Below are 60,948 nucleotides of genomic sequence, written 5' to 3' on the forward strand. Positions count from 1 at the left end.
ATTATATTAACCTAAGCACCTTACCCTATCTGCGCTCTCATTCAGAATCCATCTGTACAGTCGAGGTCAGAGTCGATCCTTGTGATTCCCGACTTCACCAGCCCTCGCCGACACAAAACATCCCATCCTGGAATCGCGCTCTAAACTTAACACTTTGAGTGCCACTCACGAGATATCTCGGGTTTTTAATAGTGACGTTGAATGCCACTCACGAGATTTCTCTGATTTTTTTTTTTAGCGATCTGGAAAATTATTGCATCACCCGAGCCTACCCGAGTATAGCCGAGGGGCGCCGGCGATCACTGTGGTAAAAAGCGCCCCCTGACGTCTCCCAGATGACATAAGTGATTTTGGAATGGACTCAATGAAAATGAATGGGGGAAAAAATCCGGTACTCCACATTTTCCATTCCACTGATCCAGCCGGGGTTACCACAGTTCATTCTGGAACCTCAGATCCCTGCTGATCATGGAGTTCTACAGTATCGCATTGGATCCATACACGTATCGATTTTTTCGAATGGTGATCAGGAATTGGAATATACCAGTTGGATACCATCTGATGTCAGGTAAGGACTCTATGTTATCAGTGTTAGGATAATCAGAGTAAGTTTGATGAAGATATAGGCTGTTTTGTGAAATGTCTTCTTTCGGTTTCACTGTAAAAGTCCGAGAGGAAATCAACGAGTTGATTATCAGTGCGCGGCCGTAATGTGCTTGCGTGCACGTATAATATTGATCATCTAGCGTTTATTTGAAAACGATTCATAAAAAGGCAGACGAATATCAACGTTGTGGAATATTCCACTAAAAGACGATTTTCATAGAATGCTCCAGAACGGGCTGTTTTTTATATCAAAACGGGGGCTTTTCTAACTGCTCTGAAACGGAAACGACGCGATAAAAAAACAATCTGCCTTGACAGCACTGACTGGAAAATAGTCTTTGATAATGCGATGGGCAGATTAGACACATAGCCATAATTTAAAACATAGATTAGGCGATATTAACGTTAACATTGGCGCCGATGGTGGCATTCAGCCGGTAAAAAGGAAAACCAGGCGTGGCGCTCAAAGTGTTAATAGAACTCATCTCTGCTCTACCGCCCCACCCCCCTGCACGCAAAAACAACATCCACACCGGGCCCCAACTGGTGGCTACTGGCTACACGACCAAATACACAACCCCGTTCTCCCCTTCCAGACAGCAAAACTTCTGCACTGCAACACCTTAACCCCGGTCCTTTCTACCGCTTGCTCTCAATATGGGAACAATGCCGAACGGGTCTTACAACGGCACCAATTCTGTCGTATATTTCTAATCAATATCTAAGGTTATTTACAGTACAATGAGGTTGCTATCTGGAAAGGAATAAGGGTCATAATGATAGAATGGTCTTCTCTACTGATAGAGAAATAAACTGTGCAGTCCAAAAAAATGAACTATAGTTCAACTCCAAACGTTTATTTTGCCTCGGGGCTCAGAGTGAATTCAGAAGGTTGTTGTTTACATACAAGGATTATTTCATAGTACATCAAATATGTTTGTACATAGGCTTAATAAGGTTTGCACATCAAACCTAGTATGCACATAAACAGTAGTCATGGTTATCAAATGAAATAGAGAATCTTACTGAGCATTTCACATGAGTAAACCTGGTCAAACAGATAGGAATCTGTACATGTTATTCTAACCAACCATAATGGGCCCATGATTTTACTCACATGAAACGGCAGCATTCTCTGGATGGGCGTGTAGTGAGAGACGCAGACCCTAGGGGGGTCTGGCCTCTCTCTCTAACACTGTTTTCTATTATATACCCTGATATCGACCAATAATAGCAGTCTAGTAGTACGTTTTGGTCCAATCAGGTTTGTCTTCTGGGGGCGGTCCGCCCCCCTCCCAGTCTTCCTCCTCGGGGTCTTCTTCCAGTATCAACAGCGGGGGGTCTTCAGGTGGCTTTTTGATGACTGGACAGTTTAACACTAAAATCTTTTCTAATCTGTACCTTAAATGTAAGAAGTTACATATTATGTATTCAGCATTAACCCAATGTGGAGTTTGTCTATATTTTAATACCAGATTTCCTATATAAAGTATCACAAGCCTGCTTTTTCCCAGACTGAATTTATAGTTCTAAGGTTTAGTTTCTAACAAGCTTTACAACCAGAGTGAAATAGCATTATTACTTAAATAACCAGTTTGACATTATAAATGATATTCAAATACCTTTTTATCTACTAAGTCAGTTTAATTAATATGATCTTGTTTATGACCATCTCCATGAACCTTTAGCAAAAGCAAGTTAGGTCTGTGACCAGACCTCTGTTTTCTCTGCCTGTAATCTGCTCAGCTGTGGCCACATTTACATACAGTACTCAGTCACACGAGTGGGGGTTTGAAATGTCTGTCTCCTAAATACAGTTCAACAACAGAGGGGGTTTGGTTGACCGTCTCTGAAATCTGCTAACAGTTGAGTAATCCGTTTGTGTGGGGGTTGGCCTGAAGGCTCTCCCCAGAATGTCACACAACACTGATACCTGATACCGTTTGTTCCAAACGGCACCCCAGATTTCTTGCATTTTGGTTTTCTAATTATACACACTTTTGTTGTGAAATACACAGTCAAAGATACCACAACCTCTTTATATATGTTTTGAAAATGCAGGAGCAGCTATGATTATCCCTACCGCCGGAAACAGAACATCCAGGATGAACTTCACTTCATCTGTGAATTCCACCAGAGATGGTGTTTTGTGCAATATGTCCCCAAGATGCCTGTAGAGGGTGTTTGTGTTCATCAGTGATGAGGTAGACGGGGACCTCAGGGGACTTCTGGTGGAAGTATTTCACCTTCCCGTTGAGTACATCCTGACAACAATTTTGTGACAATAGAATCAGTGCTTTGTGTGGTGGTTATGTGAATCAAAACAGGCATGAAATGTCACGTACATTCATTAAAAAGATACAGTACAAAAATGTAGTGAGTTAAATTATGTAAGTTGATCATATTCCTAAAGACCCTAAAGGTGAAGCTTTACTTTGAGATCAAATATGAAAATTTGCTAAATACCACCAAATACTGTTCAGCGTTCTGTGATTGGACAATGAGGTCCACCTGTCTCTTCTCCTCTGCAGAGCGGTCAATGGCTGCCTGCACATGAGCTGGAAGTTCTGTAGTGCTTCCACCCCCGCGTGGGACTCTGTACACCGGGTTATGGTTTCCCTTAAGCAACCCTCTGGCTTCATTGGTCCAGAAGGCAAACATCTGGCCATACCTTCAAAACAACAACATTAATCTTAAGTATTGGATAGGAAAAGGCTATGGCCTTGATGCCTGGGCTTTTTCCTATATCTTTTTAATGATGTTATACTGATAGAATGCAGGTGTTAATTTATGCATCCAACAAATGATCCATTAAGTTTCAGATGTTTTACATCTTCTGCCAGTGACCCTATAAATTAAGTGTTACCAAAATGAATAAACGTATTGGTCAGGGCTGTCATACCCTTGTACTTGGAAACGCTCCATTAGAAAGAGACACCACCACTTGCGGATCAAAGGCATGTCCATCTGAAAGAAATTAGAGTGACGAGGATCATCTTTAGTCCATAATGTATTCCTTCGGCCATACGACTTAAGAGGTCTCCTGGGTTCAAGGTAGTGGTAGGCGCTATCGAGGTAACAGCAAAGGAGGAAGTCACATACTTAGGATGTGTTTTGGACAACACCTTATCAGGGGTGAGCATGGCACAAAAGGTGGTCACAAAGATCAATCAGAGAATAACATTTCTCGGTAGAGTGTCCACCTATATTAACAGGTCAGCAATGGAAGTCCTGGCAGGGGCACTGATCCAATGTCATTATGACTACGCATGCTCCTCCTGGTACACTGGCATCACAGTAGCACTGAAAGGTAGGGTACAGACAGCTCAGAACAAATTAGTTAGAATGATTTTAAAACTCCATCCCAGGACTCACCTTACACAGACACATTTTAACAGCCTCAAATGGCTCAGGGTTGAGGAGAGGGTCTCAATTAAAACTCAACATGACACACAGGATACTCGGGAATACTGTCCCTCAATATCTTAGTGGAAACATGGTAAGGGATGTACACGGACATGCCACCAGGGGGAGTCCTACAGACATCGTCCCAGTGAGATGCAATAGAAAAGCCTATGGCTTTATTGCAGACCTGGGCATTGTACAGCCCGCGGGCCGTGGATGATTCTGACCGGCCCGCGAAAGATTAAATGATAATTAAAAAAAATTAAAAATATATATTTCTTTAATATTTTCTTTTCTTTTAACTTTTTTTTTTCATGTCAACGTTCACACACACAATATACGCTTAGGAGACATGCTCAGAAGATGTTGGTTCTCTTTGGATCCACCTACATATGTGAACAGACATTCTCAGTCATGACGTTTACCAAGTCCAGGTACAGATCCTCTCTCACTGATGAACATCTGGCAGCTGTGCTTCGCATCTCCACCTCAGACATGCAACCTGACTTTGATGGACTTGTTAAAGCTCAACAGAGACTGGATTTCTCACACTGAATGAAAAAAAAAGAACTGAAGAACACTAAAATGTGGAAATATAACAAGTGAAATGGGACACTTGATATTTTTTTTTCTTTTTTTGCACAGTTCTGAAAACATTAAATGTTTAATATAGGCATGTAAAGTAAAAAAGGCTACAAAACTGGGACACTTTTCTTTACACAGTTCAGTGACATGTCTTGTTTATTTTTGCTATAAGATGATGTGATGTCTTTAGAAAGCTAAGAAAATCCTTGTTTCAATAGTATATGAAACTCAAAATGCCCTTTGTTATTAATGTTTCACATTTTGTTTATCATTTTGGAAATAAATTCTATTTGAATAAATGATATTTTTGAAAGCTAACCTCACATTTTAATTGCCAAATAATAACATACACTCTTACCAGGGGTCAAAACAATGCCATTTACTGCTTTTTATATAGAAATAAAAATTTATATTATGCATAATTGAGTTTGGAATTTTGGCCCGGCCCCCCAACATATTTTCAGTTGCTCATTCGGCCCCCTGGGAAAAATAATTGCCCACCCCTGCTTTATTGTGTTTATTTGAATCCTATTGGTAAATGGAGAAATGTATACCTGTTCATATTGTGATCAAATGTATATGTGTGATTTCCATTCTAAATCAATAAACTATTCTATCCATCTATCTATTCTCTTCCAGATGAATAGTATGGTGCAAAATAAACATTATTTTAACTCGGTTAATTGTTCTGTGGTTAAATGGTATTCTAACTTACCTCATGGAACTCAAACCCTGTGTTCAGGACAAGGGACAGGGTGTACTGGAACAGAGAAAGCGGAAAGCAATATTTATCATAATGTTGACAAAAGCCGGCATGTAATTATTAACAAAAAAATAGACCTTACCATAAGCATAAAAACCCCACAGTCATTTCCATGGAGCTGATGTGGTAGGTCCCCCATATCATTCCCAGTTTCTTCTGTCCAGGTCCCAGGGGCGATTTGCTGTGCTAGATTGCTATAGAGAAATATATAATAATTTTTTCTTTTATCTACTTTTTCTCCCATCCCAATTTCGTATCGTCCAATTCTACCCTCCCCTGTCTCGAACGCTGTTAGGCCATGCCTCCCACAAGCCGGCTGCAATGTGGACGAAGCCTTACATCACGTGTCCCCTCCGGTACTTGAGGAAGCAGCCGTCGCATCTTTTCACCTGCACAGCGCGATCTCTCAGCGTCGGGGGTCTGCGTGGGAGGGACACGCCGCCCCCGTCGCTTCCTGATTCTGCTGCGCAGGCGCACCAACCGACCTGTAGGAGTCGCTGTCCACAACGTCCGATCCCCACCCATCAGCTTCCCACCCCCTAATACTGCCAATTGTATTAGTATGAACGACCAGCCAAGCTGATCGCAATGCGGAAAGCTGGGCTCAAACCCAGCGTCTCCTGCATTGGTGGTGAGCGCCTTGCCCACTGCACCACCTAGCCGCCCCAGAAATATATAATTATTGAGAGAAGATAAATGTGACAACCAATGATAACATTGGTACTGTAATCAGAACATAGCAAAACCAGAGGCTATAGGAACGTAGCCAAACCATTAGGGTTGGGTATGGTTTAATTTGTTTCCATTGTGGTGCCAAAAAAAATAACTGCAGTATGGACCTTAGAGAAAAATATTATGGAAAAACCAAATGTACTGTAGCAATTCATTTGTAAACGAACCCAATATTTCAAAGAAGGTTTTATCAAACATTACCTCTAGCATGTTCCGAATGGTGATGCATAAAGGGAGAGCGAGTATGGTATGGTCATTAAAGTTATGTAAACCTTCTTTCCACTCTTGGTACCGGAAGTAGGTTCCACATTGTGGGCAGGATTTACAGTAGGTTGAGATGTCTGGAAATCCAAAGATTCAACAAGACAGTTTACAACACATTGAATAATATATATAAGAGAAACAAATCCTCCACAGTAGATTTTAATAAGATAATAAATTAGATTAACATTAATGTTCACAGATGTTACGTTGTCATTGACACTCTCTCGATGTCGAGCCAATGCAACACAACAAGGAGACGGCAGTCAAAGTAGTAGTTAATAAAATAATTACCATGGATGAAATGAAGAATAAACGAAAGTAACGACAGACAAGAACACATTCTACACAGACAGGATCAGCACCAGACTAAAGGGAAGACAGAATACTTATACATGAGGGGATGACGAGACAAGACACACCTGGGTTAATTGTAAGTGGGTACAGCTGAGGGAAGAACGATAGGGACTACAACACCATGACAGAACTACAACTAGACATGACAAATCACATTAGGAGCACCTGATCAGGGCACAAACATAGACCCACACATAATAACAGACCTACCTTGAACAACCTGTGTGGTGGTGAGGATTTTGGCCTTGCAGGTAATGAGGACTGGGTCACTCAGGGGGATGTTGTCTGGGCAGTGCTGGCATAACATTTCCTGTGGAATGAGGTGCCTTGGAAATTCTTTCTCCACTGATGGAAGGCGTATGTCTTCAGGGAGAACAGCAGACAATTTCTTGTTTTGTAGGATATACCGCACCATGCCTTCCATTATTTTAGCATCTGTTGGTGGATACGTTAGATCTCCCAGATCAGTCTCCTCATCATGACTGTCTCTGTCCTCTGTTGCCATGCTCTCGAATTCCACGTCAGTACTCCGGACTTTTCGGAAGAGTTCGCGGTCTGTCTGAAATAAGTGCCATTTGGCGATGTATTTGTGTGGGCATGATCGCTTTGTGTTATGTATTTTCGACATGTATTTTTTTTTGTGTCATATGACACCATGACTCTTCCCAAACGACTGTAATGTGAAAGTGTGGGTTCATAAACAGATATGTATTTTTTGGCCTGAGGGGCTCCAACTTCAGTCTTCACAGAGAGAGGTATTTGGTTGTCTTTCCTAAGCTTTTGTCGAGTGAGGCAGAGCTGTTTTTTGTCATCACCAAACCACTTGCTGGTTTGATTGATTGTGTGCTGGAGTTTAGAGGACTGTATACAACTTTCACATTAGGGGTTTGGTCGGATGCCTTAACTGCTAAGCTAATTGTACCAAATTACACAACTGAGTAAACAACTTAAAATGGAGTCACCTAGACTAGAAAGAGCGAGGAAACTGTTTGAATCATAATGCCATTTTATATAAACAAAAGGGGGAAAAACATACATACAAATATTATTTATTACTTTATACAATTCCTAATTAAATACTATAGCTAAATTTAGATGGGCGCCCAAATGGTTCTATTAAAGTGTTCTGGCCAACGTTGCCGCGGTTACCAATGCAGCAGAGGAACAATTCCCTCTGCAGTACGAGAGAGGTGGAGAGAGTTAGTAATCCTGGTGGTGAGAAAGAACCCGGATGCGTGAACACTTAAGGTAACCTACTTGCGTTCAGCGTTTCTCTGATTGGCCACGACGCCCACGTGACCGCGCGCTAGCCCGCCCCCTTATCGCCGCCTGCCGCTCCTGTGTGTTGCAGCGCGGCACGAGCAGCAGAGGTCCCTCACGGAAATGAAATGCGGAAATGTAATGTGTCACATACTGTAGGTCGCATAGGTAATATTAATAGGTTGCTGCGGCATTATGCATTCGTAATCCCCCCTACATAACCATGCAGGTTGATCAAGCAACGCTCGCGCAATACCTAGCTTAATAATAAGTAGGCAATTGGCACAAGTGTAAATTATACATTCGTCACTCAGTTTCAATATCGACGGATAGCTCAACTCGTTCGTCAGCTTGCTGTAGAGCCTATGGTCCGTCGGTGACAAGTTCGAATCACTTAATTTTTTTTTTATGTTTAATTAATTTATCATCTCTCTATATAAACGTAACTAGCTATTCATATCAATCGAAATAACGTTCATCTCCGATATTTAAACATGGTCCCCAAAATGAATGGAAGCGAATGAGGAGCCTGACACCTGGGAGGAATGGGGGTGTTGCAGCGTTGGGGATGTACAGTACACACTTAACTCTGTATTGTACAGTACAGTACACTTAACTCTGTATGTACAGTACACACTTAACTCTGTATTGTACAGTACACTTAACTATGTATGTACAGTACACTTAACTATATGTATTGTACAGTACACTATATGTACAGTACACACTTAACTCTGTATGTACAGTACACTCTTAACTCTGTATGTACAGTACACTCTTAACTCTGTATGTACAGTACACTCTTACTGATTAACTAGAAACTGTACATTGTAACGCAATGTTATATAATGTTATTTCGCGTTTTTATTCATAACGTTATTTCGCGTGACAACACTGTACATCAGTGGAGGCTGCTGACCAAATTTTTAGGTGAAGCACAAATTATTATATTATATTATATATTAAATTATATTTTTTAAACATCCCCAACGCTGCAACACCCCCATTCCTCCCAGGTGTCAGGCTCCTCATTCGCTTCCATTCATTTTGGGGACCATGTTTAAATATCGGAGATTAACGTTATTTCGATTGATATGAATAGCTAGTTACGTTTATATAGAGAGATGATAAATTAATTAAACGTAAAAAAAAAAAAAAAAAAAAATTGAAGTGATTCGAACTTGTCACCGACGGACCATAGGGTATACAGCAAGCTGACGAACGAGTTGAGCTATCCGTCGATATTAAAACTGAGTGACGAATGTATAATTTACACTTGTGCCAATTGCCTACTTATTATTAAACTAGGTATTGCGCGAGCATATAATGTACAGTATGCTATAGATTTCAGGTGTCTGCACTGAAAAGCGGCTAATCCACTCCTACGTGCTAACTCCATGTTCATCTGGCACTCTGAAGATTCACATGACACATGTTGATTTTCCCCCCATACCTTAACTTGGGCATGCAGAGGAGTGCTGACACCATGATACGTCTTAAGAACAGCATAGATCCCATTGATAGGATCTACACACTCACTTTTTAGGTGAGATGTCCAGCGTCTGTGTGTGCTCCCTCTATGTGCTTTTTAAGGGTTTTTTTGTTAATAAGAAGATGGCAGCTAGGACATTTTTGTTTTATTTGCAGACGATGACGCACCCTTTTCATCTGTCCACACAGGGGGCGTTGGCATTGTGGTCTTTGCACTGGTGGTCACTGCAGTGGTGGTCGCTGCAGTGGCGGTGGTCTCTGCAGTGGCGGTGGTCACTGCAGTGGCGGTGGTCTCTGCAGTGGCGGTGGGCTCTGCAGTGGCGGTGGTCTCTGCAGTGGCGGTGGTCTCTGCAGTGGCGGTGGTCTCTGCAGTGGCAGAGGTCTCTGCAGTGGCGGTGGTCACTGCAGTGGCGGTGCAGTGGCTGTGGTCACTGCAGTGGCGGTGGTCTCTGCAGTGGAGGTGGTCACTGCAGTGGCGGTGGTCTCTGCAATGGCGGTGGTCACTGCAGTGGCGGTGGTCTCTGCAGTGGCGGTGGTCTTTTTCTTGCAATAGACAAGGTGCTTGATAAAGTCCAGCCGACGGTTAATTGTTGACTGGCAGTGGATACAATGATAATGGGTCTTTTGGTTACATTGTAAGCCACATCTGTGAATGGTATACCCTATAAGAGCATAGAATTGTAATATTATTATTGGTGACACTTTATAATAATGAGCCTTTATAAAGTGTTACCTTATTATTCTATGATCTTTTGTCAATTGAATACTAAACAACATCTGAATCATATAACTGCCACAGACATCACAGAAGGGTTAGTTTTGATGAACCCATTAGGACCCACTGTGACACAGGTGTCACATGTACTTTACATTAGATGTTGTGCACTACATAGGAATTAGGAATACGTTTAATGATTAACGCCCAATGTGACATATAGGGATGGGTACCGAATTTGGTACTTTTATCGGTACTTACCGAAACACGTCGGTACTACCGAGTATCGATTCACGCGAGACACCGTTGTCTGTATTAAAAAGAAATAATAATAATAATAAAAAAAACATTTATTTTTATGATTTTTATTATTATTTAAAAAAAATATATAAGAAAAAAAAGTATACAAAAAAAAATGTATATATATATATGTTAAGTCCGATGACGTCAAGGTTTAGTTTATTGCTAAACGAAACGCACAATACATGATTACCTAGGATTTTACTATGGCAAGTCGAAAATGGTTGCAAGTGTGGTTACACTTTATGAAAATAGATGCTGACAACGCTCTCTGCAACATTTGTAACGCAACGTGCAAAACAGGGAAGGGTAATACAAGCAACTTGAGGAAACACTTGGTCAAACACAGCATCTATTTGAAAGCTGAAGATTGTAGCATCTTTGATGCAAAGAAAAGTAAGCCCTCAGCATCAGCAGCAAGCATGCAGCCAGCATTGATGAAGATGCATCCGTCTACGACACTGAGGCATCAACATCGTCAGGTAATTAATTAATTAATTCGCTAGCGTTAGTACTATATTTGGATACGTTGTTGTTGGAGATAACTGGGCTTTTTTCACTGTCTTGGTTTTTGTTTGGAAAGAGTAGAAGATTATGTAAAACGTTAGCTTTTTACTAGCAAAACGTACTAGCCAAGACTATTAGGAATTTGTGTTACTCTTGCTTTCATTGACCAGGTGCTCTCTGTCCCACTCTCAGCCCACCCTTGTCGGCCTTGTGTCACAGTGACATCTGCAGATGTTACACCCTTCACTCTTGCTCAGAAGACGGCGTTTCCCCGCCAGAGAGTTGATAAGGGCCACAGGGCAGTGACAGAGTTCATCGTTAAAGGAATGTTGCCCTTCTCATTGGTGGATACGCCGTGGTTTAGATAAAATATCACACACACCAGTAAATGAGTGATTATGTTTGTGATCTGATCATGAAGCTAAATTACTAATGATAGTTACTAATGCATATTTAATTTAGTTTATAATTATATCCCATATAATTTTATTCAACCTCTTTATTTACAGTTATAGGCAGCCCTGGCCTATTTTATTTCATAATTATATTATACTTAACTTAATTTTTAATATTTAATTAGATCTTACTCCACCTTATTGTATTATTTATCTGTCTGTTAATGTCTGTCCGCTAATGTTGCACCGAAAACGACCAAAGGTCATTCCTTGTTGTATGTGAAAACTACTTGGCAATAAAGACTATTCTGATTGTAGTTATTTATAGTATTTTGTCTTGCATAATTCTATTTAGGGAGATGACAAGGACCCTGAACCCAAAATACCCCCCCCCCCCTTCGAGAGACCTTCTCTCCAACAAGTTGATACCAGCCTGGTATACTATTGAGAAGGAGAATGTGAAGGAGGAACTGAGGGCAGTTGACCATGTTGCCGTGACAGCTGATGGTTGGAGCAGTGTGGCACAAGACCACTACCTCACTGCCACTGTGCATTATATCGTGGAGGCAGAGCTAAGGGAGAAAGTCCTGCACACCCGTGCAGTGTATGTCTCCCAGACGGGGCCTGCTGTAGCAGAGGAGATTGACACAATTCTCCATGATTTTGGGGTGAAATCTAAAGTGGTTGCGATCACAGTTGACAACGCTGCCAATATGGATGTAGCTGTGAAGAGGATGAACGTGTTGAAGATGGGATGTTTTGCCCACTAATGTAGCAGCACAGAAACTCTACACTGTGAAGACTGTTGCTGCATGGTCTGCCAGGAGACGGGCCGTCGTGGTGCGGCTTAGGAAAGCTAGCCTCGCCAAGCCTGTCTTAAAGGAAAAGCAGAGACTCCTTGGTAAGTTAAAGGTCAATCTAAGAAAAAATCATTGGATATTTATTTATCCAATTTCTTTTGTTTTTTGTATAATTATTTGTATTGTTTTTAAATTCCAACACAATTCCTCCATATATTCATACTATTTTCTACTGGAGTCAAACCAAATAATGTCTTTAGTTTGCAAATTGCAATGTATTGTTTTTGTCTGTTTTCCTAAAGGCCTTCCAGAACATGCCCTTGTTGTAGATGTCCGGACAAGATGGAACAGCCTCTTCCTAATGATAGAGCGCTTCATTGAACAATACCCTGCCATCCAGGCAGCTTCCATGGACATACGGCTGAAGAGGGCAATGGACAGAGACAGGTATAGAAAAAAGGTAACGTTGGGTACCGGTACCGATATTGGTTCAAATGTGAAAGGTACCCATCCCTAGTGACATATATGTAACATTTCAGATCTTTGCCATTAGGGGGCGCTATTTTGAAAATAAATTCAGAAATGTGTTCTTTGTAGTCTATTTAGTCAGTCTTATGCCCCTCATAATTTTCCTTGAAGGAGAAATGGGTGTGCGGGTGCTAATGGGTTAACTTCTCAAATGGAATTGGTCTCACTCTCTACTGTAACCTATTTGCATTTCCCAGAGAATTTTGCCCAACTTTACCTTCATAGGAAACTCCCTGATTGAAATGGGCCTCCAGGTGGTTCTTCAATTTGCACATCTTTGTTGGTTTGAATAAGGATGCATCACAGAAAGGGCAGTGAAAGTGCTGGCAGCACGTGGTACATATCTGCAGCTCCGGCAAAGATGTCCCATTTTGAATGGTGATATGCATCTAGAAAAATAAAGGGCCTTAATTGGTCAAATTGAACGTTCTTATATGATTCCACAGACATAACTTTGACCACAAGACCACCCACATATGTAGTGTCTTACAGTAACAGTACTGTATATTTGCATATCTTGTATGTCACAAATGCAGTGTTGGGCAAGTTACTTTAAAAAAGTAACTAGTTACAGTTACTTCTTCCAAAAAGTAACTAAATTACTTACACAGTTACAAATTATAAAAGTAACTAGTTACTTCAGAAAGTAACTATTGCGTTACTTTCAAGTTTCATTCATGACATACCAGATTTGCAAATACAGTACCGTTTGTGATACAAAAAGAGTCCAGAAAAGGGAGTATATACATTTGACGTAAAAACTGTACATTGGAGGAGGTTGGGTGGGGTTGGGGGGGGGGGGGGACACTGTACAACTGTACAAGCAAGACTGTACATTGGCATATTGACAACCATACTAGGTAATTTACTGTACATTGGAGGGGGTTGGGGGGGGACACACTGTACAAACAAGCAAAACTGTACATTGGAATATTGACAACCATATTAGGTAAATTACTGTACATTGGAGGGGGTTGGGTTAGGACATTTACAGGGGCCAGTTTAGAATTGCAGTCTCCCGTAGGTGTTCATTGAGAGTGGTTTTGAAAGTGGGTAGTGATTCACATTCCTTTACAGCTTTAGGTAGGGCGTTCCACATTGATGTGGCATAATTGCGAAACGTGTTTAGTCCCTTGTTTGAGCCGAATCTGGGTTTAACATGATTTGTGTGGCTCCCTCTGGTGTTGTGATCGTGGTATTCACTGACCTTTGGGAAGTATTTTGACATGTACATGGGTACCTTGGTCGTGTAGTGTATCTTGTAGACCAGGCCCATTGCAAGTTGCTGTACTCTGTCGTCTACTCTAAGCCATCCTAGGTTGTCAAAGTGGGCAGGGGTGAGGTGGGTTCTAGGAGTAAGGTCAAGCAGTAGTCTAACCAGTTTGTTTTGAGATGTTTGTAATTTTGTTTTTAGCGCCTTTGAGGTGCTTTGGTACCATGAGGTGCAAGCATAGTCGTAGTACCCTTGAATGAGTGCTCCTGCCAGAGTCTTCAGGGTATTCTTGTTTACCAGAGAGGAGATCCGGTACAAGAATCGAGTTCGTTGGTTGACTTTTTTTATTACATTGGATGCCATTTTGTCACAGAAGAGATTAGCCTCTAGGATGGAACCCAGGTAGGTAATTTCATCTTTCCTTGTGACAATATTGTCACCCACTGTAACTGAGAAGCCGTCGCGGTCTTGCTGAGTTTGTTATTTGAGCCGAAGAGAATGGACTCTGTTTTGCCCATGTGTAATGATAGTTTGTTATCAGCGAGCCATATGCAGATTTTGCCTAGTTCCGAGCTGAGGGTTTTTTCAACCTGTAACTTGTTCTTGTCAGAGACCAGCAGGGCTGAGTCGTCCGCAAACAGGAACAAGTTGCAGTCACAAGCTGATGACATGTCATTTACATAAATTAGGAACAGTAGTGGTCCTAGTATGCTTCCTTGTGGAACACCACAGCTCACTGTGAGGGGGGGGGGATAGGGTACCGTTTACCTCCACCATCTGTTCCCTCCCCTCGTAGGATTGCATCCAGCTCACTGATAGACTATCAAAACCGATTGCTTTTAACTTGTCAATCAGAATGGAGTGATTGACAGTGTCGAAGGCCTTTTGTAGGTCCAGCATGACCATGCCGCAGTATTTGCCCGCGTCCACCTCTTGTTTGATGTGGTCGTTCAAATAGAGAAGGCATGTGTCAGTGGAGTGGGATGTTCTGAAGCCAGATTGGAATTCGTAGATTAGATTTGTTTCCGCTAGGTACTTTTCGACCTGTTCGTAGACTCTTTAAGGGTAACCATCTCTTTAAGGGTTTCCTCATGAAGAGCCGGTGGATAAGCATATAATGTACAGTATGCTATAGATTTCAGGTGTCTACACTGAAAAGCGGCTAATCCACTCCTACGTGCTAACTCCATGTTCATCTGGCACTCTGAAGATTCACATGACACATGTTGATTTTCCCCCCATACCTTAACTTGGGCATGCAGAGGAGTGCTGACACCATGATACGTCTTAAGAACAGCATAGATCCCATTGATAGGATCTACACACTCACTTTTTAGGTGAGATGTCCAGCGTCTGTGTGTGCTTCCTCTATGTGCTTTTTAAGTTTTTTTTTGTTAATAAGAAGATGGCAGCTAGGACATTTTTGTTTTATTTGCAGACGATGACGCACCCTTTTCATCTGTCCACACGGGGGGGTTGGCATTGTGGTCTTTGCACTGGTGGTCACTGCAGTGGTGGTCGCTGCAGTGGCGGTGGTCTCTGCAGTGGCGGTGGTCACTGCAGTGGCGGTGGGCTCTGCAGTGGCGGTGGTCTCTGCAGTGGCGGTGGTCTCTGCAGTGGCGGTGGTCTCTGCGGTGGTCTCTGCAGTGGCGGTGGTCTCTGCGGTAGTCTCTGCAGTGGCGGTGGTCTCTGCAGTGACGGTGGTCTCTGCAGTGACGGTGGTCTCTGCAGTGGCGGTGGTCTCTGCAGTGGCGGTGGTCACTGCAGTGGCGGTCACTGCAGTGGCGGTGGTCTTTTTCTTGCAATAGTCAAGGTGCTTGATAAAGTCCAGCCGATGGTTAATTGTTGACTGGCAGTGGATACAATGATAATGGAGCTTTTGGTTACATTGTAAGCCACATCTGTGAATGGTATACCCTATAAGAGCATAGAATTGTAATATTATTATTGGTGACACTTTATAATAATGAGCCTTTATAAAGTGTTACCTTATTATTCTATGATCTTTTGTCAATTGAATACTAAACAACATCTGAATCATACAACTGCCACAGACATCACAGAAGGGTTAGTTTTGATTAACCCATTAGGACCCACTGTGACACAGGTGTCACATGTACTTTACATTAGATGTTGTGCACTACATAGGAATTAGGAATACATTTAATGATTAACGCCCAATGTGACATATAGGGATGAGTACCGAATTTGGTACTTTTATCTGTACTTACCGAAACACGTCGGTACTACCGAGTATCGATTCACGTGAGACACCGTTGTCGGTATTAAAAAGAAATAATAATAATAATAATAAAAAATATATATTTTTATGATTTGTATTATTATTCTTTAAAAAAAATATACGATTTTTTTTTAAAATATATATATGTTAAGTCCGATGACGTCAAGGTGCGCAGTTGCGCACAATACATGTTTACCTAGGGTTTTACTATGGCAAGTCGAAAACGGTCACAAGTGTGGTTACACTATGAAAATAGATGCCGACAACGCTCTCTGCAACATTTGTAACGCAACGTGCAAAACAGGGAAGGGTAATACAAGCAACTTGAGGAAACACTTGGTCAAACACAGCATCTATTTGAAAGCTGAAGATTGTAGCATCTTTGATGCAAAGAAAAGTAAGCCCTCAGCATCAGCAGCAAGCCTGCAGCCAGCATTGATGAAGATGCATCCGTCTACGACACTGAGGCATCAACATCGTCAGGTAATTAATTAATTAATTCGCTAGCGTTAGTACTATATTTGGATACGTTGTTGTTGGAGATAACTGGGCTTTTTTCACTGTCTTGGTTTTTGTTTGGAAAGAGTAGAAGATTATGTAAAACGCTAGCTTTTTACTAGCAAAACGTACTAGCCAAGACTATTAGGAATTTGTGTTACTCTTGCTTTCATTGACCAGGTGCTCTCTGTCCCACTCTCAACCCACCCTTGTCGGCCTTGTGTCACAGTGACATCTGCAGATGTTACACCCTTCACTCTTGCTCAGAAGACAGCGTTTCCCCGCCAGAGAGTTGATAAGGGCCACAGGGCAGTGACGGAGTTCATCGTTAAAGGAATGTTACCCTTCTCATTGGTGGATACCCCGTGGTTTAGGTAAAATATCACACACACCAGTAAATTAGTGATTATGTTTGTGATCTGATCATGAAGCTAAATGACTAATGATAGTTACTAATGCATATTCAATTTAGTTTATAATTATATCCCATATAATTTTATTCAACCTCTTTATTTACAGTTATAGGCAGCCCTGGCCTATTTTATTTCATAATTATATTGTGCTTAACTTAATTCATATTTAATTAGATCTTACTCCACCTTATTGTATTATTTATCTGTCTGTTAACCCATTCTCCGCCACCACTTTGATTCGTCCTAATCCCTTCTCTGCCAGCTCTATTTGTCTATGGATATGTTCACCTACTTTGCAGGGCTATAACTTTTTAAATTGTATTGCTAAATTGACATTACTATGGCCCATTCAACATCGATTAGCTATTGTTCAGGGTGTAGGAACGTTTTACTTTTTTATTCACACATTCATATAAAAATACTGTCTAGAGTATAAATATGTTTTTATCGTTTTCCGCAGTAATGTGAGATATAGCCATTTATGCATGTATTACATCATCAAATGCAGTTTGCTAGCGATTGACGTCAGATTAAGAATTTCAATTGTACAAGGTCCTAAACGTCATGACTCATCATCTGCTGGTGACCGGAGGGGGGGGGGGGGTTGTTTATAATGCAATGACCGACGTTAAATGAATCATGTAGTATGGGTGATATGTTGATCATAGCAGTTTGTATGGATAATAATAATAAAACACGCTGAAGCTCACCGCAGCTTCCTCTGACCGTTGGGTGATCAGCATGGAGCAGAAAGATCGCTATTATGAGATGTTGATCTAGACCAGACCTGGGCATTGTACGGATGGTTCTGACCGGCCCGCGAAAGATTACATGATAAAAAAAAAAAAAAAAAAAAAAAAAAAATTACTTTTTTCTTTTCATGTCAACGTTCACACGCACAATATACGCTTAGGAGACATGCTCAGAAGATGTTGGTTCTCTTTGGATCCACCTACATATGTGAACAGACATTCTCAGTCATGACGTTTACCAAGTCCAGGTACAGATCCTCTCTCACTGATGAACATCTGTCAGCTGTGCTTCGCATCTCCACCTCAGACATGCAACCTGACTTTGATGGACTTGTTAAAGCTCAACAGAGACTGGATTTCTCACACTGAATGAAAAAAAAAAAAAAACTGAAGAACACTAAAATGTGGAAATATAACAAGTGAAATGGGACACTTGATATATTTTTTTCTTTTTTTTGCACAGTTCTGAAAACATTAAATGTTTAATATAGGCATGTAAAGTAAAAAAGGCTACAAAACTGGGACACTTTTCTTTACACAGTTCAGTGACATGTCTTGTTTATTTTTGCTATAAGATGATGTGATGTCTTTAGAAAGCTAAGAAAATCCTTGTTTCAATAGTATATTAAACTCAAAATGCCCTTTGTTATTAATGTTTCACATTTTGTTTATCATTTTGGAAATCAATTATATTTGAATAAATTATATTTTTGAAAGCTAACCTCACCTTTTAATTGCCAAATAATAACATACACTCTTACCAGGGGTCAAAACAATGCCATTTACTGCTTTTTATATAGAAATAAAATGTATATTATGCATAATTGAGTTTGGAATTTTGGCCCGGCCCCCCAACATATTTTCAGTTGCTCATTCGGGCCCCCGGGAAAAATAATTGCCCACCCCTGATCTAGACGAACCATTTCCGGGTTGTATAATAATATATACGTCCAAATAACGTTGTTTATTGAGTTATGGCAACCGGTCGATTATCCAGTGTGTCAAGATGGAGTCCCGCGAGCGATTGCGAGTGGCGGACGGAATAGGGGGGACACCAAGTGTAGGTGCCTAAATGCCTAGTCTGGTAATTAAGAGTAATTTCAGTTAATAGCAGTTAATAGAAAAGCATTTTGGCCCTGTATTTCATAGAATAAATAGATAGATATTATTATTACAGAAGTAATATCTAAGACAATCCATGTCTATCAGTAAGAATGTTTTCTTTGTTGTTAGTTTGTTTCTTACAGGATATTTGGGCTGATAGGCTGAGGGACTTTTAGTTTGACAGGATAACAGTGATGTCATTGATTACTGTCAGCTGCGGCAAGGTGACAGCTTTGGTTTAGAAAGAAAACAACGCAGATTTTTCCGGTGGTCAGGCCAAGTGATGAGAGAGTGGAGCCAGACAGTTTTTAGATCTCTCCCTCTATTTCCCTGGATAAACTTTGTTAATCTCGCTGCTCTATATATAATTAGGAAACAAGAACGTGTAACCCGAGTTGGACATTAAATAGTTGATACTACTTCGTGGACGGTGCTTTCTTGTGCGTGGATATGGAACGGGAGGATTCAAAGTTTGAGAGCGTCTGAAGCTTACGGCATCAACAAGTTTCGGATACTACATTTGTCTAAAAACTTGCTCATCAAAAACGGAACTTGGATTTGGACAGGCCTGACTGGAAAAAGGAACTTTTCGCGGAATGAAAGAAAAAAGAAGATGTCAACAAGTAAGATGTATCTTGTATGATTTGCCTGAAAGAAGACGTCAAACAGTAAGCTGTACTATGCTGTATCTTGTATAATTTGCCCGAAAGTGGCGTATCCCATTGGAGCTATAACTAACGTTACAGAATATGATCAATGGAAAAAAGCATAACACTAACAGCTTGCGGTCTGGATTGAAAGTAAAAGTAATTAAACGCGCGTCTGGCTTGCGCGCTCTCCCCAGGTGACTGACATTTTACTAATTGTGGAAAGCGACTGCCGACCGGTGATTCAATAACTATCAATATGGAAGGAATTGAAGTCGGTGGCAAAAGGATAGTAAAATTGACGGAGAAAGCCATGCAGGAGCAAGCTGCTAAACGTGAAAAGGCACGCAAACACAAATTATCAACGCTAAATAACATGATGAAAGAAATAGTGACATTAAAGGAAGATGATGCAAATGTCAGCATTGTCAATAACAAAATGCGTGTTGATTTCAGTAATTTGCAACAAGAGCTAATACAAGTCAACACTGAACTGGGTCGTTTTATGTCAGAGGAAGAATATGAAGCTGATCAGAAGAATTTTGAGCCTAAAATTGAATCACTGAATTTATTCTTCTGGAAATGTGAGGAATGGATGAAAGAGGTCACAAAACAATCTGAACCGGCTGAAGATGGTAACAATCAGGAAAAACCTATGGATACCAAATCTAAGTCTGGAACAGTAATAAGTAGATGCTCATCAGGCTCTCGCTCAACAAATACAATCAGACTGACTGCAGAGATGGAGCGAGCGGCTCTACAAGTAAAGGCCACCGCTTTAAATGAAAGGTTAGCTCTTGAGCAGGAAGAAGCAGACTGGTTAGCACAAAAACGATGCAAGGAGGCTCAACTATAAGCTGAGGAAGTGAGGTTTGAAGCAGAACAAAAAAGAAAGCTAGAAATACATGCAATGAAGACGGCTCTCGCTGAGTCAGATGCAAAAATGGGAGTTCTGGAAAATTATGAATGTACTACATCAAATGACAGGACTGTCTTAAACATTGAAAAGACAGATGAAAGAGAAGAGAGGAACTTCCAACCGCTATATCAGCGTGCCTCACCACCTCCCCCCAGTACACCAGAGGACGTGCAGCTTCCAGCAGCACCACTAACGACCAGCATATTAAAAGCAACAAAAAGGGAATTCAATGAAGGATGGGAGCTTCATAGCCTAAGCAAGGCTATCTCCCAACAGGCGAATGTCACAGAATACCTCGTGAAGAATCACAAAGCTTCATTACTTCCTGAGCTCACCATTCCAACATTCACTGGTGACCCTCTAGAATACAAGACATTCATCAGATCTATGGAACATGGAGTTGAAGACCGCACCAGTGACAATCGTGACCGTCTACAGTTTCTGTTGCAGTACACAAGTGGACAACCACATGAGCTGGTCAAAAGCTGCATTCACATGGAGCCTACTGCAGGCTATACCAAAGCAAAACAAATGCTGAAACAGTTCTTCGGCGACGACTTCAAGATAGCGGAAGCCTACATCAAAGAGGCTCTGGAGTGGCAGACAATCAAGCCTGAAGACGGTGCAGCATTGCAGTCATTTGCATTGTACCTCACAGGCTGCTCCAACACAATGACGGATATAAGCTACATGGAGGACTTGGAAAACGCATCCAACATAAGAGCGCTGGCTAATAAGCTACCGTACAGACTCAGAGAATCTTGGAGAAGACACGCCTGCGACTTACAAGAAAGAACCAACAAAAGGGCAAGGTTCAAGGATTTCGTAGACTTCGTCAACAAGCAAGTTAGATACGCTCTACACCCGCTCTACGGAAACATAAAGGACAACACTACAGCCACAAAAGAACCAAGTCAACAGAGAACAAAAGAATACAAGACAAGGACACACAAGTCACAAAAGGTGTACGCTACAGCAGTTGACTCCCCCAAGGCTGAAATGACTAGAGGCATGAAGGAGAGCGACGAACGTGCAACACCAAAGACTCCAACCGCTGCAGTGGACGCAAACAGCAAGCCCTGTGGCTATTGCAACGGAGAGCAGCATACCCTTACAGTTTGTAGAAAACTCAAGAGCAAACCACACAAAGAGAAGATAGACTTTCTAAAAGGCAAAGGTCTATGTTTTTCGTGTTTGAAACATGGTCACATGAGTAACAGCTGCACAGACAAAGTGCAGTGTCAAGAATGCTCTCGACAACACCCCACACTGCTTCACTACAACTTTAAAGATCGCTCTAAAGACTCTCAAGAGGAAGCGAAGTCAACGGAACAAGAAGTGACAAGTGCTCTTGTACAAATGATGGAGGCCTTCGGTGTCACTGGGGCCGGAAAGGAAAATTGCGCTCTCTCGATTATTCCAGTGCGCGTCAAGGCACAGAAGGGAACCAAGGAAGTAACGACGTACGCGTTTCTGGACCCGGGTAGCTCAGCTACTTTTGCCTCAGAGTCGCTGATCTCACAACTGAACATGGATGGACGCAAAGCAAGCATCTTGCTGCGAACAATGGGATCAGAATCTGTTGTGGACACAAATATTGTGAATGGACTGGAAATAAGCAGCCTGGATGGAAAACAATTCATCGAGCTTCCAGAGGTGTTTTCTCGGAAAACCATTCCCGTCTCCAAGGAGAACATTCCCCGGCAAGAGGATGTCAGCCGATGGCCTCACCTAAAGGAGGTGAAGCTTCCCACTATCCAAGCTCAGGTTGGATTGCTCATAGGAGCAAACGTCCCGAAGGCAATGGAGCCACTCCAAGTGGTGAGCAGCGTGCACAAAGGACCATATGCCGTCAGAACGATCCTAGGTTGGACAGTTAATGGACCGCTCAAAGGCGGAAGCGACGCAAGCCAGAAGAGCAAGCGGACAGCAGTGACCGCAAATCGGATCTCAGTCGCCAGGCTAGACGAGCTTTGGCAGCAGCAGTTCAAAGTAGACTTTCCGGACGCCGGACAAGATGAAGACATCGAGATGTCAAAGGACGATCACCAGTTCATGAATATGGTGTCACAATCCTCAAAACTTGTGGATGGACATTACAGTGTTTGCCTGCCAGTCAAGAACAAAACACTGTGCTTGCCCAACAGCAGATCAGTTGCCGAACGTGCGCTGAACCTACGAAAAAGATTCTCGAAAGATGACAAGTTTTGCACAGAGTATGTGGCGTACATGGATAATATCCTCAAGAAGGGCTACGCCGTGAGACTCGACACCGCTGATCAGGAGTCAGCAAAAGGAAGAAAGTGGTATTTGCCTCACCATGGAGTCAGACATCCAGTTAAAAAGAATCTACGTGTCGTCTTCGACTGCGGAGCAAGCTTTCAAGGAACATCACTGAACCAGCAGCTTCTGCAGGGACCGGACCTGACAAGCTCCCTAATAGGGGTCCTGACAAGGTTCAGACAAGAGACCGTGGCGGTCATGGCCGACGTGGAGGCTATGTTCCACCAGGTCAGAGTCAGCGATGAAGACACCGACCTCTTCAGATTCCTCTGGTGGCCTGAAGGGAACTATGAAAAGAAACTCATCGAACACAAGATGTTAGTCCACATCTTTGGTGCAACATCATCGCCAAGTGTTGCAACGTTTGCACTGCAGAAATGTGCAACGGATCACGAGGAAGAGTTTGGCCCTGAAGCAGCCAAAACAGTCAAGAAGAACTTTTACGTCGACGACTGTCTTAAGTCGACCGCCGACGAAGAGACAGCCATCACTCTTTGTGCTGGCTTACGAAAGATGTTGGCAAAAGGTGGATTTCGCTTGACGAAATGGTCGAGCAATAGCCGAATGTTGCTCAACTCGATCCCCGAAGAAGAAAGAGCCCAAGGGTTTCAAGACCTGGACTTAGACGAAGACAACCTGCCGGTGGAGAGAGCATTGGGGATCCAGTGGTGCGCCGAATCAGACCAGTTCAGGTTCAAGATTAACCTCAAAGATCGCCCGCACACTAGGAGAGGCCTGCTTTCCCTCGTCAGCTCTATCTTCGACCCTTTGGGGTTTCTCGCTCCAGTGGTGCTGCCCGCCAAGATACTCCTACAGGATATCTGCAGGCAGAAGTATGGCTGGGACGAGGAGCTACCAGATAACGTCATCCAGACATGGGAAAAATGGATCTCAGGACTGCAAAGGCTTGAGAACTTCGGAGTGGACAGATGCGTCAAGACGAAGCAGTTTGGAGCTCCAGTCTCCGCACAGCTCCACCACTTCGCCGACGCAAGTCTAGAGGCTTATGGAACAACAAGCTACCTGCTACTGCGCAACGCGACTGGCATAGTTCAAACTGCCCTGATGATGGCAAAGGCGAGGGTCGCACCCTTAAAGTCTCCAACCATACCAAGGATGGAGTTGACCGCGGCCGTAGCTGCCGTCAAGATGGACAAGTTTCTCAAGAAAGAGCTCGAACTCGAGCTGCAAGATTCTATCTTTTGGACCGACAGCACAGCTGTGCTGAAGTACTTGAACAGCGAAAGCACAAGATTCAAGACATTTGTGGCTAATAGAGTCATAGCTATCCTGGAGCATTCTCAGACCTCACAGTGGAGGTATGTCAATACCACTGTGAACCCCGCAGATCTCGTCTCAAGAGGACAGACTGTCGACGCATTCCTGAAAGAACAAAGCTGGCTGTCAGGACCAAGTTTCCTGCACTGTTCACAAGACCAGTGGCCCAAGAACCCAGATCCTGGAATGCTGGATGTCGATGATCTGGAGATCAAAGGAGTAGCTCAAGTGCATGTCATTCAGGCGGAAGAGCCGAAAGACGCAACGGGACAGTTGATGAACCATTTCTCATCCTGGACAAGGCTTAAACGCGCTGTTGCCTGGTTTCTGAAGCTGAAGGTCCTGCTTAAAGAGCTGAAAGAAGAGAGAAAGGCACCAGATGGAACAAGCAAAGTGAGCCCGTTCAAAAAGGCTTTCCAAGGAATAGGCCTCACCTGCAAAGATCTAGCCGTAGCAGAAAAAGAAATTGTCAAGCACACCCAGAAACGAACCTTCAAAGAAGATTTGACAATGCTACTGGAACAAGGAAGGGTGAAGAAAAGTAGCTCACTCTTCAAGTTGAATCCAATACTGGAGGATGGAATCCTGAAAGTAGGAGGAAGGCTGAGCCGAGCGGCAATGCCTGACGAAGCCAAGCAGCAAGTAATCTTGCCCAAAGACTCGCACATCACAAGGCTTGTGCTGAGACATATTCACAACAACACAGCTCACGCAGGAAGAAATCACATGTTGGCTCAGCTGCGTCAAAGGTTCTGAATACCTGGAGCAAATGGAGCCATCAGACGTTTTTTGCATAAGTGTGTCACCTGCAAACGGCTACATGGAACAACTGGACAACAACTCATGGCAGACCTACCTACCTGCAGGGTCCTGCCAGACGACCCCCCGCTTTACAAGAGTCGGCGTTGATTACTTCGGCGGCGTCCTTCTTCACGAGTCTGAGGACTTTTGATGAACTTTATTCCGAAGGCAAAGCCTCACCTTGGGTGGGGAGAAAAAGATGATGAACCGAAGTCAAGTCTCTGTCATGGGCAGAGCGAAGATCAAGATCTTCACTTCTTCAGTCTAGTTTAATTTTGAGACTTTAGATTGTGATGTTTAAGTTAAATGACATTTAGACGCCTTAAGTTTATATTTTTGGGTAATTGTTTCAAGGCTGTTGATAACAATTAGGGGCCGGTAATGTAGGTGCCTAAATGCCTAGTCTGGTAATTAAGAGTAATTTCAGTTAATAGCAGTTAATAGAAAAGCATTTTGGCCCTGTATTTCATAGGATAAATAGATAGATATTATTATTACAGAAGTAATATCTAAGACAATCCATGTCTATCAGTAAGAATGTTTTCTTTGTTGTTAGTTTGTTTCTTACAGGATATTTGGGCTGATAGGCTGAGGGACTTTTAGTTTGACAGGATAATGGTGATGTCATTGATTACTGTCAGCTGCGGCAAGGTGACAGCTTTGGTTTAGAAAGAAAACAACGCAGATTTTTCCGGTGGTCAGGCCAAGTGATGAGAGAGTGGAGCCAGACAGTTTTTAGATCTCTCTCTCTATTTCCCTGGATAAACTTTGTTAATCTCGCTGCTCTATATATAATTAGGAAACAAGAACGTGTAACCCGAGTTGGACATTAAATAGTTGATACTACTTCGTGGACGGTGCACCAAGCACTTCCGGCCCCACTTCCGGTTTGGCGATCGGTCACCAGGTGGCGATATTGAACCGTTGGAGAGTTGAGTGGAGATCCCCAGCACCCGTCAATGATTTGTCGGTGAAATATGAATGCCATGACAGATTTTTGAAATATTGATCTCGATGACGTCATAATCCGTCATTGGCAGATTAAGCATGGCGAGGAATGACGTCTGAATCCGTCATTGGCGAAAGATGGGTTAATGTCTGTCCGCTAATGTTGCATCGAAAACAACCAAAGGTCATTCCTTGTTGTATGTGAAAACTACTTGGCAATAAAGACTATTCTGATTGTAGTTATTTATAGTATTTTGTCTTGCATAATTCTATTTAGGGAGATGACAAGGACCCTGAACCCAAAATACCCCCCCCCTTCGAGAGACCTTCTCTCCAACACGTTGATACCAGCCTGGTATACTATTGAGAAGGAGAATGTGAAGGAGGAACTGAGGGCAGTTGACCATGTTGCCGTGACAGCTGATGGTTGGAGCAGTGTGGCACAAGACCACTACCTCACTGCCACTGTGCATTATATCGTGGAGGCAGAGCTAAGGGAGAAAGTCCTGCACACCCGTGCAGTGTATGTCTCCCAGACGGGGCCTGCTGTAGCAGAGGAGATTGACACAATTCTCCATGATTTTGGGGTGAAATCTAAAGTGGTTGCAATCACAGTTGACAATGCTGCCAATATGGATGTAGCTGTGAAGAGGATGAACGTGTTGAAGATGGGATGTTTTGCCCACTCTAAATGTAGCAGCACAGAAACTCTACACTGTGAAGACTGTTGCTGCATGGTCTGCCAGGATACGGGCCGTCGTGGTGCGGCTTAAGAAAGCTAGCCTCGCCAAGCCTGTCTTAAAGGAAAAGCAGAGACTCCTTGGTAAGTTAAAGGTCAATCTAAGAAAAAATCATTGGATATTTATTTATCCAATTTCTTTTGTTTTTTTGTATAATTATTTGTATTGTTTTTAAATTCCAACACAATTCCTCCATATATTCATACTATTTTCTACTGGAGTCAAACCAAATAATGTCTTTAGTTTGCAAATTGCAATGTATTGTTTTTGTCTGTTTTCCTAAAGGCCTTCCAGAACATGCCCTCGTTGTACATGTCCGGACAAGATGGAACAGCCTCTTCCTAATGATAGAGCGCTTCATTGAACAATACCCTGCCATCCAGGCAGCTTCCATGGACATACGGCTGAAGAGGGCAATGGACAGAGACAGGTATAGATTATTGACCAAACCGTTCGCTGTGTCAGTGTTCCAATGATACGATGCAGGCAGCTCTTCTTGCAAAAATTATATTTATTTTGCTTCACCGTGCAAACAGAATATCTTGGGTTGGGCTCCATAAACAGATCAATAATAATTAATACAATAACTAATTTGCATACCTCCTACAGTGTACCTGGCGCTTATATAAACAGCACCACCCCATGGTCACATAAATCCATTACATATTTAATCTGAGACCAATGGACCATGCATGCATGTTGTACTTGTGCTTTTCTTCTCAGACTAGAGAGAGTGTCAGATGATGACATCAGGAGGTGTGAGGACTTCATGGACACAATGAGGGTCCTTTACAAATGTACACTCTGTGTGTCGTCTGACAAGAGTGCCACTGCCAGGCAGATCCTTCCGATCCTGGACAAACTTAAGGATAAGTTTAAGGTGGAGGAAGACGATTCTGCCTTCAAGAGAGCCATTAAAGAGAAGGTCTGGGCAGACCTCTCCCCACGCTACACAGTATGTAGTTAATTTATAATAATTTAGTAGTTATATCACTTGTGTTTGTACTGCCAGCTAACTATTCAAATTTAAAATTAATTACCAAACTTTTAAAAACGTTAGGAAGAAAAAAAATTATGACCTTCAACGGTTCCTTGAGGAGGCTACTGCCCTGGATCCTCGATTCAAAGGCAAGGTTCATGATGAGGCTGTTTGGACCCGCTTGGAGAAGGAAGCTGTCATGCTTGCAACCAGAAACAAGGTTTGTCCATGATCATTAAAGTAGACTTACTTATTATGTGTTCTATGCTATACTTAGAACATAGTACAGATTGTTTTAATTTGCTATTGTGTATGCTTTATTTAAAGGGTGGGGATGTGATCCAGGAGCAGGAAGAAGAGCTGCTGCAGGAAGAAGAGGAGGAGGATGGGTCTACAGAAGACAGGGCAGCAGCAGCACCAGCATAATGTAAGATATGGAGAGTGTACTACTTGTTCTGATAATAACATAATAATGCTTGATGAAATGATGAATCATGAAGCCTTTTTCAGTCCCTGCACTGGGAAAAAAGATAAAGCGTTCAGCTCTGTGTGATATCTTTGAAGATGAAGACCAGGCCCTGCTGGAAACTGTGATAGTGGACACCAGTGGCCCCTCAGCCGCTGGAAAGGCCAAGAAAGAGATACAGGTGTATCAGAGCTACCCTACTGTCCTGAGCTCAGTAGACCCTATCCTGTGGTGGTGGCAGAAGAGGGACCAGATGCCAACTTGGCAAAAAAATATCTGTGTGTGCAGGCCTCCTCTACACCCTCAGAGCGGGTCTTCTCCACAGCCTGGGACACAGTGAGGCCTCCTCTACACCCTCAGAGCGGGTCTTCTCCACAGCCGGGGACACAGTGAGGCCTCCTCTACACACCCTCAGAGCGGGTCTTCTCCACAGCCGGGGACACAGTGAGGCCTCCTCTACACCCTCAGAGCGGGTCTTCACCACAGCCGGGACACAGTGAGGCCTCCTCTACACCCTCAGAGCGGGTCTTCTCCACAGCCGGGGACACAGTGAGGCCTCCTCTACACCCTCAGAGCGGGTCTTCACCACAGCCGGGGACACAGTGAGGCCTCCTCTACACCCTCAGAGCGGGTCTTCTCCACAGCCGGGGACACTGAGTGTGGAGCGGGCTCGGCTCTTACCAGAGAGAGTGGACATGTTGATATTTTTGAAAAAGAACTGCTAGAATACAGCAGCAAACACTTTCATCTATTTGTTATTTAAATAATAGATGTGTATTTATTTATCAGCAGAATAGTTCATTGCTGCTAGAGTGGTTTGTTTACCCTTGTTTTATACTTGTTATTTTGTCAAATACAATACCATTATTTTTTTTTAGTTAAATATATAGATGTGTACCTTTTTAGTTAATTTGTTAAACATATTTTTTTAAATAAACATAACATTTATTTAAAGATATGTGCATGTTGTGTAACTTGTGTTAACTTGTGTGTATATATATATATGTTGTTCTAAGTAAATAATAATAATAATTTTATTTGTATAGCACCTTTCATACAGGGGATTGCAGTTCAAAGTGCTTTACATCAGTAAGATGTAAATAATAATAAAGTAATAAAAATACATTATTTATTTATTAATTTGGAATTTCGTTTTTTACAACATTTTTTAGAGACTAAAGCACCGAAAAAAGGTAACGTTGGGTACCGGTATTGATTCACAGGTACCGGTACCGATATCTGTTCAAATGTGAAAGGTACCCATCCCTAGTGACATATATGTAACATTTCAGATCTTTGCCATTAGGGGGCGCTATTTTGAAAATAAATTCAGAAATGTGTTCTTTGTAGTCTATTTAGTCAGTCTTATGCCCCTCATAATTGTCCTTGAAGGAGAAATGGGTGTGTGGGTGCTAATGGGTTAACTTCTCAAATGGAATTGGTCTCACTCTCTACTGTAACGCCATTTGCATTTCCCAGAGAATGTTGCCCAACTTTACCTTCATAGGAAACTCCCAGATTGAAATGGGCCTCCAGGTGGTTCTTCAATTTGCACATCTTTGTTGGTTTGAATAAGGATGCATCACAGAAAGGGCAGTGAAAGTGCTGGCAGCACGTGGTACATCTCTGCAACTCCGGCAAAGATGTCCCATTTTGAATGGTGATATGCATCTAAAAAAATAAAGGGCCTTAATTGGTCAAATTGAACGTTCTTATATGATTCCACAGACATAACTTTGACCACAAGACCACCCACATAATAGTGTCTTAAAGTAACAGTACTGTATATTTGCATATCTTGTATGTCACAAATGCAGTGTTGGGCAAGTTACTTTTAAAAAGTAACTAGTTACAGTTACTAGTTACTTCTTCCAAAAAGTAACTAAATTACTTACTCAGTTACAAATTATAAAAGTAACTAGTTACTTCAGAAAGTAACTATTGCGTTACTTTCAAGATTTTTTTTACATAAACAACATACACAAAACTAAACTATTTTAATGTTGCGGTGGGACAAAGTGAGACTAGCCTCCAATCAAATGCCATGTATGTAGATATTATAATTACTATGTTTATATAGTGGATCATACAAATACAAACACAATAGATGTTTTGGAACTTTTGATATGTATTGCCCCTCAACAGGCTTTGAGAGAACAAAGACAGGTCCTGAGAGCAGCTGAAAGGAAGTATAGAAAGTCACGCCTCACTGCTGACATCGACACATATCACAACCTCTTGTTAACATTATCCAAAACCATTACTAATGCCAAAGCTTCTTTCTTTCACCATAGGATCGAGGCCTCTGCCAAGAATCTTCGCAAACTGCATGCTACCATGTCCTCCCTCCTCACTCCCCCCCCCACCCCCCACCCCTCATCTTTCTCTGCCGAAGACTTTGCGATCTTCTTTGAGGAAAAAGTGGAGAACATCCGCAGCTCCTTCTCCCAACCCCCACCCATTCCAAATGCTGAATCGAGAACCTCATCCTTCACTCTGTCATCTTTCTCTCCCATTACAGAAGCCGAGACCCTGACACTGGTAACGTCGAACCGTCCGACTACATGCCAGCTGGACCAGCTACCCTTCCCACTCCTCCAGACCATAGCACCAGACATCCTCCCATTCCTAACTGCAACCATCAACTCCTCACTCAACTCGGGGGTGGTCCCCACCTCCCTAAAACAAGCCAGAGTCACGCCGCTCATAAAAAAAACCAATAGGCAACTACCGTCCTGTCTCTCTTCTCTCCTTCCTTTCTAAAACACTTGAACGTGCTGTATCCAACCAACTTACTGCTTATCTCTTACAGAATGACCTCCTAGACCCTAATCAGTCAGGCTTCAGGACTGGTCACTCCACAGAGATAGCCCTCATTGCGGTCACAGAGGCACTTCACTTAGCAAAAGCGAAAGGCCTCTCCTCTGTCCTGATTCTCCTAGATCTATCTGCAGCCTTCGACACAGTCAACCACCAGATCCTCCTCGCGGCCCTCGCAGGAATGGGAGTGGCTGGCTCTGCGCTGACATGGCTGTCATCATACCTCAATGACCGCTCCTACCAAGTGTCATGGAGAGGGACCCTGTCGGCCACCCGCCCCCTGCGGACGGGTGTCGCCCAGGGCTCGGTTTTAGGACCCCTTCTCTTCTCCCTCTACACTAAATCACTGGGTAACATTATCACGTCTCATGGCTTCTCCTACCATAGTTATGCCGACGATACTCAACTCTTCCTCTCCTTCCCTCCCTCAGATATCCACGTCTCTGAGCGGATCTCGGCCTGTCTGTCCGACATCTCTGCCTGGATGACGACCAACCACCTCAAATTGAACCTAAGCAAAACAGAATTGCTCCACCTGCCGGCCAAATCCTCCCCCCTGACCGACCTTTCCATCACAGTCGAGAATGCAGCTGTGACCGCGTCCCCGACCGCCAAGAACCTTGGTGTTGTCCTCGACGACCAGTTGAACTTCTCTGCTCACATCGCAGCGACAACCAGAACCTGCCAATTCCTCCTGAGCAACGTCAGAAGGATCCGCCCCTTCCTGACAAAAGAAGCCACCCAACTCCTCGTCCAATCAACAGTCATCTCCCGCCTCGACTACTGCAACGCACTGCTCGCTGGCCTCCCGGCCACTGCCACTAAGCCTCTTCAACTCATTCAGAACGCAGCGGCCGGCCTGATCTCAAACCTACCGAAGGCGGCCCATGTCACCCCACTTCTTAGGGACCTGCACTGGCTCCCCATTGCTGCACGAAAATCCGCTTCAAGGCCCTCGACCTAGCATACCGTGCGGCAAAGGGAACCGCTCCCGCCTACCTCCGATCAATGGTCTCTAACTACACACCCTCAAGACCCCTACGCTCTGCATCTTCTGGCCGCCTCAGACCTACTCCTATCCAAGCTCCGGGAGGGTCATCAAAGAGAAATCGCCTATTCTCAGTCCTTGCCCCACAATGGTGGAATGAACTACCCACCCCAGTTAGGACAGCCGAAACACGTCCAATCTTTCGCCGTCAACTAAAGACGCACTTCTTCAACCATTATCTGAATAAAAAAAGAAAAAAAATATCTAACCCTAACTAACCGTACTGTCATGCACTTGTCCTAATAAACTAACCTACACTGTAGCACTCAACACTTTGATGAACATTGTTGCTCAGCTGATAGAGTTGTGCCCTTCCTGATGGCTTGATGTACAGAACTTGTAAGTCGCTTTGGATAAAAGCGTCAGCTAAATGACTAAATGTAAATGTAAATGTAAACAGGCCACAACTGGGCAACATTAAATTATGCTTGTTAAGCACTATACCAAAAATAAATAACAAATATATACTGATTGATTGAACATTTTAATTAACAGATTGCAGAATGGGTACAATACAGTACGGCTCAATACCTGTCTCAAACCCTGCCCCTTTTCTTGATCCTCCAATCACAGCTGTCGCTTACCTCTGACTTCCTCGTACAAATACTTTGTTTGTACGAGGAAGTCAGAGGTAAGCGACAGCTGTGATTGGAGGATCAAGAAAAGAGGGCAGGGTTTTGAGACAGGTCCATTAAGGGGATGCAGATCAGAGAAAGACTTTCGTCTCGTTTACATCAGGGTCCCCCATTTTAAATTCATGACATTTGACATACACAACATACAGATATAAGAATCTAATCGAATCATCTAAACTAATCATGACATTTAAGACATGCATGACATACAGATATATATCTCTGAGCACCTATTAAACCAGGAAGTGCAGCACTATGTGTTGATAAGGCTGTCAGCAGTAGAGCCACAACACAACAAGAGTAAACAAAAAACGCTCATGTGGACCCGCGGTCTCACGCTGACCGAGTCGCTCGTGTTGGTCGTTGGATTCGTTTTGGATTATTTGGGCTCAAAACGTCCACTACACGGACCTGCGGTCTCACGCTGACTGATGGCTTGAGTGGTCGCGCTGTGTGTCAGACTCTGGATGCTTTCGAACACCCGCCCACCTCTCCCTCTGATTGGCTTACCATGACATTTTACTCAACCTCAGCCAATCGTCAGCATGTATGCGCTCGGCACGCTTGGCACGCGCACTGCCCACTAAACAAGGAAGAACAGTATTGCCTCTCAGCGCAGAGATCCGTCTGATGAAAGAAACAGGTTCATTCATAGTAACGCGCCGCATTTTTTTTCAGTAACGGTAACAGCGTTATTAAGACTCGTTACTGAAAAAACTAACGCCGTTAGTAACGCTGTTACTTATAGCGCCGTTATTCCCATCACTGCACAAATGTAACAGTACTGCATATATGTATGTCATAAATGTCATGATTAGTTTAGATTAGATTTTTATATCTATATACCCATTCTGCAATCTGTTAAAGTTTTCAATCAATCAATCCTATATTTATATTCATTTGTAGTTATTCAAGTGTTAGTTATGCTAACGTAACGTTACTTACGTTCGATCCAGGATTCAGAGTAGTCTCACTTTGGTGTAGAGACAAAGGGATCCACAATAAAACAGCCTCGTGCTAATCTCGTTCCCAGTTTTTATATCATCCGTTTCCCCAAGATGGCGGCGGTCTCGTGATCAAATTCAGCCATTGGGAGAGGGCTCAACTGGTAGCTCAACCGGTTAGTCCGGCGCCTGTGGACCATAGTGGTCCCCGGTTCGAATCTTTTGGATACTTCTTTTTTTTCTGTAACGTTAATTAATTTATCCACTCTGGTTGATAAGATAAGATATTCCTTTATTGATCCCCTTGGGGCAATTCAGGCATCATATCAGCATGGGGGGGGGGGGGGGGGGAGGGTACACGGGTAGTGAAAACAACACAAGCAGTGTAAACAAATAAGTCAATAGAATTGACTATCTAACCAACTGAAATATACAGTATTCACAGTATCACAGTATTCACATAAGGTGCAGTATGCATAAGGTGGTGTTATTGTCCTTTTTGGGACACCAGAGTGGATAGATTATTTAACGTTACGAGAAAAAAAAAGTAAGCAATAGATTCGAACCGGGGACCATATGGTCCACAGGCATGGCACTTACCAGTTGAGCTATACAATCTGTCATGAATTGTTACTGACTAATCCATCATTTACACTTTTCAAGTGCCAATTTACAATATTATACATGAACTGCTTGTTTTTTTTTTATCTGTTTATTACTTGTTTTTTATTATTATTTATTTTCAATTTATGTTCGAAATAAATAAACTCATTCATTCAAGATATTGTGTGAGCAAAAGTATAGTTACAGTCTGTACAATACTGCTGTAGGCCTATAATACTTATGTAAATAAGTAAGGCAATTGAAATATATCTGCAGTACAGCTCAATACACACAATTGTTAAGAGGATGCAGACCAGAGAAAGACCGTCTTGTTTACATCAGGGTCCCCCATTTTCAATTCATCATAAATGTACAGTTCCCTCCCCCTTGTATATATTTACTGTATGTCACAAATGTGAATGAATGACTTTTATTTATATAGCACCCTTCACAGCACGAATGCACAGGGTGCTTTACACTACAGCTTAACCCATTCTCTGCCGGAGCTTATATCCATCCTTGTAGCCTCTCTGCCAGCTCTATTTGTCTATGGAGATGTTCACCTTCTTTGCAGGGCTATAACTTTTTAAATTGTATTGCTAAATTGACATTACTATGGCCCATTCAACATCAATTATCTATCGTTCAGGATGTAGGAACGTTTTACTTTTTCATTCACACATTCATACAATAATACGGTCTAGAGTATAAATGTTATCGTTTTCTGCAGTATTTCATAGAACGTGAGATATAGCCATAAATGCATATTAGATCATCAAATGCAGTTTGATACCAATCGACGCCAGATAAAAAATTTCAACTGTACATGATCCTAGACGTGTTGACTGATCATCTGCGGTTGACCGGAGGGGGGGGGGGGGTCGTTTATAATTCCATGGCCGACGTTAAATCATTTATGTAGTATGGGTGATATATAGATCAGAGCAGTTTGTATCGAAAATGGTAAAGAAAAACGCTGAAACTCACCCCAGTCTCCTCTTACCGTTGGGTGATGAGCGTGGAGCAAAAAGATCGCTATTATGGGATGTTGATCTAGGTGATCCAGTTCCGGTTTGTATAATACTAATATACGTCCAATCATGGTGTTTATTGAGTTATGGCAACGGATCGATATGCACGGTGTCTGGATAGAGTCCCGCGAGCGATAGCGAGTGGCCGGACGGAATAGGGGACGGACTAAGCACTTCCGGCCACTTCCGGTTTTGGCAACTCGCAGATCGGCCACCAGGTGGCGGTATTGAAGCGTTGCAGAGTTGAGCGGAGTCCTACAACACCAGCAAAGACTCCGTGGGTGAAATGTGAATACCATGATGAAAATATGAAATATTGATCTCAAAGACGCCGTAACCCGTCATTGGCAGATTACACATGGCGAGGAATGACGTGTAAACACGTCATCGGCGGAGAAAGGGTTAATATAAAAAAACACAATAAAACAAAATCAGAAATAAATGACAACAACAACAGACAGCAGTTAAAAAACAGTGAAACCAGATAGAAAAAGTAGAATAAAAGAATTTGGATAAAATCATGAGTCACTAATTAAAACAAAACTATAGGAACAGTGAGGACAAGAAAAATGTAACAGTACTGCATTGAGGTCTTTCTCTGGTCTGCATCCCCTTAACAATTGTGTGTATTGAGCTGTACTGTACCCATTCTGCAATCTGTTAATAAAGTTTTCAATCAATCAATCAATCCGGGCCTGTGACGGTCAGGTGTACCCATTCTGCAATCTGTTAATAAAGTTTTCAATCAATCAATCAATCAATCCCGCACGGTGCAATACTCCAATTCAGCCATTGGGTGGGACGGTCACGTGACCCTGTGACGGTCACGTGACCCAAATCAGCCATTGGGAGCGAGGGTCGGGAAAGCGTGGGTCCGGAGTGTGGCGGTCCGGAGAGTGTGGCAGTGGGAGGAGCCTCGTATGGTTCTGCGGTCCTGCAGCTGGATGCATCTCACGATCTTGGTCCCAGGACCCGCCCACAACCGCATCACTATTAACACTTTGGGTGCCGGAAAACGCTTAAACACGTCATTCCCGGCCATGCTCAAGTTGCCGAAGACGCTTTACAGCGTCTTTAATATCAATATTTCAAAAATCTGGGATCGGATTCATATGTCCCCTCCGCTGGCCTGAGATCCACCAGGAGGACCCACTGAGCTCTCTGGCGGTTCAGGAGCGCCATCTGGTGGCCGATCGGCGCAATCGCTTAACAGGAAGTGCCGTAGAGGTTGTGCTGGACGGCCGTATTACTTCCGGGCACTCGCTAATAGGTCCCGGGACTCGATCTCGACACACTACATAGCGATCGATTGCCAATAACTCGATAAACAACATGATTTGGACGTATATACCATTATACAAGCTGGAGATGGACCGGGTAAATCTACATCCCATAATGATAAAATTTCTACTCTACGATGATCGCCCAACGGCGCGCGGAGACTGGGGTGAGTTTTAGCGTGTAACGTTACCGTCTTCGATACTAACTGCTATTATCAACATTTGACCCACATTAGATGATTGGTATAACGCTGCCCACGGAATTATAAACGCCCCCTAGCCCATCCGGTCAACATCAGATGACGTGTAGTAACTTCTAGAAGTACGTCTAGTTGATTGCGCTGATTGCCATAAAACTGTATTGCATCATCAATATAATGTATTTGGGGCTATAGATCACGTTCTGGAGAAAGCTGCAGAAAGAGATGAAAACATACTTATACATTAGACCAGGGGTCGGGAACCTATGGCTCGCGAGCCATATATGGCTCTTCTGGTGACAGCATATGGCTCCCAGAATTTTTTTAGTACAAAAAAAAGAAAAAAAAAATTTAATACTTGTGATATTTCTTAATAATACTGTGTCATTTTAAAGTAAACAGAAATTAGTTTTGAAGATACAGCTAATAGTATCTGTAGCTGAAGATATAGCGAGCAGAGCTGGCGAGGGAACACAAGTGGACAGAAATAAGAAATCTTCAACCTGAAGACCAGCTGATTCTTAAAACTTGGAACAAGCTTCCTGTGACATACCACACAATGCAGCGTGAGTATTGCCGTATTGACCATGTTTGGCTCTACATATGCATGTGGGCAGTCATTCTCGCATATGAGGAACATTAAGACCAACCTACGCTCACGTTTAACTGATGGAAGCCTCAACGCCTGCATGAAGCTCAACCTCACCACATATGAACCAGATTACAAGGCCATCAGCAAAACCATGCAGCACCAGAAGTCGCATTAAAAGTAAGACATATTTAATTTATTATACGTTAAAAATACTATATGGCTCTCAATGTAATATATTTAGAAATATTTGGCTTTTATGGCTCTCCCAGTCAAAAAGGTTCCTGACCCCTGCATTAGAGTACCATACTTTACTATGAATATGTGTGTGAATGAAAAAGTTTAACGTTGCTACACAATGAACAATACATATAGGACTTTGAATGGGCCCTAATAATGGCAATGTAGCAATAGAATTTAAAAAGTTATAGCCCTGCAAAGAAGGGGACTTTCTCTATAGACAAATAGAGCCGGCAACCTACGGTTGATAATGAATTTAACCCATGGCAGCCAAAGTGTTAATGCATGTTCGTGGTTTTAGGAATTAAAGCAAGATGGCGGACAAACCGGACAGGAAACATTACGAAAGGATAATAGTGATAGGGTCATAAAGACTAAATGGAAAACGATTGTCACTGCGAATATCTTAGTTGCTTAAACAATGTTGGATGATGTAATTGATCGGTCATGAGTCATTGTGGAACAAAATAAAAATCGCGCAAATTGATTGATTGATTGCAATTTTTTTTATTTTAATTTTTTTTACCTACTTTTTATAGAAGCAGCTGGGAGGTGCGCTGTTTTAAGTGAGCGTGGACTATTGAATTGATTGATTGCTAATTTTATTACTGTACACCTTGTTTACAACTGGTTAAGTTTAGGCCCTCTTTCGAAGTTGGTTATGGTTAGAGTTTGTCTTTAGAGCAGGGCGATAGACCACCAGCCCTGATTCCAAACTCTAACCTTAACCAAATTCGAAAGAGGGCCTAAACTTAACCAGTTGGAAACAAGGTGTACAGTAATAAAATTAGCAATCAATCAATTCAATAACCCACGCTCACTTAAAAAAGCGCACCTCCCAGCTGCTTCTATAGAAAGTAGGTAAAAAATAAATAAAAATAAAAAATTGCAATCAATCAATCAATTCTCGCGATTTTTATTTTGTTCCACAATGACTCATGACCCATCAATTACGTCACAAAAAAACTCTTATAGGGCAAAGAACCCCCCCCCCCCCCCCCCCTATATAGGGCAAAGAAAAAAAATTCCTATAGGGCAAAGAATTTTTTTTCTAAGTTCTATAGAAAGTAGGTTAAAAACTAAAGAAAAGTTGGATGTGTTAGTTTGTTGGATGTCTAGGTGAAAGACAGTTGGATGTCTTAGTTTGTTGGATGCCTAGGTGGAAGACAGTTGGATGTCTTAGTTTGTTGGATGCCTAGTTGAAAGACAGTTGGATGTCGCTGCTGTCGGGACAAAACCTCATAACTCCAAAAACCCAACTTTTCAGCAGATGAAAAAAACTAACACAGATTTGAGGGTGAATAGAGTTAGGAGGTTTAGACAGATGATCGGTTTAATGCTTTCCCATTGTTTAAACTTTGTAAAACCCACACACACATATGGAGGATGATCTACGGAGTTGATTTATATAATAAAAAAAAAATTCAAAAAATTTAGTTATGAGGTTTTGTCCCGACAGCAGCGATGTGTCACTTCCGAGCTGCTTCCACATGGAGGCAACTTCTCTTTTTTTTTTGTGGGAACTACTTTTTCTGGCGGATGGTTTTTTCAATAAATCTTCAATTAATGTGTGTTTATTGTATAGCAATACGGTTGGATGAATGTGCCAGTTGTATAAAAGCATTACACCACTTGTAGTTGTGACAATTAAGACCATGCCTAGGGGGGTCTAACGACCACCCCTAGGCATGGTCTAATTGTCACAACCCACTCCTGCACGTGATGTAATGCTTAAGTAGATCACAATGAACACATTTCAATTAGCCAATTACTAATTCACTTCCATGTATTTCAAAACACAAAAACTACGGCGGTGAAAAACAGTCATGATCATCAGCTTGTAATTCCAATAGTATCTTGCCTGTTTTTTTTTTACAATTTCAGTTCTTGAAGTGGCATTTTTATAGCTAAGTTTTAACATTGAGGTGAACAGGCACTTTCACATCTGTACCTCACATTGAATCTAACAACAATATGGCGGGGAAGTGAAAAGCAAATTGGTCTGCATTTAGGCCACTTAGAAATAATCAGCACAAAATCTGTAAGGAACGGCAAATTATATTATTATTTAGATTTAATAACTAAATCCTGCTCAATTCCAATAAAAACAAAAACATTTTCTTTATACAAGTGTTTAATATCAGAAGAGAAAGAGATGTGCCTATCTTAATTAACACTGTGTTGATATTAAATTATTTACTACTTGTCTCATATTTAAGTGGCTGTCAAATACATCTTTATGCTGATGACACTATTGTGTATTGTATTGCCGATTCTGTCCAACTAGCCATTGAGAAGCTGCTATTTTACTCTAGTGCTTTGACTGCAAGATTAACTTATTACTAGAGCCAGACATATCGATTACAATAATCTGCATATATCCCCTGTGAATGCCTAACATTGAGACAGTTACAGAATATAAATATCTTGGCATCTGGCTTGATGAGAAATTAACATTTAAATACCATATAGACTTGTCAGTAAATCATAGCAAAGAAATTGCCTCTTGTACAGAAACATAACCAGCTTTTCTATGGTAAGTAGGAAGAATATTGTTGAAGCTGTTTTCTTATCAGTTTTGGATTGTGCAGATGTAATTTATAGACATGTTGCTGCTTTCACTCTTAAGCCCTTAGATTCTGTCTTTCATTCTTTGTCTTTGGTGTTCCTCCACCTCCAAAGAAACGCCAGACTGAACCTGAACCGCAAAAGAAGCACATGTTCTCAGAGAAGTGGCTGCAGGAGGTCGGCTGGCTTCAAACGAATCACACCCGCACAGAGATGTGGTGCAAACCACGCCGTAAAAATCCCACTCTGGTGGATGAAAACAGCGCTTTTATACAGGGCTAAAAACATCAATCATCCAGCTTTTGATAAGCATGAAAGTAGCAGAGTACCATAAAGTAGTGCAAGTGATTGATAACAGGCACAGCCAAGACCAGAGACCCAGGGTCCCGCTTGACAGAGCAGCATCAAGCACTGCGTAACATTTTACGAATATGAACGTCCTATGCGTTCATATGAGGAGGATATTCCACTTCACCAGGCTTGGAGTTAACATCGGGACCGTTTATCATTCACGAGAAGGGGGGTTCCATATCATGAAGAGCATCGCACAGACAATGGACCCATTCACCAACATTGTCTTAAGATTTATCTTACGACAACCTTCTTGGAAGGTCGTAAGAGAAAGCGGACGACAATTATCCCCGGATTCACCAACGCGTGGAGAGGTCGTCTTAACTTGCCAAATGATCACAGCTGCGAACCCCTGAATGATCGTACGTCACTCATTCACAAACTGGGGAATGCGCTTCATTTGCATACAGACAGGCCCCTCCAGCTCATTATAATGCGAGGGCAGTGTGCAAAACAAGGGTCAGCATTACCCCGTATTCAACAGGTAGCGAGGAAGCGCTTTGCGACGGATATAAATTTGATTAGATTCAAATGTATTGTCATCATACAGCACACTATACCTATAGTGGAATAGTAATGAATGAACAGTAGGCTTATATTATTCTAATGACTTGTTTTATTGGGAGATTACAGATACTGCACTGCCCTATAGTAGTCACTGTAGTTGTACTACAGTACAGTACAGTACATATCTTAGCGTGACATCGGGCCGCCACAGAGTCGGGCGTGAGCGGACCAGACTCCACAGAGGCGTCACGCACTGCGGCACTGGTGGTGTCACACAAAAGGCTGCTCAGCGTGTTGGTTGACACCGACCTGCATTAGATGTAGTAAACTGGCATGAGAAATGTAAGAAATTGGTAAGCGGTGGTACGCTTGACTGAAACCTCAAACGATTGCGGACATGACAGAGTCCGGTCCGCTCACAGTACGCCCGACTCTGTGTCAGCCTTAAGATGTCACGCTAAGATGTGTACTGTACATACTACTATAGGGCAGTGCATACATTATCTCCTAATGAAGCAAGTAATTAGAATAATATAAGCCTACCGTTCATTCATTACACACATAGGCTATACACAGCGTGCATGTGTGCTGAACAGGTGGCCAGGAGCGCGCAACAAGATGGTATAAATATGGAATATTAATAAAGTCTATTCCACTATAGCTATATCCACAAAATTAGCTTTAGTTCTTATTTATTTATCCACTGTCATTTGCAGTGTTGGTGTAGTGTTTTTATTTATTTTCGGACATCAAGATGCCTCTTGAGGCATGTACAACTACAGCTTAAGTGGAGCTAGGACAACATTTTGTCTGATCTTTTTTCTTTAGTCCGTCGGTGAATGAGACCCAATAAGTTCAGAATTGAGTGAAAAACTTAAAGCAGATGAATTTTGGAGTGTGCTCTTCGATGGATCCGACGATATAACAAAAGAACAGAGCAGGAAATTGTGTACGTTGTTTCTGTGTCCAGCAACGGAGAATTCAGATCAGATTTCCTTGGATTAATTCATCTGGGGGCCAATCGAACAGCACAGGTCATTGTGGACGGACTTGTGCAACTGTTCCATGCCTGTGGTTTAGCGGAGAGGAAGACGAAGTTGGTCTCAGTATGCACTGACGGAGCCGCTGGAATTTACAACGGGGTCGTTCCCAAATTACGTCAGATGGTGGACATCAGGGATTCCCTTGTGCATATTATATGCACCGCCCACACCATGGAGAACTGTGCCAAGTCAACTGATCGAACAGCCCCATACTGTGAGTCATTTAATCAATCCATCATCAAGTTGCTGAGCTTCTATTTACAGAAAATGGGTGCAAAAATGTACTTGCACAACTAAAGAAGATATGTGAAGAGAAATGCATTGCTTTTGTCAAACTAGGAAAGTTTCACAACATCAGATGGTCTGCATGGAGACAGGAGACACTGTTGAAAATATGGAGAATGTCACCAGAGTAACAGAGGTTTGAACTTTCTCTTTAGTGGTTGCCAGATTCCTGTTTTTAAGTTCCAGCATAGAGGTTCAGTCAGAACAAATTTAAGCTTGTCTACTTTCACCTACTTCCTCTATTCGCACCCCCCCACATGGGGTATTGTTGGAAGAGGACACTCGTTGGCTACAACGCTGACCAATCATTTTCGCCATCAGCAGTGATTGGTCAGTTCTCAAGTGTATACAGTCAGACAGGGTCATTTGACATGCGGCCTGTAAAAAGACGCTCACCACTATACCCCCGTCTATACCACTATACCCCTGTCTATATACCACTATACCCGTCTATACCACAATACCCCTGTCTATACCACTATACCCCTGTCTATACCACTATACCCCTGTCTATACCACTATACCCCTGTCTATACCACTATACCCCTGTCTATACCACTATACCCCTTACTATACCCGTCTATACCACTATACCCCTGTCTATACCACTATACCCCTGTCTATACCACTATACCCCTGTCTATACCACTATACCCCTGTCTATACCACTATACCGCTGTCTATACCACTATATCCCTGTACGCTACATCCCTGGACTCCTTCAAATCACTACTAAATTCTCACCTCTTCAAATGTATTAATGACTCTGCCCAACTTCCCCCCTTTATCCAACTGTCGCTGATTTACTTGCCCTTAGTTTGTCCCCCTCTTCTGTTAAGTGCCTTGGGTTCCCTGAAAGGCGCTATATAAATCTAAGAAATTTTTATTATAATACCACTATACCCCGTTCTATACCACTATGGACTCAAGAGTGTAGCACTCAACCTCGGCATTGCTAGATAAACAATACCACTTACCCTTAGCCGCCAGAGGTGTACCCCTCCTGCTGACTTGTTGTACACAATGAGTAAGTTGCTTTGGATAAAAGAGTCAGCTAAATGACTAAATGTACATATAATATATTAGGGGTGTAACGGTACACAAAAACCATGGTTGGGCACGTACCTCGGTTTTGAAGTCACGGTTCGGTACAGGTTTTCAGTACAGTGGGGAAAAGTTTAAGTGTATTTATTTGGCTTTCCATGTTCCACTCAGGGGTGATGCAGTAACTGTTAAGTAGGGCTGTCAATGAATATTCTATATTAAAATTAATAATCCACTTGTTAAAAAAAAATATATATATATATATTAGATTGTGGCCTGAATGCACTGTATGACGGATAGGAGACACGCGACGTCATTGAACTGAATACAACAACAACCGTGACCACCATCCCTCAGGGTAAAACATTATTGAATAGAGAAAGAAGCGTCATGCAGGTCCCTAATGGTAAATACTATTTCCTGTTTCATGCCAAGGAAAATATATGAATTCATGCTTATCACACCTTGTTTGGAGGCGTGTTGCTGTGTATGAATGTCCGATCTATAATCTATATGCCGCAAACTATCATTCATTTGATCTTGGAGAGACAGCCCCTTCTCAATCTAGCACCAATTCTCCTCACGCACTGAGAGAGAGGGTGTGTGTGTGTGTGTGTGTGTGTGTGTGTGTGTGTGTGTGTTCGCCACACTATGAGGCTATGCTAAATTACAGGTAATCTCTCAGTGTTGTGCGTGGGCTGAACGAACATCCGTCACTTTGCGCAAGTTATTTTTTGGGAAGGGGTGAACTTGGAGTTTCTGCATCCAAAAAAAAATTACATGCGCGTTCCATTGGTGGTAACGTACCGTTGCATTCGTTCGGTACACGGCACGTACTGAACCAAAGGTCCAGTACTGAAATGGTTAAGTACGGATATGTGTACCGTTACACCCCTATAATATTATACATATTTATCTTTAAAAAATAATCTGTAAATGTTCCTTGAATATGTTTGCAAAGTTTCTTTTTGTGCAAAATAATTAGAATTATTTATTTTCAAGCACTTCTTCCCTTGTATTGAACAAGCCGTTTTGGGTGGGTGTAGCACACACAAATAAAAAAAAATTAATCATTTAATTCCCTGCCACCCCATATCCAAGAGTAAAAAACCTAAAAACAAAAACAATGGGCAGTACAGTACATTAGGTAGGCAGTGTTCCTGTCTCCAAAAAGCACAGCTAATTGATTAATCAAAGTAAATGCATTGCTAATTCATTGTAACGTCACAAAGGGCAATATCTATCAATATGTTGTTTAGGTTTGTTAATCTGCAAACTTCAAACCCTGGCCAGACAGTAAGGGGTATGTTATGTCTCCCCAGCACCTAAATCACTTTTCACATTGCCAAATCCAAAGACACAGCAAAGCCTGTTTTCCATAACATGTCCCCTAAAATAATTATTCCTTCTTTGCGTTTTGTCGTGTTCATTTTAAATTGTGTATCACAACGTCATTGGAAATTAGGGCAAACGCAATGACCCTATAGAAATTAAATGACAGTCCTATTTAGAGAGAGAGAGATCAAAGTACTCACAGTGACAGGAGTCTGGATTCTGCGCAGAGACCCAAGTCTTACGCTCCGACATGCCATAATTATGCTCTCACACGTTTTGGGTGCCAATTTTGGTTTCTTTGCCATTGCTGAAAACAGCTGGGGGACATTTTGTCCAAACTGCAAGATAGAAAGGTACATTTGAGGCTTGTTGTCTGCAGTTCTGTACACTTTAATATGTTACATTACTAATCTAGATTGGACCTGCAGGCCTTGTTTGCATTGTACACATAAGAGACATCTCTCTCACACACACACACACAATTTCATTCACAGATATATTCATAGTTCTATATTCCTCAATATTTGTTAGTAATATGCCTTGTAATAAACATAATTAAACTGAATCATAATAGACCACTCTGGAACTCTTTGGAGGGCCAACAAGAATCTTGCAGAGGGAATGATTTGGCCCCCATGCCGTAGTTTGGGCAGCCCTGGCTTAGAGCCTTCTGCACTGCTACCACTAGCCGTAACAAACATACCTGAACTGCCATGCAGCGTTTCCTGGTTAATGGGATATTTGTGTCGACGTCTTCAGAGAACTCAGAAGTGATATCCTCACACTCGACTGTGCTGTTCACCGCTACCTCCACTCTGCCCCAAGAGGGCGCTGCTGAGGAGTGGGCCGAGTCTGCAGGTCGAGGGGAAACGCTCCCTGTTCTGGCGCCATCTGCCTCATCATCGCTGGACAGGACAACTAGAAAACAGAGCATGTCACTTGTTATTGTCCTTCTAAACGAGTCCTGAATACCTTTTTTTTTTTGGGCTTCAAAGCTTCTGCATATCTGTTGTGTGTGAGCCAGTGCCACTCCCACCAATAGCCACACAAGCAATGGTTCACAGAGGAGACATGCCTTGAAAACCAAAATGGCAGAAGTAACTAAATGGTCTTAAGCTTTGAAATGGTCATAGTGCTGAATTATTGTAATGTATGAATAGTGAAATACAGACGGGACACAAGAATATACAAACTTGTTCAAATAATTTACAATAAGATATGAGTATATGCTCCGTTGAAGCATTCAGGACAGCCCTACTGATTTTTAACATGAAAGTCGCCGAGTTCTTGTGACACAGAAAACTGCACGTTTTATGTCCTCAACAACAGAATGGATTCAGGTTCAAATTTGGCTAAATACTAGGGCTGAACGATTAATCGATTTTAAATCGAAATCGCGATTTGGAATGATGCAATTAGCAAATCGCAAAAAAATAAATTATAGCAATTTTTTCCTTTCTTTTTTATTTATTTAACCAGGAAGTCCCATTGAGATACAATATCGGTTTGGGAGAGGGAGGTAAGGGGTTTTAGATTGTGTGTTGTGAAGTTTAGACTTCAGAGAGGGAGAGTAAAGTACAGGGAAAAAAAGTACCGTTGGGTACCGGTATCGATTCCCAGGTAAAAAGAAACATTTTCAGGCTCAGTGTCCCGAAAAGACCCACCACGTAGGCCAGATGCAAGTCGCATTTTACAATAAACCTCTGTGGGGCTGGTTTAAAAAATATATATATTATAATCGCAAATGTTATCGCAATCGCAATATCTGTCAGAAAAATCGCAATTAGATTATTTCCCAAAAAATCATGCAGGCGCAGCCCTACTAAATACCCCTTTAACTCTCCGTCATTCTCTCTAGCTCAGAGGTCTGATATGCAATATGTGATTGGCTAAGAGTTTAACAGGCTCTATTACTTATCTAAAGAAACTAAGTCTATTTGCTGATTCACTCTGAATAACACGGAGTGTCAAAACAATTATGAATGACCAACTTGAATCACAGTTTCTCCCTGAATGTTCACAATAAGATGACTCTACCCCTACCTAGAACAAATAGCCTGAAAAACTCTGTCAATCACAGGGCTGTGAGGTCATGGAACAACCTTCCAAGTAACATTCGTTCCATCAGTGGAAAGGCATATTTTAAGAAGACTCAGAATCCACCTACATTCTTTAGTCTAAATAGAATGAACATGATTGTCTTATTCTTCTGTCTTTGAATTTAAAAGAAATTATATGACCAATGAAATATATTTTATCTTTTTGTTATCAGGATTATGGATTGCTCGAGTATGTGTTTATGTTTGTGTATGTCTGTCTTGGACCCCAGGAAGACTAGCTCGACGTCAAGGCGTTCAGCTAATGGGGATCCTTTTTATAAACAATAAACAATGTTCAACTCTTACAAGTTGATGGTGTTATGAACATTTTAACACAAAATGTATGTTTTTCTGACCTGTAGATCAAGTGCAGAACAAGATTGTTTGACATGTCCAGTGATATCAGTGTTAAGGAACTAAGCTAATTTCCGAAAATGTTGGCGTGTTCTTTTAATTTTGCACCAGTGTAAAGGCCCTGCCCACTTAGGAGACTTTTCCATTTTCACCCCATTAGTGCCGCTTTGAACGTGTTATCTTTCCTCATTGAAGTATCTTTTGGTAACGCTAGCTGTTGTTGTAATTTTGCTGCCCTTTCTAATCTCACCGGTTTCTGCCCAATGGCTGCCAAAAAAGCTTTCATTTAGATGTAGGCAACCGTTTTTCACCTACCCATATAGCTAGTTCCTGTTACGTTGTCCCCATCTCAATGGTCCACAGTAAGAGTTCCTCATTGCCACTGCATTGGCCTGTAGTCATAGTTTTCCATACATTGGTCTTGATAGAACAGTTAATTACGTTTATTCAGTCATTTATGTATTGTACTTTCTTAATTATTATACAGACAGATCACATTAAACTTAACCAGGTCAACATATTCAAACTGACACTGTTGGGGAGCTCTTATTATGAACCAGCCAGATCTGGAGAATACCATAATTTATGCAGTTAAAAAATCAGCTCATGGGATGAACTTGTTACTGATGCACAAACCTTGTCCTTTGTTTTTATGAGTCTTCTTTGACTTCATTGTGTTTAAACCTTCCCTAGTCTCCTCCCATTCATCACGGTCATCAGTTCCAGAACAGTCTGAAGAGAGGATCTGGACATCTCTAGTTGGTTCCGATACTCCATAGTCCTCTCCATCAGGTTCTGTTTTCATCTGTTCAGTTGAGGTGCTGGCTACAGGCTCAGTCTGGGTTTGGTTAAACCATGAGGAGTGAGGTTTCTCTTCATCATGTTCACTCTTCACAGGGACAGGAGTGAGTGTTAACTGTATGATATCAGCCTCCTCCAGACCGTGAAGCTGCTCTCCCTCCTGACAGGTCCAGAGTTCCCGTTTCTCTTTAATCTGTAGGGGCTCTGGCTCCTCCTGAACCAGACTGGGCCTCCTCTCCTGCTGCTCAGGGGGAACCTCCTCTTCACAGACAAGGAGCTGTGGGGGGTCTAAAGGGAGGGAGAAAATTATATAAATAGCTAATCTGAAGATTTTAGACAGTAGCTAACATTTCTGATGATGGTGGTTAACACATTTGCCTGCATGTTGTCATGTGGATTAATACTTTATTGTCTCATGACCCCCCCGTTACTGCATCAACTACACTATTATCAAGTATTTCATACCATTTAATGTCCAAAAATCTATCACTTTTAGAGTTGCAGGGAAACATAATGGAGGAATGTTTAGCCCATTTATCCCATGTCAGAAGAGACAACGTTGTTGACATATGCGAAAGATATTACAGAAATGTAATACTTTGGCGTCTTATTACTGGATCTTGTAAACAAGTCACAGTGGAACAGTAATATCATGCTTGTCCAGTGTTTTACCTGCCCTACCGCTGCACAAGTCAAGTCAAGTCAAGAGTTTTAATTGTCACGGCATACAGGTATACAATGAAATGCGGGTGGTCTTGCCCGCAACGATGTGCAATACAGTGGTACATATAATAGAATCAAAAGAAGAAACAACATTGTGCAGTAACAGGTAGCAGGTAACATGGAGTGACATCTCGGTATCTGTACATAGTTATTTACAGCGCATGTGTGACATGCTAGTTAGCTTTGGTAGTGCAATACACTGTTCCTGTTATTCTAATTTAAAGTGTCCTTTCCTTTGGCCATAAGTGTGCGTGTGTGCGACATGAGTGTGTGCCCGCTCATGTTAAAGTGTTAAGTGGCTGCTCGTGTGTGAGCGAGCGTGCACAGTGTGCGTGTCGTGTGTGTGTTCATGTGTGCTTGTGTGTGGACAGTTCAATGTTCTGAGCACTCAATGTACATTGTTCATGGCTCTGATGGCCTGGGGGAAGAAGCTGAGCCTAAGCCGCTCTGTCCTAGTAGCTGGGATTTGCAGGCGTCTGCCTGACCTCAGCAGCTGAAACAGGCTGTTATTGGGGTGGTGAGGGTCTTTCATTATCCTGCAGGCTCTGGATTTGCACCTCTTGTTGTATAGAACCTGCAGGGGGGGTAGTGCAATACCCGTGGTACGCTCGGCTGAGCGCACCACTTTCTGTAGGGCCTTCTTGTCCTGTGCCGTGCTGTTTCCATACCAGGCAGTGATGTTTCCGGTCAGGATGCTCTCTACAGCTCCTGAGTAGAAGGACTGGAGTATCTTCCCCGATACTCTGAACTTCCTTAACTGTCTCAGGTGGTAGAGACGCTGTTTCGCCTTCTTTACTACTGTGCCTATGTGTGTTGACCATGTCAGGTCCTCTGAGATGTGGACCCCCAGGTACTTGAAGCTGCTCACCCTGTCCACGGTAGCCCCGTTTATCATCAGTGGTGTGTGTGTCTCCTGCTGTCCTCTCCTATAATCCACGATCAGTTCCTTGGTTTTGCCAATGTTCAGGAGCAGGCTGTTGTCCTGGCACCAGCGTTCCAGTACCTCAACCTCCTCCCGGTAGGCCTTCTCGTCGTTGTCCGAGATCAGCCCCACCACCACCGTGTCATCTGCGAACTTCACTATGGAGTTGGAGCTGAACTTGGCCACACAGTCGTGTGTGTAGAGTGAGTACAGCAGGGGGCTCAGAACACAGCCCTGGGGGGACCCGATGCTCAGGGTGATGGTGTTGGAGGTCTGACCCCCCACCCTGACCGCCTGGGGTCTTTCGCTCAGAAAGTCCAGTACCCAGGCGCTCAGGGCGGAGCTCAGACCTAGCTCGATCAGCTTGTCCACCAGTCTGGTGGGGACTATGGTGTTGAACGCTGAGCTGTAGTCAATGAACAACAGTCTCACATAGCCCCCCTTCTGACGGTCAAGGTGCGAGAGGGTGCTGTGCAGTACCTGGGAGACCGCGTCGTCGGTGGACCTGTTTGTCCTGTATGCAAATTGCATAGGGTCCATATCACTGGGGAGGGAGGCACAAATGTGGTCCTTGACCAGCCTCTCGAAACATTTCATGACCACAGAGGTGAGTGCCACCGGTCTGTAGTCATTTGGACATGCTGGGGAGGGTTTCTTCGGCACAGGGATGATGGTAGACCTCTTGAAGCAGGCAGGGACCACTGACTCCGCCAGTGATTGATTAAATATGGCGGTGAACACAGGGGCCAGCTGGTTGGCACAGGTCTTGAGTATACGTCCTGTTATGCCATCTGGGCCAGCAGCCTTCCTGGTGTTCACCTGCATAAATGCTCTTCTCACACTGTGTTCCGACAACGAGAGAGCGTCCCCCCCCCCTCGCGGTTGCCCCCCCCCCTCCACAACAGCCGGCGCGCCAGTGACGTCACTAGCCGGAGAGCCAGCAGCGCCACTGTCTACACCAAACCGAGCGTAGAAGGTGTTGAGCTTGTCCGCGAGGGAGGCGTCGTCGCTCCCCATTGAGGGGGCGCTGACTTTATAGTCAGTTATTGTCTTCAGTCCCTGCCATAATCCTCTTGTGTCGTTTTGTGCCATTTGTGTCTCCAGTTTGTCAGCATATGTCCTCTTAGCAAGTTTGACAGCTTTGCGTAGAGTATAGACTGAAGCCTTATACTCTTCCTGACTCTCTACCCAGGTTGTAGGCGGTGGTACGAGAGTTCAGAGCTGCTCTAATAGTGCTATCCACCCACGGTTTCTGGTTTGGGAAAATCCGCACCGTTTTCCTGAGGACAATACCACACAGAAAGTGTGCCAATGGTTACAGGCAGCCATCTTAGAAGAAAAAGAACACAAACATTTTGTGCAAGGCCTCTATTGTGTGATTGTTACATTATTGAACAGATAGGGGCTCCATATCATTCTGTAGGAAAGGAGTGTCAAGACAGGTGTTTGATCATCTTTTTCCATCTCTGAGATTTACTCATTCCAGTCATAGGAATGGGGATCGAGACCTGGTTCTCTATGGACCCGGTTGCAAATGTCTTTGGACTGCATTTATATAGAGCTTTTATCCAAAGCTCTTTACAACTTATGCCTCACATTCACCCATTCACGCACACATCCGCACACCGACGGAGCAGTTAGGGGTTAAGTGTCTTGCTCAAGGACACTTTGACATGCTACCGGGATTTGCTGGAATCAAACCGGGGAACCTTAGATTACCAGACGACCACTCTTGAGCTACTGTCTTTGAGTCAGAACCCCACCAACTCTGGCCACCATTGGGCAATAGCATCAATGGCAGTTCTGTTAACACATTGGGTGCCGTTCACATAGAACTACGTCTCTGTCGCCCGACGGTTGAGTGCCGGAAACGTAGAACTATGTTTTTTTTTCTTCTTTATTACAGGACATTTTTTTTGAACATTTACAGTTGTCGATATCATACATTTTCCATATTTTTTCTTTTTTTCCCTCTCATTTCCCCTTCCCCTCCTTCATTCCCACCCCATCCCCCCCCACACCGAGGTTGTTGACAAACACATCTGCAAAATATACAAACACACAGCATAGATGCTGCTGGGAAAGAAAAGCAAAAAAAACAACAACAATATCAATCAGACCCATCTGCATTGTGCACAAATGTTTAGATAAAAAGAGATAAAGAACTAAAAACACAAAAAAAACTCTAGCACAGATGTGGCTGTAGAAGAGAGTCATCAATGATATTATTTCACTCTTTCCCCCACCCCTACTTATAGTGTTGTGGTAATTCTTGAGTAGTTTGATCTTTTGCAGCTGTGTCCCTCGTTCCCCTCTCCCTCCCCCAGTTACCCACCCACCCCCCCGGGGGCTCATTCACACCCATACATACCAGGACAGGGAAGGGGGGGGGGGGGGTTAGAAAATAGGAATAAAATAATAATAAAATATATGGAAGTGCAGTTAGAGGTGTAAAGCTCTATCCTTTCTAAGTCTCTTCATTGATAGTCAGGGTATCGATGTGTTGCAGAAATGGTTGCCAGGTCACATGGAATGTTTCAAGGGAGCCCTTTAGGGAGAATCTGATTCGCTCAAGCCTAATGCAATGTAGTATCTCATGTATCCATCTGTGTTGTGAGTGGGTGGGGAAGGGTGTATCCACTTAAAGAGAGTCTCCTAGCGAGGAGGGTAGTGAACGCCACAACTCGTTTTGCAGCCCTAGATGCGATCGAAGGGGTATTCGGGATACCGAAAAAGGCAGTGAGTGGATCAGGGTCTAACGTCACACCCAGGACCCTACTCAGTGTATCAAATATTGCAGTCCAAAACTCTGTGAGTTTGGGGCACGTCCAAAACATGTGCATATAATCGGCTGGAGATTGTTTACATCTATTACACGCACAGGGCCCGAAACTAGAGCCCGCCACCCGCCATTGGCGACCAGATTTTAGGTTTGGCGTGTGCCACTGAGAGGTCTGTCCGCCATTTGGCGGGTCACAAAATAGTCATGTAAAATAATTAAAACTGCAGTGTGTTTTGGTCTTACGACAGGCCTAATTTGTGGCTTGTTTACCGATGTCACATCCACTACTCTTCTGTCCTGACTGCCCGTGGCGCCTGCTTGCACTGTAGGGAGCTATCTAAGCTAAGCTAATTAGCGTTAGCTGCTAATCCTGGAAACGCTCAAAGCACCGTCAGCGAGTCCACAAAACCAGTTCCATTAGTGAGGAAAGGGGTTATATTAACGAGGCTTGACAACAGGGGTTCAAAGATAACTTCACATTTATTGGCTATTGGTTTATTTATATCGCTTCATGCATCCACCAGGCTCCGTGTGTTCTGTTGACATCTTAGTCTGTGTGTGACATCATCAACTACGCGACTCAGACGGAGATGCATCCAGCTGCAGCGCCGGAGAATCCTTGCATGCTGCTGAATGTAGACAGAGTATAGGGTCCAGCTGCAGCGCCGGAGAATCCTTACTGGAGCAGGAGGCTACTCGAGTATACACACAGACAGTGGAGCTGTTTGCAGATAGCGAGCATTTTGACATGTATGGCGATGTATGGCGATGTCTCGCAGATAATACAACTACAAGTATGATTATATAATATATATATATTTTATAAAAAAAATTATATAAAATAAAAATAAAATAATTTAATCAAAAAATGTGGCAGGTAAGAAATATGCTTGGCGGGTAGATTCTTCCCATCTACCCGCCACTGGCCGGTGAGTCAAAAAGTTAATTTCGTGCCCTGTACACGCATCCGTTCTATCCGGGTATATCTTTGCTAACCTCGCATTGGTGTAATGAACCCTATGCAGGATCCTACACTGCAGCAAACTGTGTCTTGCATATATAGAGGAGGTGTGTACAAGGTCTAATATATGATCCCATTGTTCATCTGTAATGGTAATTCCCAGATCCTCGTCCCATTTGGCTTTTAGGGAGTCTAAGCAAGTTGGGTTCATCCAAAATATTTTATCATATATAATTGAGACGAGCCCTTTCCGCCCGGTACCGAGCGATAGGAGAGGGTCAGTCCTAGAGTCTGGAGGACGGCCAGGGAATTGTGGGAATTGGTTCTGAACAAAATGTCTGATCTGAAAAAAACGGAAAAGGTGGGAGTTTGGAAGACCAAATTTTTTTGATAATTCTGCAAACGAGGAGAACACACCTCCGGAGTAGAGGTCATTAATGGTTAGCAAACCTTTGTTCGCCCAGCTTCTGAATACAGGATCAGAACAGGACGGTAGGAATAGGTGATTGCGAGAGATTGGAGCTAGCCCCGACGGAGCGTGTAGGCCAAATTGTTTCCTAAACTGATTCCAGATTTTCAAAGAATCCGTTACGATTTGGTTCCGAGCCACCTGTTTAACACTTTGGTCGCCAGGCTTATATTCTTAATAAACCATCCCACGCCAGCTCTATTTGTCTATGGAGAAGTTCCCCTTCTTTGCAGGGCTATAACTTTTTAAATTGTATTGCTAAATTGCCATTACTATGGCCCATTCGTTTTCTGCAGCTTTCTCCAGAACGTGATTTATAGCCCTAAATGCATTATATTGATGATTGTATACAGTTTGATAGCAATCGGCGCGAGATAAAAAATGTCAAATGGACGTTACTACTTATCATCTGATGTTGACCGGATGGGGGGGGGGGGGGTCGTTTATAATTCCGTGGCCAACGTTAGATGATTCATCTAGTGTGGGTGATATGATCATCAGAGCAGTTTATATCGAACACGTTAAAAAATAACGCTGAATCTTACCCCAGTCTCCTCGGGCCGTTGGGCGATGAGCGTGGAGCAGAAATATTCCTATTATGGGATGTAGAAATATGCGATCCATCTCCAGGTTGTATAATAGTATATACGTCCAAATCATGTTGTTTATCGAGTTATTGGTAACGGATTGCTATCCATTGCGTCTAGCTCGAGTCCTGGGACTATTAGCGAGTGATCGGACCGAATTGGAATGAGCACCAGGTTCCATTTCCTGTTTCCGGTCTGGGCGATCCGCCGATCGGCCACCAGATGGCGTTCTTGAACCGGTGGAGAGTTGAGAGGGGATCAACAGTAGATCTCAAGTCTCCGGGGGAGAAATATGATTGCGATCACAGATTTTTGATATATTGATATCAAAGACGTGGTACGGCGTCTTTGGCAGAATGAGCATGGCGAGGAATGACGTAGTAAGGCGTTTTTGGCGACCATAGTGTTAATAGGGATTGAAATGGGTAGTTGGGATGTTGCCACCGACCAGAGTGAGTACTTTGAAGAGGAGACTTCCATCCGAGCCCACTGGGGTTGGTCTTCTTCCTCCCTCCTGGTCCTCCAGTAAAGGAGTTTGTTTATATTACATGCCCAGTAGTAATAGCGAAGATTAGGCAAAGCCAAACCCCCTTCTGATTTGGGAAGTTGCATGATCGTCCTCTTAATACGTGCTCTTTTGTTACCCCACAGGAATGAACCTATAAGTTGATCAATCGAAGTGAAAAAGGCTTTATTAATAAATATTGGTATATGCTGAAAAGTGTATTTATCAGGTTAACCCTTCCCAGAAGTGAGAGGGGGAGAGAGGACCATCTCGTCAGATCTAACTTAAAGCGATCCAGCAGAGGACGGAAATTTTTTGCGAAGAGCTCCGTCTGTGATTTGGCCATAAAAATCCCTAGATATGTGAATCCTTCCGTGGCCGTTCCGCAGATGCATTAACAGGTAAATATTCACTTTTCTGGAGATTAAGTTTGTACCCAGAGAACTACCTATGCTGTTCTAGAATATCCAGGATAACAGGGATGGACGATGACGGATTGGAGACATAAAGTAGGAGATCATCGGCATACAATGAGAGTTTATGAACCAGGCCGAACCTCTCAATCCCCTCAAATCTGTCCTCACTGCGAAGCCATATGGCTAAAGGTTCTGCGGCGAGCGCGTAGAGCAAGGGAGAAAGCGGGCATCCCTGACGGGTGCCACGATAAAGCGCAAACTGGCCCGACTTGGTACCATTCACATTAACCGAGGCCACCAGGGACGAGTATAGGAGTTTTATCCATGAAATAAAACCCGGGCCCAAACCAGGGCTGTACACTGCGATGATATCGTCGCGAATTGCCCCTTTAATTGGCCGTTGCGATTGGTAAATATTATCTGGGGGCGGGCTTGCGAGTAGTGCTTTCAAGCCTTGGATTCGCATTTCACTCCTAAATTATCCAAGGTGTGTGATGACGCGATGACGTCACTCACGCGAGCTGAGCAGTGAGCACTCAGCAGGTATGACCAGCGGGAACAATCGACTGAGCACTCACTCTGATAGACTGGCTGACTGATTTAGCTATGAAGAAAAGTAAAGTTAGTATTGCTTCATATTTTCGACGCGTTCAACCTCCTATAGTGAGCCGAACTGAACTGAACTCAGACACACGGAGAGAGCTGCGGCGTCTGCTCCTCCTCCAGCCCTCTCGCACCCATGGCTGTTGTAAACACTGGGACCTCGGTGAGCCTGCCAGCTGGCTAGCTACTGATAGCTATCAACAAATGCTCCAGTAAGTCTAGTAGTGCATGATAGCTTGCGTTAGCTTACTGTTCAAAACGAAACGTCCCATTAAACTAAATAGTTCAGATAGCTCCGTCCTGATATCAATGTCTTATAACACTGAGTCGATGCGTATTCGAGCTGAGGGCACGCTGAATAGTCAATAGGGACCAGCTGCAGCGCCGGAGAATCCTGGCCGTAGCTGGAGGCTACAGTATAGGGCCCAGCTGCAGCTCCGGAGAATCCTGGCCGTAGCTGGAGGCTACTCAGTACACACAGACAGTGGAGCTGGTTGCATATAGCGAGCATTTAGACTTGTTGCGTGGTGGCGATGTCTCGCAGATAATACAACTAAAAGTATGATTATATAATATATATATTTTATTAAAAAAAAATTATATAAAATAATTTTTTTTCTTTTTTCTTTTTAAATAAAAAACAATCGATATAAATAATGGTAAAATTGTTATTTAAAAATGTGCCCCTAAAAAATATTTTTTGCCCCTAAATTTCTCATTTAGGGGCAAGTGTGCCCCTAGTGAAAAAGCTTAGCGTACAGCCCTGTGAATTTCTCAAGTGTATGGAACATCCATTCCACTCTGTCAAACGCTTTCTCAGCATCTAGGGAGAGTACCATTTCTGGTGCGCCAGTCGTGGTTGTGAAAAGGATATTTAACAGCCTTCTGGTGTTAAAGAAGGATTGCCTGTCCATGATGAAACCCGTCTGATCTGGGTCTATCAGGAATGGGACCACCTTCTGAAGACGGCATGAAAGGACCTTAGCCAATATTTTACAATCTACATTAAGGAGGGAGATTGGTCTGTAACTGCTACAAAGGAGAGAGTCTTTACCTTTTTTGAGCAGCTGGGACAATGACGCCTCTGATAGCGTGGGTGGCATTTGGCCCTTTAGAAGGGAGTCGTTATATACTCTCAGTAAATGAACTACGTTTTTCTCACAGTATTTCTTTTAATCGCTATTGCCATTCATAATTCAGCGGGGCAATTGCACTCCATTAGAAACAGTGTAGTTTATATTCTCTACCAAGCTGTGGCGTGGGGGCGGGTCCTAAACACTCCGGCAAAACATGCGCTTGTAGGGATGGCTTGGACAACTGACCCCGCCCGCCCGTTCATGTGCAATGCCCAATAACGTCGGAGACAGGATTGCTGTGGATAACTGGAATGGCGATCAGATAATTGGATTATCTTTTTTGCATAACATCAGAGACTAGGTAAGGACTCTATATATAAAATCTTGCGTTGATCTGATATTTTTTCTACCGTGATTAAAGCTATCTGTGTTTTATGTGTGTGGCTTTTTACCGTTGGGTGCAGGAGGGGAGGGGGGAGCGCCGCGCTCCAGGGCACATTTTATGTATGCACGAGGAAGGATAATAATGATAATCTAGCGTTGATTTCAGGAAGATTCGATAATCAGGTGAAAAATGACAACGTGTTTATTGAATTACACAAAAAAGCTGTTTTCGCGTCTTTTTCCTGGAATTACTCAGAAGCACCCAAACTATATTCATTCAAATAATCTGTTTTTTGCACGTTGACTGGAAGCAACTCGCTGAAAATCGACGGCGTTATTAGACCCATAGCTATAATATAAAATATAGGTTTAGCTCTACAAACAAGGTGCGCGTTTACATGGGGTTAATGGACGGCAAGGCCAGATGCACTTCCCGGAAGGGGCATGGCACTCAATGTGTTAAGAATCAATCACTGGGGGAGCTCCAGTAGCTCACCGCGTACCTCGAACGCTATTTCGGCGTCAGGGACAACTGTGCGCGTCACGGATCTGGGGTACACGAGTTCGACTCCCGGACTCGCCGTATTTTCTCAGAGTGTCTTTCCCCCCATCTATACCCCATTCAACCTGTATCTGTCGGTCATACTTGACCAGAAAAAGCGATAAACGCGAAAAGAACCAGCTGACTGGTCAAAGTTACAAACAAAAAAAAAAAAAAAAAATCAATCACTGTCTTTCCTCCAAATAATAGAAAAGTACCGATAGTCGTATTGATAAACACTTGGGTCGTTAAGCAGTCTCACAAATTGTATCAATAAAAATTAGGGGTATAAAGGTACACTTATCCGTACCGAACCGTTTCAGTACTGGACCTTAGGTTCAGTACGGCTGTGTACCGAACAAATACAAGTTATACAACGGTATGTTAACCACTAACGGCCGCACGTGCAGAACTTTTTTTTGCATGCAGAATTTTATTCAAAACTCCAAGTTCGCCAATTCCCAAAATATCATTTGCGCAAAGGGCCGGGTGTTCGTTCAACCCACACACAACACTGAGAGAGATAACCTGTAATTTTTTTCGATTATTAATTTCAATATAGAATATTCGTTAATAGCCCTACAAGTACAATTTGTTACTGCACACTACATCACCCCTGAGTGGAACATGGAAAGCCAAACTTTCCCCCACTGTACCGAAAACCTGTACCGAACCATGGTTTTTGCGTACCGTTTAGAGGTGTAACAATGCGACCTCACAACGATAAATTCCGATTATGATTATTCAAGCAACGATTCAATGCATCATGAAATCTCTTCATTTGACCACGATTCGATTCGATACATTTTCTATTAATTCTCTATCAGTTAATTCCCAGCATGAATGAAAAAAACGTACCCCCCCCCCCCCCGATTATAATCGATTCTAACATATTCAAATCGATGCATTTCAATTAATCGATGCATCGTTACACCCCTAATAAAAATATATGATCCCCATTCCGGTGTAGATTATGTAAAAACTTGCATTGCCAGACATATCTCCATACAGTGTTTGTTTTACAGATTGTGCCTGTAACTGAATTGCCATGGCAATGGTGTTGAACTTTTCAACTATTCCATGTCAGTCAGAGTCTCATTAACTACAATGTCAGCCATCTCCAGTCTAGACTCTATTGTGGATTTAATATGCTGCATTTGTTTAATTGGTGGTCTGCAGCATATATATATATATATATATATATATATATATATATATATATATATATATATATATATATATTTGAATATCTGCATATAATGATTCGGTATACCTACCAATACAACTGCATATAATAACCCATATGACACTGTATGATGGCAATGCATGTACAATAATGTTGTATATAACTTATAGGCCTAGCCTTATGGTGAAGTTACATTTTATATCAATCTTATACATGCATTATACCCTTAAAGTGATTGAAAACATTGTGCCACGCCTTTAGCTAACTTCAGCAAATTTCTTTCCCCTGGGCCACTTTTTGCAAACTGTCCTTTCCCAAGTGGCATTCTGTACTACATACATCTGATTGATTGATTGATTGAAAAGTTTATTAACAGATTGCAGAATGGGTACAGTACAGTACAGCTCAATACATACAATTGTTAAGGGGATGCAGACCAGAGAAAGACTTTCGTCTTGTTTACATCAGGGTCCCCCATTTTCAATTCATCATAACATATATGACATACAGATAGACAGTACTGCTACATCTATACATTTATGACATATCAGATTTGCAAATACAGTACTGTTTGTGATACAAAAGTGTCCAGAGAAGGAGTGTATATTTGGCGTAGAAACTGTACATTGGAGGAGGTTGGTTGGGTGGGGTGGGGTTGGGTGGGTGGGTTGGGTGAGGGCTGTACATTGGAGGTGGGGGGGGGGGGGGTGGGTAGGGGACACACACACATTTTACACTGTACATTGGAATATTGACAAAGCCTTACTTGGTCATTTACTGTACCTGTACCTGTATCTGATTAGCACTATACTAGTAGTCATTTATATATGTTATACCCAGTTTAATAACCTGTACAGTGTATATTACTATTGCACTCTGGTTAGATGCCAAACTTATTTTCGTTGTACTGGACTTGTGCTGTATAATGATGATGACAATACATTTGAAATTTGAATCTAATCTAATGAACCCCCAACCTCAGCCACATTTATGATGAATTGAAAATGGGGGACCCTGATGTAAACTAGACGAAAGTCTTTCTCTGGTCTGCATCCCCTTAACAATTGTATGTGTTGAGCTGTACTGTACTTTCTACTCTGTACCCATTCTGCAATCTGTTAATAAAGTTTTCAATCAATCAATCAAAGCGTCATTTCAACATGGCCACTCACATCGTATACAGTACACATTAAGCATGCATAACCTTACCATTAACGACGCAGTAGGCTACCAGTCTATGCTATATTAATAGATAAAGACAAAGTATTGTTATTGACGACAAAGACAAATTGAAGATAGCAGAGAACCGTTTAGTTTACAAACCTAATCTGTGCACACTGGTTCCTTGTAGCAAAACGGTGTCCAGCAACTGCTTCTGTCGGTTGATTTCATTCTTACAATTGAAAACCTCCTCTTCGTAATTTGCTACAGTTCTTCCAAACACACTCAAAATGTCTTCTGCAGCCGCTGATAGTCGCTCGTTCACCAACGACCTGAGTATAGACTGTAGTGATGTTTCAGACATGTTCCTTATTGTTGAGATATCACAGTTACAGAGTAGTAATGAACCGTCCGGCCGTGTGTTCCGCTAGCAGCAGCAACAATAACACTTCCGGTCCGGCGTCTTCAAAATAAAAGTCTTAAAACGTAATAAGTTATTTAAAACGCTATATTGTCCACATAGAAACCACAAACTAACCAAACGAACCTATGTAATATAATGATGTTAGACAATAACGGCTATAAAGGTTCCATAAAGTACTTCTCAGTACCTAAATGAATCAATCAATCAATCAAATTTATTTATATATTGTCGTATTCGATTTATATAGAATAATCTTCAGGACGAGGAGATTGCATTTAGATATTTATTCAAAGGTAAGTACTCGTTAAGCATGAGTGTAACTCCATCCACGGCTGGCAGCCAACTGACTGTCTTCTTCTTCTTCTTCTTTTTGGTGTTTTACGGCGGACGGCCACCATAAATGGGGCATTTACCGCCACCTACCGACCCGGAAATCGGGCCAG

The 60,948-nt window shown here is 42.6% G+C and overlaps 1 protein-coding gene across 1 annotated transcript; it reads right to left on the reverse strand.

Moving 5' to 3' along the window:
- Nucleotides 1-39,566: 39,566 nt before the first annotated feature.
- Nucleotides 39,567-60,475, reverse strand: LOC311227139 (uncharacterized protein). Its single transcript, XM_084312681.1, has 5 exons — nt 60,244-60,475; nt 47,601-48,053; nt 45,215-45,429; nt 44,712-44,849; nt 39,567-40,076 (listed from the first exon to the last, which is right to left on the reverse strand). Exons 1-5 carry the CDS (start codon nt 60,443-60,445, stop codon nt 40,011-40,013), a joined length of 1,074 nt encoding a protein of 357 aa, XP_084168807.1. The 5' UTR covers nt 60,446-60,475; the 3' UTR covers nt 39,567-40,010.
- Nucleotides 60,476-60,948: the final 473 nt, after the last annotated feature.

This window comes from Notolepis coatsorum (assembly GCF_963971535.1).
Source record: "Notolepis coatsorum genome assembly, chromosome: 4".
Classification (NCBI taxonomy): Eukaryota; Metazoa; Chordata; class Actinopteri; order Aulopiformes; family Paralepididae; genus Notolepis; species Notolepis coatsorum.

Excerpts from the sequence above, each read along its gene's own strand:
- LOC311227139 (XM_084312681.1), bottom strand. The coding sequence starts at position 60,445 with ATGTCTGAAACATCACTACAGTCTATACTCAGGTCGTTGGTGAACGAG. Across the intron at positions 48,054-60,243 it reads AACCAGTGTGCACAGATTAG|ACCCCCCACAGCTCCTTGTC; the intron begins GTTTGTAAACTA and ends CCCTCCCTTTAG. Across the intron at positions 40,077-44,711 it reads GAATCCAGACTCCTGTCACT|GTTCAGTCTGGCGTTTCTTT; the intron begins GTGAGTACTTTG and ends TTTGCGGTTCAG.